A 69,564-nucleotide genomic window follows, 5' to 3' on the forward strand; every position below is an offset into this window, starting at 1 on the left:
AGCCAGTAAGCAGTGTTCCTCCATGGCCTGTGCTCCAGCTCCTGCCTCCAGGTTCCTGCCCTGAGTTCCTACCTTGGGCTCCCAGATGAACTGTAACCCAGGATATGTAAGCTAAATAAACCCTTTCCTCCCCAAGTCGGTATTGGTCAGAGTGTTTTGTCACAGCAATGGAGAAACAAACCAGGACAGAGGTACACATAAGAGGTACAAAGAGGATTACACACTTAGAAGTACATGCAAAGAAGCATGCACTGATACATACAAGATACACACCGAGGTACACATAGAGAGGCCCCTGTGGACATCAAGTGGACCCACATATGCATTATAATAAGTCCACAAGGAGAAGAAAGAAACACATGGATATTTGAAGAAATAATGGTGCAAACTCCCCCCAAACTGATCAAAGACATGAATATAAATATTAAAGAAACTCAAGCAAGTTCTAATAGGACAAACTTAAACAAATCTAGACCAAAGTACATAATAATACAACTGTCAAAAGCTAAAGTCAAAGAGCATTGGAAACAACAGGAAAGAAGTGATTGACACAAAGAGATACACAATATAATTGTTTCCATACTTCTGTCAACCAAGAATCATATTCTAAGCAAAACTGTCTTTCAGAAAGGAGGAGAGCTAGAATGTAGCTTAATGGTAAGAGTGCACACTTAGCTTGCAGGGAGGTCCTGGTTCAATCCCCAGCACCAAAAATAAAATTAAACCTCAAAGTTCAGGGACTGTGGATATAACTCAATGATGGATCACTTTCCTAGGATACCTGATGTCAATGTGTATGTGTGTGTGTGTGTGTGTGTGTGTGTGTGTGTGTGTATGTGTGAGAGAGAGAGAGAGAGAGAGAATCTAATGGAGTTCATAACTACTAGTCCTGTAGGTTAAAATAAAAGGCCCCTAAACAGTAACTCAAAGATACATGAAAAACAGCAATCCTTGGCAAAGGTAAGGAAGTGAACAATTAAGCTACTGCTACTGTAACTGTGTGGTAGAAGAAGATACCTGATGTCAACCTTGACCTCCATGTATACACACATACATGAACATGTACAAGTCTATACCACACACACACACACACACACATACACAGAATTAATCTGTTTTCAGATACACAAAGCATAAAGATGTCATTTTGTGATATTAATAACTGAAAGAGGTGAGATAGGCTGTATAGAAGCAGAGTTTTTTAAATGCTACTGAAATTAAGTTGTCATAACTTTAGACTGATAAAGCTTCAGAACGTTTAATGTTATGTTTATGATAACTATAAAGAAAATTAGCCATAGAATATACAAAAAGGCCAGGCATGGTGGTGCATGCTTTTAACCCCAGCACTTGGGAGGCAGAGGTAGGCAGATCTTTGTGAGTTCTAGGCCAGCCTGGTCTACATAATGAGTTCCAGGCTAGCTGGAGCTACAGGGAAACCCTGTCTCAAAAAGACCAAATAATAAATAAATAAATACACATTAAAAAGAAGGAAATACTTCTTAACTCATTCTATGAAGCCAGCATTTCCAAAACCAGACAAAGATACCATAAGAAAACCACAGATTACTATCCCTTATGAATGCTGATCCAAAAGTCCTCAATAAAATACCAGAAAATTGAGTTTAACAGCATAGTAAAAGGATTGTAAATCATAACCAATGAAATTTACTTTTGGAATTCAAAGATGGCTCAACATACGCAAATCAATTTATATACATGCATTGTATTTGTAGGATGAAGAAAAAAGTTACTATCTTGATTGCTGTAGAAAAAGCACATATGAAATCCAGCATCCTTTTATTTAAAACAAAATCACTGAGGAAAGTAAGAATATGATAAAGATCATATTAAAACTCAGTAGGAGACAGATGTGGTGGCACATACCTTTAATCCCAGCACTCAAGAGGCAGAGGTAGGCAGACCTCTATGAGATGGAGGCCAGCTGGTCTACACAGTGAGTTCCAGGTCAGCTGGGGCTACACAGGTCTCCTTCTCAAGAAACAAACAAACAAAATGTATAGCAAATTCAATGAGATAGCTCAGTGGGTAAAAGCCCTTGCCAGCAAACCCAGCAATATGAGGTCTATATCCCATGATGGAAAGAAAGAACAGCTCCCACCAATTGTCCTCCAACCTCCACATGGTATGATCTTTATCATATGGTACACCACACAGATACATACACACAAAATAATTATTTAATTAATTTTAAAAACTCATGGCAGGAGCTGGAGAGATGGCTCAGCAGTTAAGAGCACTGGCTGCTCTTGCAGAGGACCCAGATTTGGTTCCCAGCACCGACATGGCAGATAAAAACCTTTCATAACTTCAGTTCCAGGGACCCAACACCCTCTTCTGACCTCTGTGGGCATTGCACGTGGGTAAGTGCACATGGGTACACTTACATATGCATACAGGCAATATGCTCATACACATAAAATAAAAATAATAAAATATTTTTTAAAACTCATGGCAAATATACTTGATGGTAAAAGACTTAAAGAACTGAGATTCTAACAAGATGGGGATTTGCCTGTACTATTCAACATAATATTAGAAGTTGTTGTTAGAGCAATTAGACAACAAGAAGAAATTAAAGAAGGACCAGCAAGAGGGCTCAGTAAGTAAGTCCAATCCCCAAAATCCATGTAAAGGTGGATGGAGAAAACCGACTTCATAAAGTCATCCTCTGACCTCCACATATGTGCATATGCCCCCAAATCATACACACACACACACTCACACACACGCACACGCACACACACACACACACACACACACACACTGATAATTTTTAAAAATTTTAAAGACAAAGAAATTAAAGCAAAAAGAAAGGAGAACAGTGGTTAACAGAGTCCATAAGGAATGTGAAGGAAGAAGGGATGGAGGGAGGGTGGTACAGGTAGGTGTGGTCCAGTCAGAGGAATAACTTCTACAGTACTGCAGTCTAGCTGTGGTCAACAATAACTCATCTTCTATTTCAACATTGATAGTAAAGAAGATTACAAATGTTTGCAGCACAAATAAACATGTATCTGAGTTAATAGATATACCAATTACCCTTATATGATCATTACATATTATATACATGTATTGAAATGTGACAATGGATCCCATAAAATATGCATACTTACTATATGTCAGTTCAAATTAAAACATATTTCTATAAATAAATTAAAAGCATCCATACTAGAAAGTAAAAGGTAAAACTATCTGCATTCACTGATGCAGATTTCTGCATTCACTGATTTCATATGCAGAAATTGCTAAATATTCTACTAAAAACTGTTAAAACTAAAACTAAGGAAAAATTCCAAAATATAAAATAACACATAAAAATCAGTTGCATTACTGTATATCAACAATGAACAATCTTCTTTTAAAGATTTATTTTATTTTTTATTTATGTTTATGTGTGTGTGTCTATATGTGCATGTTTGTGTGGGTGTCCTCTGAGGCCACATCCCCTGGTATGGGAGTTACAGGTGGTTGTGAGCTGTCTGACATGGGTTCTGGGAACTGAACTCAGGTCCTCTGCAAGAGCAGTATGAGCTCTTAACCACTGAGCCATCACTCCAGCCCCCAATCTTTCCTTTTTTATATGCGTACATGAATGTTTTGCCTGCATGTGTATATGTATATCGTGTATGTGCTGACAGAGGTCAGAAGAGGGCATTGGATCCCCTATGACTGGAGTTACAGATGGTTGTGAACTGCTATATGAGTGCTAGGACCTGAACCTGGGTTTTCTACAAGAGCAGCAAGTGCTCTTAACCACGAGTCATCTCTCCAAGCCCAACAATGAATAATCTTAAAAAAGAAATTAGGGGCTGGAGAGACGGCTCAGTGGTTAAGACCACTGGCTGCTCTTGCAGAGGACTCGGGTTCAATTCCCAGCACCCACATGGCAGCTACAAACCATCCTTAACTCCAGTTCCAGGGGAATCTGAAGCCCTCTTCTGACCTCTGCGGCATTGCATGACATGGGTGCACTCACATACATGCAGGCAATACACTCATACACATAAAATAAAAATAAATAATAAAATATTTTTAAAAAGAAATTAAAAAGACAATTCTGCCAAGCACAGTGGTGCATGCCTTTAGTTCCAGCACTTGGAAGGCAGGGCAAGCGGATCTCTGTGAATTCAAGGTCAGCCTTGTTTACATAGCAAGTTCCAGCAGGCTACCCAAGGACTGTATAGTGAGACCCTCTCAAAAAAAAAAATACAACTTCATCAAGGAAGTGAAAGATTTATACTGAAAAATTAAAATATTAAAATAATTTCAATTTTTTTTCAAGAATTCTTTTCTTTTCCTTTGAGACAAGGTCTCATGAATCCCAGGGTAACCTCAAACTCAGTTTGTAGCTGAGGACGACCTTGAACTCTTGATCCTCCTTCTTCTATCTCCCTGTGCTGAGATTACAGAATTTCTTGAGAGAGTCACTGCAATTAATTTTCAGGAGAGGCTTAGATGCCTCCTGTGGGAGTTATGGGACCCAGAGACTGAAGTACTGGATGTAGGAACAGGTGTTGCGGCTCTAGCCCTGGTTCTGACTGCCCCACTGGCATTTCTTCAACCAAGGACTGGTTCTATCAAATATATTGTACATTTATGTCTATTCACCAGGATGACTGAATCAGTAGCTGCCAGAGGAAAAGACTATGAAGTAATTATCACACTTAAGAAATTATTAGATTCCAGCATAAGGATTCAATTATTTAAGATAACCCAAAGCAAAGGCTGTTTGACAGAAATAGCAGCTGTCAACAGATCCCAGAAACAGGGGGGCATGTATGAATTAGCTCACTGGAAATACAAGTACAGGTTCTAAGATTCTTTATGGAAATGCTGTGTGAAAGAACTGTCCACCAGGTATGGTGGCACATACGAACACTCAGGAGTTGTGGGCAGAAGGATAGCAAGTTCAAGGCTAGCCTGGAATACACAGAAAGATCTTGTCTCAAAAACCAATAGGAGCACTCGGGAGGCAGAGGTAGGTGGATCTCTGTGAGACTGAGGATAGCCTGGTCTACAAAGCAAGTTCCAGACCAGGTGGGACTACCAGAAGACCCTGTCTCAGAAAGAAAAACAAATAACATAACATCCATAGTAAACAACAAGGAAGGGATTGCTGATAATTCCCAAATCTAAATGCTAAAAGGAGACCACTTGGGTTTTATGTGATTTGAACTCACATAGATGAAGAACGAGGCCCTCAGATATACAAGTGTGACCCTGCCAGTTACTACCATGAGTTTAGTGTCACTTCAGTAAGAGTGAAAGCTCCCTCAGGAAAAAAAAAGTGAAGAACAGATTTGACTGAACATTTTAGGAGACTGTGAAAACTGTGATCACTCACCTGTCCATTGTTCTATCAGTTGGTTTTAAGACTTTTTTCAGTTTTTTTTCTTTTGTCCTTTATGTGGTTGGGGGGGGGTGTACATATGAGTGTTGTGTTTTTTAAGTTTTTTTGAGATAGGAAACTAACCTGGTATTCACTATGTAGCCCAAGCTAGCTTCAAACTCAGAATTTCTCCTGCCTCAATTTACTGAGTGCTGAGATACCACAACCAACTCTAAATTCAGTATTCTAAAAGAAGGAAAGGCTGATGCTCACCTTGTTGCTCTAGCAGAAAAAGCTAAACATTGTCGTTACTTTACAAATCCATATTGCCACTTGCCTGTTGTGTGCTTGGTAACAATAAGCCAATATTATGGAGACCCCAGGAAGGAATCTCCTCCACTCCTCCTACTGCTAAAATGGTTAAAACCCTGTATGAATACAAATGACTGGCTGGACATGGTGGCACAAGTCTTTAGGCACAACATTCAGGAGGCAAAAGCAGGTGGAATTCTGAGTTCCAGGCCAGCCTGGTCTGCATAGCAAATTCTAGGTAGTGAGGGCTAGCTACCTAGCGAGATTCTGCCCCCCCCCCAAAAAAAGTGGGGACTTGAGAGATAGCACAGCAGTTAAGAACACTTGTTCTTCCAAAAGACCTGGGTTCAATTCCCAGCACCCACATGGTGTCTATGAACCATCCTTGACTCCAGTTCCAGGGGAATCTGATGCCCTCTTCTGACTTCCGCAGCATTGCACAACACAGGTGCACTCACATACATGCAGGCAATACACTCATACACATAAAACAAAAATACTAAATAAAATATAAAAATAATAAAAAAATATATTTTTAAATGGGGTGTGTGTGATTCTTGAAAGAAATGAAAGAAAACATAAATAAACAGAAAGACACCCATGTTCATGGACTGGAAGATGAATATTGCTAAACTATCAATACTACCAAAGCAAAACCATCTATAGAGTCAATGCAATCCCTAACCAAATTCCCACATCATTTTTTGAAGAAATATAAAAAATTCAACCTAAAATTCAAATGGAATCTCTAGGGAACTCAAATTGCCCAAACAATGCTGACAAAGAACAAAGTTGAAAGACTTATATTTTCTGATTTAAAATTGCACCACAAAACTATAGCAATCAAAACATGAGATCAATGGAACAAAATGAAGAGCCCAGGAACGAATCCTCACATATATTGTTGAGTGATTTTTGACAAGGGTGTTGAAACCATTTGATGAGGGAAAAAACATACTTTTCAATAAATGGTGCTGGGGAAACTTGTAAATGTTCGCATACGATAGAATTAAATTTGGACACTTTCTTAATGCCATATACGAAAATCACTCAAATGAATCAAAGACTTCATTATAAGATATAAAGCTATCAAACCTTAGAAGAAACATGGGGAAACTTCATGACTTTGGATTCAGCATTTTTTTTCTTTTTGGATATGACACCAAAGATATGTAACAAAAGAAAAAACAAACAGGATTTCATGAATATTTAAAGAATTTTCATATACAAAGACACTACCAATAGAATAAAATGGAAACCCACAAAAAGGGAGAAAGCATTTGAGAATCACATATCTGACAAACTATTGATCTCCAGAACACACAGAGAATTCTTAAGACTCAACAATACACAGACCTGCCTGCTACCCTAACAAGTATACCGTACACTGTCATTAAAGAAGCTTCTTTTTGCAACAGTTGGAGGCTATTACAGAGTTCTACAACCAAACTAAGTTCTAAGAGATGCCTCACCCTAAGTGACACATCTGCAGTAGAACGTCTGCATCTAAGATTCATGGAACAAAGCAGAACGCGGTGGAGAGAATATTAATACATCTTTGAACTTTCAGCAACGAAGCTTCCTCACAATAAAGTGCGATGTACACAAAAGGTCACAACTCTTAAGTTTTAGAGAACAAGAGACTTCAGATCGCATGTCCTCTATTAAACCTCACCCACCCACGACTAAGTGACCATTGTGGAAGAGGGGACAGAAAGCTTGTAAGAGTTAGGGTTGGTGCATGAACATAAGGAAACAGAGGCTTTCAGGCCACTGGCAACTTGCTCATATGAACTTGCAACAATGGTGATAGCATGTACAAGACCCATGCCAACTCAGACAAAAACTCAGTACAGAATTGCAGAAATGGTCAAAAGGCCCCAACCTTAGCCAAGGAACTAGTGGCAGCTGATTACTGATGGGTGAGGAAGACTAGATCTTCTTTAAGTGAGAGACTCTAGATAGGCTGACTAGACTCCAGTGGATGAACTTGCACCGAGGGACATCTGGATACAAATATTTGATCAGATAGGACTTAACATACATGACAGAATGCATGAAATCCAATGGGTGTGGTATGAGAGGGTGTGGATGTGGGGGGTCTAAATTTAATTAAGTTCTATTATATGAAATACACAAAAATTCAACAAAAATATTTTAAGACTCAACAACAACAAAACATACAAACACCCTGATTTAAAAATGAGAAAAGGACTTATATACATATGTTCTCAAAAAAGATATATAGATGATTGCTAAGTATCTGAAAAGATGCTCAATATTACTAGTTATCAGCAAAATGCACATCAAAACCACAATAAAGCCAAGCAGTCATGCATCCCTGTAGCCAGTACTCAAGAGGCTGAGGAAAGACAGAAAGTTCCAGACCAGTCTGAGCTACATAGTAAGACCCTACTTCAACAACAAAAGCAAACAAACAAAACTAAAGAACCCACCAATAAAAACAGACAGATACTTACTTCACAACCAGGAGGATGACTATTACTTAAAAAACAAAATCAGAAAACAGACTGGGGAAATAGCAAGTTTCCTACCACATGTGAGGCCCTAGATTTGATCCCCAGCACCAAAAAATATAAACAAGAAGTGTGGGTAAGGAATTCACATAGAAGGAATTGACAGCCAGTCTGTGTGGAGAGCCACCACAAGGACAACTTTCAGATGCAGAACACCTACTGTGCCCGGAGCTGGTACTTGGCACTTGCACTTTTCAGACACGAATGTGGCTTCTCTCCAAGGTCCACTGAGAGTTAACTGCACAGTTTTCCCATGTGGCCCCCACCTGCTGAACGCTGTTGCCCCTCTCAGGTCTCAGGGAACCACAGGCTGAGAAGAACCAGGCTCACCTTAGGCAGAGCTAGCTCCTGGTCCAGTCCCACACTGATGTTGCACATGAAGTAGAGATTCGCTCCAAACAGGGCTACAAACAGCAGCAGCTGAAGAAGAAACTGGCAGAGTGAGAACCTCACCCCCAACGGGCCCCATCTTCTCCCGAACTTGAATGGCTTTAGGGCCTCATGGACAACATCCTGGAGTTGAATAAGACTAGAGCTCCAACCTGGGCAACCACTCCTCTCTCCCCATTCTCTCTCCCTCGGTGGTACAGGCCTGCAGCCCTTCAGCCCACTTACCACAACAGGGCGAATCCACCGGTGCAGCAGGAAGGGAGCATATATTTTACGGAAGAAACGGAGGAGGAGCCCCTCTTTTTGGTCAAATGGGGGCTGTTTCCCGGATGTAAGACAGCATAAGATATCGGGACGGGAAGCCTAGAGGATGACAGGCAGTCTCTCACCATGGGTCCAAAACAGACCCCAGGGACCACTTCATCCAGGCGAGTCCTGCAGATGGCCATTGTGAAGTCTGCTTTTGTTGTCTACCTTGATCAAATATTGAATTTTATAGCACCACAGGACCACCAGGTTGACTTCTGTCAAATTTGTTGGTTTGAGACAGGACTTCCCTGTAGCCCACCTGGCCTGGTATTTACTGTGTAGACCAGGATGGCCTTAATCTCACAGAGATCTGCCTGTCTCTGCCTCCAGAGTACTGGGATGGATTAAAGGCATGGTCCACCAGGCCCAGCACTGTCAATGTCTTATTTATAATTTTTTTGTAAATGTACATGCCTTTAGAAGGTTTGATCATATTTCCAAAAATAACCAAAATCAAATTATCTTTCTATGGGAAGTGGGGAAACATACAACCCAAATGCCCTCTTCCAGAATAATGCCCTTGCTCCCTATCAACTCTCCTGACCACTTCTGTAGTAAGTAATCACATCACAAGGCAGGGTAAGTCTCTTGGTCCTGGTACAGTTTCCCCTACCTCCTGTCTCTTGCTATCCAGGGAGAACAGGGCCACAAAAGCAGTCATCTGTAGAAGGAAGTCGAGGGTAATCGCTAGGCCAGAGGTCAAGGCGAAGGTCCGCACAGCTGGCATGCGGGTCAGGGCCCCTGGTGGGGAGGGTCAAGTCGTCTTGGCATCATGGGCCCAGTGGATGCCAGCACAGACTGTATTAAGCACGAAGAAGTTTTGCCAGCATTCACTGCCCTTTGAGAACCTCCGCCCCCTCCCAGACTAACTTAGCAGGGTAGGTCCTGGGTAGAGGAGATTACCCCTGCTCACCTAGAAAGAAGCAGATGGTCTCAGAGAGGCTGCACAGCAGCATGCTGGGGGCTACACTGCCCAGGACACGGCCAATGTGGGCCTCTCGCTGCTCCCCAGGGTTTCGAGGCATTCTCTATTGTGGAAACAGAGACAGAGGACACAAGGGCTTAGAGTCCCAGCCAAACCCGAGGAAATGCCTGACCTGGAAACAGAAACTGACCATACTAACAACTCAAAACCATACTTTCTGCTTCTCTGGTGTGGCCCAAAGAAATGCTTGGTGCATTCCAGATGCAAATAGGATGCTCCAAAGCATCCTATCACCCCAAATGTTTGACAGCAAGGATAGTTTAAATGGACTCTGGTTTGTGCTTAGCATAGAATGATACACAGCAGTGTAAAGGCAGGAAGGAGGTGGCTCTAATACAATAAAATAGAAAGCTCACAGATGTTGTACAGGCTTAACCAAAAGCAAGGTCAAGATGACATCCACAAGATGTCAATTTATGTACATAAATACAATTTATGTATTTATGCCAATGCATGCTATTTTCTACAGCTATAACCCTGCAGAGAAGAGTCTGCAAGAATGCCCAGCCACTCTAGGTGGGGCTCTGACAAGAACGTTGAGGTTGCTAGTGGCTATGAAGAACCCCTCCCTTCTTACCTGGTATTCGAGAACAAAGATGAAGATGTTGTCAGCCCCCACGGCCAGTACCAGGAAAGGTACTACTTGGATGATGACCAGGGAGGAGGGGATGCCCAGGTAGGAATAGAAGCCCATGGCAGCCACGACTGCTCCCAGCACCACAGCTATACCACCTAGGCCCAGGGTGATCTTGGATTCCACCTGCAATGCACCTGTCTCAGCCTCTTGGCTACCAAGACACCTTTCCAGACCCTCCTTACTCCCAGACTGGGTGAGGAGCACACAGCTGACAGGAACCCTGTGTGACCACAGGCACTTAATGGCCCCCACCTCAATGAAGCGCTCCTGTGTGCATTTAAGCCCCGGTACAAAACCATCCTCCCAAAGGGCAGGCCCATGGCACCAAAAGTGCAGATGTGCCTGATTATATCTTTCTAAAACTGCATTACAAGGCTTTTTTTTTTGTCTTTTTGAGACAGGGTCTCTCTGTAGCCCCAGCTGTCCTGGAACTCACTATGTAGACCAGGCTAGCCTTGAACTCACAGAGATCTGCCTGCCTCTGCCTCCCAAGTGCTGGGATTAAAAGCATGTGCCACTGCACCCAGCTCAAGGCATTTTTTTTAAATGTGTATGAGTGTATTGCCTGCATGTGTGTAAGTGCACATGTGTCTTACAATGCCTGAGGAGGTCAGAAGAAGGCATTCGATTTCCCTGGAACTGCAGTTACAGTTATTAGCCACCATATGGGTGCTGGGAATTGAACCCAGATCCTCTGCAAGAGCAGCCAGTGCTTTTAACCACCAAGTCATCTCTTCAACCCCACAAGGCATTTTTAAATATTAGGTTTGCATTTGGATAGTGGATATGTTAGAGAGTAGAAAGAAAACTCAACCCTTCAACATAGAACACATCTAAGAAATATTGTCTTTTGGAGGAGTCTCTTTTATATACGTCCAACTTGCTATTTTAAGGTGCCCTCTGTAAGAAAACTTTAGAAGGCCTTCTAGAAATGTACAAGGCCCTGAGTCCCCCATGCTGTGTCCCTCTCACTCTCACCAGTATTTGGTTCCATCTGGAGTAGCTGCCCAGAGCCAGGGAGATGTACAAGAAGACAATAATGTAGCTGATGGCAAAGATGGGTAGGTCCTTGATAGTGGTGCTGTTGATCTCATCCTCCACAGAGCGCTGTAAGCATACAACCAGCCCACTGACAACACAGGTTTCTGTGCTGAGTAGTCGCTGCATGCCCTGGGGAAGCCTCTAGCAAATACCATGTATGTGGGCACAGGTGCTCACCATTTAGGGCCACTCAGAAGAATAGGGAGGGCCAGGATGGGCACATTGGAATTGACTGACCCAAGATGGGATTGCTCTTGTAGAATCAGGAACCCTGCAGTTCCTACCTCAGCCATGAATGCAACCTGGAACTTGTCAGCTGTTCTCTTTTGGAAAGCTTGCATCTCCTTCAAGAAGGCCTCTTCCCAGAGCTTGGCTTGGGCCATCCGGGGATCATCAGCAGGGTAGTTATTGAGAGAGAAGGTCATGACCAGTGCCTCTGCCTCAGAGTAGTCCTCCCCTGGGAAGAGAAACTCGGGTCCCTCCTCCTGTGCCCTTGCCTCCCTCCTCCTCCAACTATACCCCTGACTTCTCCCATTCTGGTTCCTCTCTGCCTTCCCCATCCCAATAATGGCCTTATCTCATGCTCCATTTCCCTCACCCAGTCAAAGGCAAGGCCTTTGGGCCCCCACACAAAACTAGATCCCCTGGGCAGCATTATGAGAAGATGAGGGGAGAATCAGAGAGGAGGCAGGATGCATCATGTGTAGCCCCTATAAGCCAGGCCCCTGGACATTGGTAACACCCATCCCTGCCCCTCCCTCCTCGTTATTATTCCTACTTTACTATTGCTCCTTCACTGGCCTCCTAGGACCTACCCCACTTACCTTCATACCCTCCAACAGCAAGGAAAGGGAAGACAGGGGCCCCGTAGTCAGCTATGCAGCTCAGACCCAGGGATGTGCCATCTTTGAAGGTGAGGGGTGCACTAGAGACAAACCACAAAGGGAAAGGGCCTTTCCTGGCTCTGCCTGGTTCCTTCAGCCCCCGCCCTCTCTGCCCTTGGCCCTCAGCACCCTAAAGGAGAATCACTGGTTGCAGACTGCCTGGCCTAGAGGGTCCTAAACGGACAACTTCCCACAAGGTCTCATGTGGGCCCCAATCCACAGAACGGGGTGGGGACTACCCTGGGCACCTCCTTTGGTCCAGGTAGGACCTGTAGGCTGGTCTTTCTGAGCTTCCTATGTACCTTCACACAGTGAGACTTTCTAGATATGTCATTATCCTATTCCCAGGTGAGCAACACACTTAAGTGAAGAGCCTAGATTTGCGCCATGGCCTGTCCCCTGCACAGGTCTCAATGCCTTTCTGCCTCTTCCCTTGCAGAGCCTGAAAGAAATGCTCCAAGTTGAACTCTAGAGACCAGAGTCATGTGTCCATAGCTACCAGTCAATGCCTGTGGGCAGGCCTGTCCTCTTCAACTAAACTCTTTCTGCAAAGCACATCTCTGTGGAGACAGAGTAGAATACTAGACAAAGCTCTCTGAGCAAGTGAGTATGTTGGTCAATAGCACCACTTGAGAGCTAATTACTGTGTGACCTTGAGCAGCTTAGGATACTATTCTGAGCCTCAATTTTCCTGAGCATAATCAGATCACCAAGAGTTGTGAGCATCCAAAATCAAAATGAAGATAGCATAAGTCAAGCATCGTGGAGTAGGCCTACAACCCTAGTACTGAGGAGGCTGAGGTAGGAAGAACAAGAATTTAAGGCCAACCCAGACTGAAGAGTGTGACTCTAAGAAAACAGACATGAAAGAGTGATCCCTGGTGCCTCCTCAGAGCAGCCCAACAGCTCCTCTCTGTTCTACTGTTTCTGAGGATAAGACACTGGCTCAGGGCACAGACACTCTAGGAAGTTCCCACACTTAAGACTCAGCTGAGAGTGGGGATAAAGGCTTTCTACTCTAATCTAGTGAATCTCAAAGGGTGTGAAGCCTGGGGTCCTTAGAGTCCTAGGACCCTTTCCAAAGTCTGCAAGGTCAACACTGCTTTAACAATAGCCCTCAGAGGCTATTAGCTGCTTTAAGTCTCATCTCTTCTTGAGTAGAGGGATAGAAGAAGGCCATTTGGTGCACCTCGCTTCTCTCCTTCCTCCAAGAGCCTCCAGTGCTATAGGCCCCCTAATCTCCCTTCCCTCAGCCCCAAGGCCTAGTATTGTTTTACCACCCAACATGTTCAAAGCAATGAACAGAACCCCAAACAGCATAAGGATGTGGATGAAACTGCACTGGGACCCCTGGCCTGATGCCTGGGGCCAGAGACCTGGCCTGGCCCGAAGTCACCTTTTTCTAGTCATACCAGGTAATCTCCAGGCTTCTAAGGACCTGACAGAGCATGGCACAAGAGGCAAGAACCAAAAACAATGCAGCACAAACACTAGGTGAGCCATCTCGATACCTTTGAGATTTAAACTAAGGCCACACCAGGAGCTTTGAGGAAAGAGGGGCTGCGATGGCCACATACAGATTTGCTACAGAGAGCAGGCACACTAAGAATGAAATCCAAGAAGGGGCCTAAAGAGACTCAGATACATGATGGCCCTGATGGGCATGTGTGAGAGTTGTCGCTGACTCCACAGGATGGAGCTATGTTCCGGCCTGCTTCCCAGAAAGCCATAGCAGCCCCCACCTGCTCCCCTCAGATCCACTCACTTAGCACAGTAGAGAAAGTGGTCCCTCCAGTCCACCTGGGAAGTCTGGCCATTCAGCGTCTGGTTGGCCGTAAGCAGCAGGAGCGTGCGGTTGTTCTGGAAGTACTGAAGGAAGCTGTTGACACAGCAGTCAGAGAGGCTGGTGTTGTGTGGTTTGAGGGGAGCATAGCAGATATCCTGAAGGGAGATGTTGCGTTCTGCCTCAGGTGACCACACCTGCATATGTCGAAGACTCTCCTGTAGTTCCAGCAGCTCCAGCAGCAGGTCCAGGGATAGGATCCCGCTGAAGTTCTTGGGCCCCAGCAGCAGGGAGTTGTATATGTAGCCGGACTGGTTAAGAGCTGTCAGGAAAACCTGATTGGTTCTAAAGAAGGGGCCAAAATGCTCATCGTGGAAAGCCTTCTCCTTGCGGGCTTGACTATTAGGGGCCGACCACAGGTCCACAGGGTCTGTGGTGAGTTCTATAAAAATCATGCCTGTTGCCAACGCTATCACGAATAGGAAGGACACCACCAGGACAGTGATCGGCCATGAGGCCACCCTTGTGCCCCAGCTCTGGAAGAAATTGCCAAGGACAGTGTGAAGTGTGAGGCTGCGCTTTTGAGCACGGCTGGGGGCTGCCTGGGGTCCCACTGCCTTGCCATTTTTCTTGCTAGAAGCCACTCGAAGGCGAATAAGGATAAAGGTGAGCAACACAAAGACGGCACTGAAGATGATGATGAGAGCCAGCCAGCCTGGCATTCGACCCATGTAGAAGGAGGGGCGCAGGGCTGGGGGTTGGGGAATGACAGGGCAGGATGCTGCACAGTCCTGGCAGGAACAGGCTGCCAAGCCTTCACCCTGGGACTTATTGCAGGGTGTGATCACCCCATTCAGAAGCTGCATTCCATTTGCCGGTGCCTGATCCGGCTCCAAGAGGTGGAAAGTGATATCCAGAGGAGCCAGGCCATTCCCTGTGTCTCCCTGGAAGTTGAGCCAGCGCTGGGCATTGCAAAGGGCAGAACCATATACACCACACATGGTGCCCACGGCCAGTGAGGCAGCTGCAGGGATGCGCACGCGGCTACAGGACTCATAGGCCTGCTCCGCAAAGCTACGCTGGTAGAAGGCTTCATATGCCACCACAGCAGAGGGTTGATCAACTCCCAGCACAGCCACTCGGGTGACATTGATGAAAAGGCTCTGGTCAGGGCTGCAGGTATTGTGGCAGTGCAGGCTCACAAAGTTGTCAGAGCAGGCCGGGCAGCGGGTAAGGAGGGCTTTGGTGATGGACATGCTGCTCTCCAGTGACATCAGCTGTCTAATAGAGCAGCAGGCATAGGTGTTGTTGGGGCCATTGTAGAGACGGGGACAGATGCGCTGAAGGAGGGCCAGGTGGTCACCTGTGACATGGCGGGCTGGTGTGTTAGAAAGGCAGGATACGTTGGACAGTGATGTGAGGCCTCCGGACAGCTCTGGATTCTTCCCACATTCTTCATAAAAGGTGCAGACGCCAGCCTTGTGGATGGGTGTGTATAGCTTACCCTGGGCCTACAGAAAAAAATCAATGGCTCCTGTGGACCCTGCAGCTAGTTGGCACAGTCAGACACTGACTGAGCACTGAGAGGCCAGAGAGGGTATGTGAGAAGGAAGTCCACTGAGTAAGGGACTGGGAGAGCTATGGAGAAATCATAGGGCATGTACTGTACTGCAGTTACAGTGCCAATGGAGGCTCAGCGATGCCAATGGAGGTGGTGGAAGGGCCCACATTACTGTCTCTCTGAGTCCCTGGGCTGCATATGATGCCAGAGGCTGGGGACCCTTGTGGAGGGGCCCACATTACTGTCTCTCTGAGTCCCTGGGCTGCATATGATGCCAGAGGCTGGGGACCCTTGTGGAGGGGCCCACATTACTGTCTCTCTGAGTCCCTGGGCTGCATATGATGCCAGAGGCTGGGGACCCTTGTGGAGGTTCTGTGCAGGAGCCCTCTGTCCCACCCCCTGCATGAAACCAAATACCATCACCCACCATTGAGAGCAAGTGATGATCTTAAAAGGCAGAAGCCAAATCTTTCCTCTAAAACCCAAGATATTCCAAGTGATATTCACCCAGGGACCTACCTCCAGCACCTGATTCAATCCCACTTAACTACAAGGGAGGTCTCCATCCATCTGTCCCTCTGGACCCTTTGTCCCTTCAGCCTCATGACCTAAAGACCTTCCACCAGCACTTCTCCTGTGGAAGCATGAAAACCTCCCCTAGCCCTATGACCCTCCCACCCTGCCAAGCACCCAGCTTGTCTTACCCTAATGAGAGGCACTGAGGAGTGGCCATGAGCAATAGACTCACCGAATTCAGGAGCAGGGCACAAAGTAGCCAGCCCCACAGGCCAGCTGCCATCCCAGGGCCAGGGAGGGATCAAGGAGAAGCAGGATCAGGCCTCAGAGACAGCTGGAGATGGCTGAGGACAAGGCCCTAGTCAGCCTCCTCCTCCCAGTGACAGCCCTGGTCTGACAGCATTGGGATCAATAGGGCTAAGCAATGATTAGGGTTAATGATTCACACACTGTTCCCTCCCTTCAGAAGGCACCATTCCATGGGTCCCCCTCTTAGAGGAGCTTCTTGGTGAAGGTGTCAGGTCCCCATTCATTTCCTGATGCAAATGAATCCTAGTGAGAGTGGAACCAACTGAGCAAGAGACTCATGGTTCATCCCCTACTGCCCTAGCCACTGGTCTGACTCTGGCCTTGGGGCTTAGCATAGCTTCCAGAGTGTCAACATTATCCTGGACTTGGCCTCTAACTTGTACTCTGACCCACTGCCTCTTGGGACCAGCTTCAAGTGTAGGCTCAGACTCATCCTCTGAGCTATCACCTTTAGCAACTGTGATTAATTGATATTAACAGCCAGATAACAAAGGGACATTGAGGGTGGAGTGAAGCAGTGACGGAAGTTCCCTTCAGGATCCAACAGGAACAGAGAGACCCCGGATTCCTCTGCTTTCTTCACCCTTCCTCTTCACTCCTGCCCTCTGTCTCTCTCTTGTCTCTGACGCTGGCCTGGTCTACTGGCCAACTTTGTCTGGGAGCTCTGGGGCGGCCACTGTACCCTACCTGGGTCCAGTGCATAGTACACACTTTCTGCTCTTTCTGGATAGGAATCTTCCATCTTCCCTTGGGATCTGCTATCAAAAAAATGTGCCAGGACTTTGGCCCCTATTGCCAAGGCTGAGCTTCTGATAATTCTTCAAAGCTGCCCATGAAACAGTTGCAGGGAGGGGCCTATTCCCCATCACCCAGTGTTCCATGGACCCCAGTAAACTCAAAAGAGAGCTTTCCAGGCTTAGGCAAAGGACAGCAGAGGCGGAGAGGAAGGGTCCAGGACCTGCTTTTGTGCAGATAGATAACCCCATCCAGCACCTCCTGGCTCTGTCTTTGCTCCTGGATGGCATCCATGAGACTGACTTCTTTCCGTCTTGGGCTAGGTGTTGTCATCTGGTTCCCCCATATACAGACGCTGAGACAAGTGTTCTAAGGCAAATGGAAGATAACCTCAGGTTACAGCAGGAAAGTGAACAGGTAAAGAACCAGGAAACGTGGTGCTGGAGAGATGGCTCAGCAGTTAAGTGTACTGGCTGCTTTTAAAGAGAGTCTGGGTTCAGTTCCCAGCACCCCACATGGCACATAACTCCAGTTCCAGGGCATCTGACTCCTTTCTCTGGCCTCTGAGGACACTGCATGACATAGATGCATTACACACATGCAGGCAAAACAATCATACACATAAAAATAAAAATTAACTAATGAATTAATTAAAAGAACCAGGAGATGAGCAGAAATGGTTCAAGATGCATTCAAGACAGTCGCTGCCCCCTGGGACCTGCAGGGGATGGCAGGAACACTCTCTAGAGGATTCCCTCCAAAGAATAAGAACTTGACACTTTCTGCACATGCACAAGTCATTGATTGAGGCCATTCCTGGAAGCCTGAGCCTAGGGACATTTAGCCACTGTGCTCCCACATCAAGAACCCTGACAGCAAGAAGTTGCTACTGACATGTGAAGACCCCAAGTGCCCAAATGAAGGACTCTGCAGCCCTGTCTTCTTTATCTCAGTTCTCATGAGGGTTATGCAGCTATGTCCAGCCTGGCACCAGATGGATGGGGCCCAGATCCGTGGTCTGGGTTCTTTTCTGAGGCCCAAAGAGTATGAGAGCAACACAGTCGCACTGGGGACAGAGAGGAAGGTTTTCATCAGTCTTACCTCCACGGCCTGCATGGGGTCCCTCCAGGCCTCACCTGGGCATACATGTTCTGTCATGAACATGACACCAGCATGTGTACCTGCTGCTCTTCAACATCAATATGCATTGCCTTTGGTCTCTGACCAGCACTTCTATTTGGGATTATGATCCACTGCGCAGTCAATGTTCTACTTTCCCAGGCCTTCCAAGATTTCACTATTATAAATAATAAGCTTCCAGCTAACTTCTTTGTTTCTTCCTTTTAAAATTTATCTTCTTAAAACAAGTTCCCGGAGGTGATATTTTATGAATTTGAATACATGTTTATGATTCTTTTTGTAGTTGTTTTTCTGAGATAGAATCTCCCTGTAGCTCCAGCTAGCCTGAAACTCTATACTCAATCTGCCTATCTCTGCTCTCTCAAGCACTGGGATTAAAGATGGGCACCACCACACCCAGCCCATGTTTATGATTATTAAGTGTACTCAGTCTAACCTAGGATCATCAGGAGATTACCTGATATTGGTATCTAGCTAAGGGTCGGTCCCAACCCTCAACTGACAGATACATAGTGACAAGGGTCCTTTCCACTGATGCCAGCAACCATAAGCAGTGTCTCACCACATTTTCACCTAATCGTGCACTATATTTGTCAGACTTTACTAACTTAGTAACTGTTAATTGATGAAATGATACCTCAGGGTTGTTTTGGGAATGGTAAGGGTGGTACTGAGGACTGAATCCAGGGCTTTGCACATCATAAGCAGATGCTGCACCACTGAATGACATACCCAGCCCTGAGCTCTCATTTCAACTTCCTTTTTACTATTCATAAGATTAACTGTGACTAAAATGTGGTTATTCAGTGAGCCTGGAGAAGGGACCAGGATAGCATTCCATTACTAAGTCAGGGTTGCAGCATAGGGCAAAGCAGTCCTTGGTAGCCAGGCCTCAAGTGGATGCCTTGCAGTGTGCACAGGAAAGCTGTGTAGTCTGTCCCCAGAGTTGTCAGGAGTGCTCACTCACTGGCTTCTCTGCATTCAAAGTTTGAGGGTCCATGTGAAAAGATAAGGAAGGTGGCTCTGCTAAGCTAGTCACCTGGCCTGGACCATGTTCTCTTTGCCGGGCAGTCCTCTGGCCAGTGTGAATGAGAATAATCATAGTGTTGACTTCTGGCTCATTAGGGGTAACCAGCCTAGTATTTGTACCTTCTTTTCTTGTCATCAGAACCAGGACTCTATTTGGTGAAGGACTGTGCCTACAGTTCAGGAGGGGCTGCTCCCTGTCCCCACAGCCCCCCTTTGTAGCTAGTGGCCATATGATCTAGTTCTAGATTTCCTTATGAAACAAGACTTGGGTTGATGGCATGGTACTCTAGCCTTCCCTGCTTTTCATGCCCTGGATATTGACTGGATATCTGGAGTTGTGGCAACCATCTTGTAGTCCTGAGGTATCAATGAATAATGTTACAAAATACACCATTTAGGAGTGACATCAGAAAAACAGCAAACAAGGAAGTTCTAAGGTAGTCTCTATCTATAGAAACATTGATAAAAACAAGCAGAGATATCAGAACTTTGTAGGCACTCCAAAAAGACAGACAAAGGTCTATAGCAACCAAGCAAACAATCAAAGAGAAAAAAAACTCTCCCAGAAAACACTAGGAAACTTTATGGTGCTTTTGCTCACCTTGCCCTGCCTCTTCCCCAGTGTGGCTGCAGTCGCCTCTTAAAGCAGCAGCAGTACAGTTCCCAATCCCCTCTCTCCATCCAGAGAAGGATTGCTTGGGGTGGGGGATGATACCTGAAGGACTGATTCAAATTCTGTTACAGTTTTGCTTTAAAAAACAGGCCTCTCCCTGGAGCAGAGATTATAGGTAGTGACCTAAAAGGGATCATCTGCAGCCCAGAGGAGAAGCTGGGAAATTAGGACATTCAAAACAGCTATTTTAGTGTCCCAAGAGAAAAGGTGACAGACTCCCATAGTCTCCCTCCACACCTATGACATCTTACTCAGCAGTCACAAAATGTCCAGATTCCCCAGTCCCACTACTAACACGGAGTGTTTCCTTCCATTATGAGTATGTGTGTGTGTGTGTGTGTGTGTGTGTGTGTGTGTGTGTGTATGCACACATGCACATCAGGGTTTCACTCTGTTGCCCAGGCTGACCTGGAACTCATTATATAGCCCAGGGCTGGCTTTGACTTCACAGAAATCCTCCTGTCTTAGCCTCCTGAGTCCTGGGATTACAGGTGTGAGCCACCACACCTAGCCTTTCACATTTTGTTATTTAAAATTTTTTATTTATTATTTTTATTTTGTGTGTTTGGGTGTATTGCCTGCATGTATGTAAGTGCAACCATGTTATGCAAAGCCCATGGAGGTCAGAAAAGGGCATCATATCTCCTGGAACTGGAGTTATGGACGGTTGTTGTTAACGGCCATATAGTGCTGGGAACCAAACCCAGTACTATAACAGCCAGTACTCTTAACTGCTGAGCCATCTCTCCAGCCCCCATTTTGTTATTTTAATATACCTTCAGATATACTCTCAATTTCATAAAGTAACTTTATGTTGTTTTCCCCAACCATAGGATATTTGAATTGTCTGGAAGCAAGAATTCAAAGGTCTTTAGATCAGCAAAGTGAAGCCCAGATCCTAGGCCCTGGACCCTATGGTGGCAGCTATATCAAAGGTGCTTGTGCTAGGAGATCTTCCTGCTTCTGCCTCTTGAATGCTGGGACTAAAAGCCTGTGCCACCATTCTTCTGGCCTGCTAACCATTATTCTGGTCCTTATATTTTGTCTCTGCTTTTTTTTTTTTTTTTTTGGTCTTTTTTGAGACAGGGTCTCCCTGTAGCCCCAGCTGTCCTGGAAATCACTATGTAGACCAGGCTGGCCTTGAACTCACAGAGATCCACCTGCCTCTGCCTCCCCAGTGCTGGTACTGTAGGCATATGCACCACGCTGGGCTGCTGTCTACATTTTTAACCTTCTAGAAGTCAACAATCTCTGCCAAAATGATGTTCCTGAAAGGTTTCCACTCCTTCCCCACCACAGAGCCACCAGAAAGATCTCTGACTTTCTTTGAAATAGCCAGTGAGGTCCTCTCCCTGCAAAGGCAGGACCAGCAGCCCAAAGCCACCCAGAAATAGTTATAGAAAATGATCTCTGCTTGTCTTCAGCCCCTTAAGATTAAGGATAAAAATCTCTGAGGGAGAAATGAGACCTGATGCATACTCAGGGGGAGAAAAAGGCAAGCTTCCAGGCAGAGGAAGGCTGATGCAATCAGAGCTGCACTAAAGCCAGTTAGAACCAACAAGGCTGAAAGAAATGATGGCCATCTGCCCCTTGCTTCATTATAATGGCATCTCCATCCTGCTTCCAACATGCACATGACTCCATGACACACCCGGAAACGCTATATAAAGATAATAAAGGGGGGTAAATTCCCATCCATTCCTGAAATCCTCCACACTTTCCACACTTTAACCCATAAACAATCTGCCTTTCCATTAAAGTTTGTTCATAACATAAATAAACTGTCCAAAATCCAAGTTGCAACTGTCCCCTGAGAAGCCCATGCCTACTCTTGGGTATATATTATAGTCCTTTCCTTAATATTCTCTCTCGATAGATGATAGATAGATAGATAGATAGATAGATAGATAGATAGATAGATAGATGATAGATGATAGATAGTTAGATGAATAGATAGATGATAGATGATAGATAGTTAGATGATAAATATAGATAGAGATAGATAAATAGATGATAGATGTCCTTCCCTCTCTCCCTCTCTTTCTCTCCCTTTCTTTTCCCTCCACTTTAAGCATATACTTCTTTCTTAATAAGCCACACACTTAATAAATCCCTTCTTTATTTAATAAACTCCAACTTTGCTTCATATTGTCCAAAAAAAAAGAAGCTGTGTGTATATACAGGGAATTTAGAAAGCCACATTCATGTCCAAGGAAGGCACATGTTCAAGAAAGACCTGGAAAGCTATTCACCTTAAGGCTATTTGCTAGCCTCAGTGCAAACCTAACTAAATACTAAAGGGAGAGCCCCAGACACTCTACCTGGATGGGAGGAGGCCATGTTTTTGCTCATTTATTTAACTGTTGTTGTTTCTCTCTCTCTCTCTCTCTCTCTCTCTCTCTCTCTCTCTCTCTCTCTCTCTCTCTCTCTCCTAGTTTCATCTGTGTACACGTGCATGCATACATGCACAAGCGTGTGTGGCTTGTTTGCTTGCTTAGCTCCTGATATTCAAGCAAATTTCTGTAAAGCTTGCATGGTAGCATACATCTATAAACTGCATTTTCCCCAAGTACATATAGAATATTCTCCAGGGGAGACGATATGTTAGGCTAAAAATCAAGTCTTGATAAATTTTAAATGATTGAAATAATAGTGTCTTTTGTGGTAGCAATGGAATGAAACTAGAAATCAAGCACAAAAAAATCACAAATGCAAAAAAACTAAAACACACTCTTAACAACCAGTGGGTTAAATAATGAAACACAAAGGAAAAATTTAAATACCTTCCAGCTGGGTGTGGTGGTGCACATCTGTAATGACAGCTGTTTGGGAGGCTGAGGCAGGAAAAGAAGGAGTTTGAAGTCAGTCTGGACAACTTGGCAAAACCTCCATTAAAAAAAAGTAATGAAGCTGGGCATGGTGGCTCACGCCTTTAATCCCAGTGCTGGGGAGGCAGAGGCAGGCAGATCTCTGTGAGTTTAAGGCCTTCCTGGTTTACATAGTGAGTTCCAGGCCAGCTGGAACTACAGGGAGACCCTGTCTCAAAAAGAAAAAAAAAAAAGAAGGAAGGAAGGAGGGAAGGAAGGAAGGAAGGAAGGAAGGAAGGAAGGAAGGAAGGAAAAAGAAAAGGTAATGAGGGCTGGAAGGATAGCTCAAAGGTTAAGAGTGCTTGCTAGTCTTCCAAAGAACTCAGGTGGTTCCCAGTACCCACATCAGGTGGTTCACAGTCACCTGCAAGTCTAGTTCCAGGGGATTTGGCACCCTCTTCTGGCCTCAGTGAACTGCTGCACACATGGTGCACATAAACCCATGTAAGCAAACATACATATGAATAAATAAATAAATAAATAACATAACATAACATAACAACACAACATAAAAAGAAGAAATTCCAGGTGTGATGGTGCAGGCAGTGATCCCACCAGTCAGAAAGCTGAGCCAAGAAAATTGATAGTTTGAGGCCAGCCTAGACTACAAAGTAAGAGCCTGTCTTTTTGTGTGTGTGTGTGTGTGAGTGTGTGTGTGTGTGTGTGTGTTTGTGTGTGTGTGTTTACGAGACGGGGTCTCCCTGTAGTCCCAGCTGGCCTGAACTCACTATGTAGACCAGGCTGGCCTTGAACTCACAGAGATCCGCCTGCCTCTGCCTCCTGAGTGCTGGGACTAAAGGCGTACACCACCACGCCCAGCTGAAAGCCTGTCTCTTACATAAAAACAACAACAAAAGAACAATGGTCGTTAGGCTATATTTTTAGGAGCTAACAGTATAACTCAATGGTAGAGTATGTGCTTGGCATGTCTGAGGCCCTGGGTTCACTCCTCTACCCCAACACAAACACACACACACACACACACACGCATGCACGTATGCACACACGCACAAAGAAATAAAGGTGAGAACTTTACTAACTATAGAAATAAGTAATACAACTTTGAATACCAGAAAATTGAATAACATAGAAGAAATGCATAAATTGCCTAGTACTCAGTGTCTGACTTTTTTTTTCTCTTTGAGTCAAGGTCTCACTATGTAACCACAGTTGACTGGAACTCACTGCGTAGATCAGGCTGACTTTGAACTCCTAGAGATCTGCCCTCCTCTGCCTCCCAAGTACTGGAACTAAAGATGTGTGCCACCAGGCCTGGTCCAAAACTGCCTTTTTTTTTTTTTGAGACAGGGTCTCCCTGTAGCTCCAACTGTCCTGCAACTCACTATGTAGCTCACACTTGCCTCAAACTCACAGAGATCTGTCTGCCTCTGCCTCCCCAGTGCTGTGATCAAAGGTATGTGCCACCACATCCAGCTCCAAAACCCTTAAATTGAAAATCTGTCTAGATAGATCCATTAACTAGTAAGGAACCTGAATCAGTAATTTTTTTAACTCTCTCCAAAGAAAAGTCTAGGACCAGATGGTTTCACTGGTGAATTCTACCAAACTTTTACAGAAGAATCAATACCAAACTTTCTCAAACTATTCCAAAACATTGAAGAGGAAAGAGCATTTCTTTACTCATTTACTGTGTTTTGGGGTTGATTTGTGTGTGTTGGAAGCTTGGTTCAAAGAGTGGTAATCAAAAGTTGGAACTAGGATGCTGCATTCTCAGAGTGGTAATATGAGAGGTGATGGACACCTTAAGAGGATTTAGGTCTCAGAGTGGTAATATATAAAACCTTTAAAAGGTGGGCCCTAGCTGGAAGTCCTGCGGCTATTAAGGGAACTGCCTGTGGGAAGGATTAAGACAGCCCTCTTGGCACCTCTGAGTTTTCACAGCAAGTTGTTATAAAGGTCTGAGCCTCCTCAATCTCTCTATGGATTTGGTGCCTTACCATGTCAGGCTGCCCTCACCATTGCGATTTACCATGGCACCCCCATAGGGTTGTCACTATGCTATTTGGACTTCTAACCTCCCAAACCATGAAATAAACATCTTTTAAAAAAGATTTTTAATTATGTGTACATGTGTGGGTATATGCACATGAGTGCAGGTGCCTGTAGAGGTCAAGGTACAGGATCCCCATGGAGTTGGAGTTATAGGCAGTTGTGATCCATCCAACATAAGTGTTGGAAACCAAACTTAGGACCTCTGCAAGAGCAGTACATACTCTTAACTGCTGAGTCATCTTTCTAGCCTCTAAACATCTTTTCTTTATTAGGTTACTCAGTCTCAAGTATTTCATTATAGTAATGAAAAACCAATACATAATTCTAGGGGATCATCCTGCTCCTATGATATCCTGACATTACAAGAAAGCTACAAATCAGGTGTAATTAGACACATTTATAATTCCAGTACTTAGGAGACAGAGAGGAGAGAGAGAGAGAGAGAGAGAGAGAGAGAGAGAGAGAGAGAGAGAGAGAGAAACTATAGATCAGAGAGAACTATAGATCACTATTCTGGGACTGGAGAGATGGCTCAATGGTTAAGAGTGCTGTCTACTCTTGCAGAGGACCCAGGTTTGGTTCCCAGCACCCACATGGCAGCTAACAACTGTCCATAACTCCAGTTCCAGGGGATACAATGCCTTGTCTGACCTCCATGGGCATTGCACAACAAAGGTGAACTTACATACATGCAGGCAAGGGGTTGGGGATTTAGCTCAGTGGTAGAGCGCTTGCCTAGTACAAGATCCTGGGTTCAGTCTTCAGCTCCAGAAAAAAAAAACAAAAAAAACAAAAACAAGGCAACATACATGCAGGCAATACACTCAGACACATAAAAAATAATAAAATATTTTTATCTTGTTTTGTTTTGACAGTCTCCCTAGTCCCAGCCCTCTTGGAAGTCATTGTGTAGACCAGGCTGTCCTTGCTCTCACAGATATTCACCTGCCTCTGCCTCCCAAGGGCTGGGATTAAACTTAATGTCTTATTGTTAATATTTTTATTTTTGAGAATTTCATATATGAGTATTGTCTTTGCATTCCCATCTCTCCCAGTCCCCCACCAACTCCTCTATGTCCCCCAACTCCCTCTTAATTTCTTTGATTATTGTTACACATGCATACAGTTATAAATATACATACACAAATATATAATGCACCGAGTCCATTTAGTGGTGCTTGTGTATCCATGTTTAGGGCTCCATTTGGAATTAGACAACCTCCCATGGAGCTAGTCCTTGGAGAAAACCGATTCTCCCTCCCTCAGCATCCATTGATCACCTGTAGCTCTTCATCTTGAGGTGGGACCCCATGATGTTCTCCCCGTCCACCTTGGCAAGTTAATTTATTTATTTTTATTTTACGTGTACGGGTATTTTGCCTGCATGTAAGTGTGCCATGTCATGCAATGCCTGTGGAAGCCAAAAGAGGGTATTTGATCCCTTGGACTGGAGTCACAGACAGTTATGAGCCACCATGTGGATACTGGGAATGGAACCCAGGTCCTCTGCAAGAGCACCCCAGTGCTCTTAACCACTGCACCATCTCTCCTGCCCCTCTAAAAGAAAACTTAAAAGACATAAATAGACAATCCATGCTCATGTTTTGGAGGATGAAGTGGACTGTCATAATTTCTATCACCATAGTTACGTGTATGTATGGAGGTCAAAATACAACATTCAAGAGTTGGTTCTTTCCTTCCATTGTAAGTTCTAGGGATCAAATTCAGGTTGTTGAACTTATATGGCAAGCATTTTTACCCTCTGAGCATTCTCATCAGACTGATAGTTGGTTTTCATCAAAATTAAAATATTAGGTCGGGCATGGTGGTGCACGCCTTTGATCCCAGCACTCAGGAAGCAGAGGCAGGCAGATCTCTGTGAGTTCAAGGCCAGCCTGGTCTACATAGTGAGTTCCAGGACAGCTGGGGCTACAGGGAGACCCTGTCTCAAAAAGACCAACAACAAAAAAATTTAATATTAGGAGCTGGCCATGGTGGCGCACACCTGTAGTCCCTGCACTTGGGAGGCAGAGGCAGGCAGATCTCTGTGAGTTCAAGGCCAGCCTGGTCTACATAGCGAGTTCCAAGCCAGCCCAGGCTATATAATGAGACCTTGTTTCAAAAAGTTAAAACAAAAAAACAAAACAACAAATAAAATAAAATCTTAAATCAGACATGATGATGCGTGCCTATAATCCCACTACCTGGCAGGCTGAGATAGGATTGCCACAAATTCAAGGCCATCCTGGATTATAGAGTGAGACCTTGACTCAAAACAAACAAAAGGAAAGTTCTCAGTGCTGAGAGATGGCTCAGCAGTTAAAAGCACTGGCCGCTCTTGCAGGCGACCCAGGATTGGCTTCCAAAACCCACATGGCAGCTAATAACCCTCTTTAACTCCAGTTCCGGGGGATCTGATGCACCCTCTTCTGACCTCCATGGGAACTGCATGCATGTGGTACACTTAAATACATGAAGGCAAAACACTCATACACATAAAATAAAAATTAAAAAGTGCTGGGATGGTCACAAGATCTTGTGGATTTGGGGTGTGTTAGATTTTTGGAAAATAAAAGGAAAGCTAGAACAATAGGAGACAAGAAAACAGAGCCAGACCTGCAACAGGCAAGGAATAGATCTTCCTTTATTCAAAGATACAGTGAGAGGTAGAGGCTGTCTGTGGGAACCAAGCTTCTACAACTAGACAAAGAAAATGGGGGGGGGTTATACCAGGATTGTGCCACATGGCTGCACTTAGTGGGGAGTTGAGTTAGTGCCTGGGCTTGGTGTCCTTGGAGTAATTGACGGTCTCCTTCTCAAGATTATTTCCTCAGAAACTGTCAGGAGTGTTATCTATGGCCTTAGAGGAGACAGGTGGGCTCCACAAACACTTTCTCTCAGGCTTGAGCGTGATCTACAGATAAGGGGTGAGCAGAGCCAGGCTTGAGCAAGGCCAGGCTGCCAATTTAGGGCCAGTTAGACACTTTAAGGGATTTATGGCTTTCCCTGATAAGGCTTGTGGTTCTCCTGAAGTTCACACATTATATCAGGGTAGGGGCCACAGGGTCTCATTCTGTAGCTCAGGCTGGCCTCAAACTCATGATCCTGTAGTCTCAGCCTCCCAAGGAGCTGGAATTACAAGTATGTATCACCACATCCAGCTGTGAATGCCCTTAATACCATTGACTCATACACTTAGAATAGGTAAAAAGTAATTTTTATTATGTATATTTTGCCCCAATTTTCTAAGAAAATAGTGGAGCAGGAAGACCTGACAGAGCTTACTGCTCCAACTTGTGGTGTGGGGTGACCTATTCAACCACTGCACCATTAATGTCACTTGACCCCAGAGATAGGCAATCTCTTCCTCCCATTCCTGCCATGGGTTTTCTCTTCTCTGAAGCTGCGAACACTCCTTACAGGTGTCCTGGGGTTCCCTGCTTTCCCATGCCTGGCACCTGACACCCCCTCTCTCCTGCCATCAGCTGGTGGCAGCAGAATTTCAATTGACATTCAATGCAGATCTCAGCTGTGGCTCCCCTGTGCACTGTCGACTTCAGCAGCAAACCCTGGCCTCTCCCCAAGAGCCTCCACTACCCAGATATGACAAAATAAAATATCTCCACACCTTGTGAAATGCCCCATTGGGGAAAACAGCCCCTAGTTGAGAATGCCCATCCTGCAGGAAGCCTTTGCTAAGCCACTGATCTACTTCCTGCCTCCTCCGTGATTATGCTGAGGCCATCTCTGAGCTCCCTCCTAAATCCTACCTGTTGACTGTCTGCTTTGGCAACAGACACTTCTTCCTGCTCTGGCAGTCACAGCAGGTCTATGCAGCCCCTCTCCCACCTGCTCCCCAAGCATTCAGTCTGTCAATCACCATGTGTAGCTTCTGCTGCTCAAGACTGAGGTCCTGGCTCCTGAGACTATGCCTCCTACACCAAGGATCATTGCCCCTACAAGGGGCCAATCTTTACATTTCCATGAACGTACTGGGCTCTTTGCTCCAGGAGCATAGCTGTAGTCAGGGCACTGCTGTCTGGCTCTTTGTCCCCATGCCCAGGGTGTCAGACCAGCAGCTCTGAGTCTGCTATGCCAGCCTATGCTGTGGAAGGGAAGGATGAGGCAAACAGGACTTCATTCTAGGTTACAGGTTCTCCCAGGGGAAGGTCTCAACCTGAGGAGGGCCAAGAACATTAAACTTAGGCCTCTAAGCATGGGAAGTTGGGTCCAGGCAGCTGAGCATAGGAAGATGGACCCAAACCTCTGAGCATGGGAAAATGGACACCATGTGTCCATGCTGAGCTGGGATGAGGCTGGGGAGATTGCCCTTTTATGCTTATCTATGGAGTTTCTAATACAATAGCCCCGAGAGCTAGCTGGTGGCCTTCATCCAAGGACTTGTCTTCTGCAGTGATCCCCTTAACTACACTGCATTTTCTAACCTTAAGCCAACAGGTCACACCATGGACTGTCAAGACCAAAGGAAGGATGAAAGGGGCCTGCAACAAGCCTCCCAGCTGGACAGTCCCTGCCCATGGAGCTGGTGCATAGAGGTATGGGGTACTCACACCCATTACCTAACCTTGGCAAACACAGGGTCCATGGTGCATCCCTGGACTTGGGGGAGTGCAGCTGGGGCCTCCCATCTCAGCTCTGAGTCATGGAGGTGACGTGAGAGCCTGCTAAATCACGCCTGCTGTGCTAGGGTGCAGAGTCCAGCCTTGCCAAGTGAATCCCTTCTACCATCTTTCCTCCCCCCACCTCTTTTTTTTTGTCTTTTTCAGACAGGGTCTCCCTGTAGCCCCAGCTGTCCTGGAACTCACTATGTAGACCAGGCTGGCCTCGAACTCACAAAGATCCGCCTGCCTCTGCCTCCCAAATGCTGGGATTAAAGGCGTGCGCCACCACGCCTAGCCAAAAACTCATTTTTTAAAAACATTAAGGTTCTCCTATACATGTCCCTTTAAGTATGAAAAAAGTTAAAAAATCAGAATATAACACAAAAAGACTAGAGGCAACTTCATTCAACAGCCTCTAATTCATTGTGCCTCCTCATTAAGTAAGGCAGCTCCTTGGGCATAAGTCCCATTTGCTTAAAAGACGGAACCACTTTAGTGCTCAGTGATGGATCAAAACCCATCCTTGAACAGGGATTCATCTCATCAGAGCTTTTAACACAAGCTCCGCTTCCATCAAGCCAATGGGTTCATGGTCATTGGCAGATTAAATTCCCTTTCTGTCAGGAGCTGAAAAATTCCCTCAACTAAGTACATGTGGAAAAAAAAAATGACAGCAGTCTAATGAGTCCGCTTCTGAGGAAACCAGATGCCAACCTCACATTTCATTAATGAATGTCCTGATCAGTAAAACTCAGGAGACTCCAGGTACCTTTTTAATGGTATTGTGCTTGCTGCTGGTACCACCTCTATCTGAGTTCTCATTGTGCAGGATGTCCAGGGCCGTTTCCCTCTCTTTAAGTTTCAAGGCCTCAATTTCCGTCTTGAGTTCATTGAGCTGCTCTTGCAGATGCTTGCTCTTCTCCATGTACTCCACTCTGTGGCAAGAGGACACTGCATCAGGCTAGGCAGACACTAAGGCATGGCTGAGATGCTCTGTAACCTACAAGCTGCTCAATGTCACATCCAGGAGCTGAAGCTTGGGGTTTACATCTGAACTTGAACATTCAGAAGCCATGGGAACCTGAGCTGTTTGCTTAACTGCTATGAATCTCTTACCCATCAGTGTAACTGGGATAATGATTGCAAGGCCTCTGGTCAGGATAAAATAAAGTGTAGGAAAGAAAGCCCTGTGTAAACTCTCAAGAGTGCTCTACAAATAACCCTGTCACAGACATCTTTCAGTTTTGTATGAAAAATCACATCAAATAAGCTTCCTGAACCCCACTCTCCCTGTCTCCACCCTTCCTGAAGCAGTATATCAAGTGATTTCTTCCAGTAGGCCACACTTACTCTCCCACTTATTCTGAAACTTCATCTCCTAAAGATGACAGATGCTCACTCAGTCAATACCAGGAAGAAAAAGGCCCCCTGTTTACCTACAAGTGAATACAAGGAACCACAGCATGTAGGATGCAGAAGACCTGGAATCTTCCCACGAAGTGTTTAACTACAAGAGCATGACCCATAAGACTATGCAACAGAATATGAAAAACATTCTGAAGAGGTCACTGCAGCTAACTGTTTCCTCTGCCAGCCTGTACAGGGAAACATTTAGCTATGGGCTGAATATTTGTGCTGACCCCCTTCACACACACCAATTCATGTTTCAGTCAATTCACCAATGTGTTAGGAAGTGCCATCAGTAAACCAGGCTGAAGACTCTCACCAGACTCTGCGCTGACAATGCTTTGACCTTGGATTTCTAAGGCTCCAGAACTATGAGAAATAAATTTCTGTTGTTTATAAGCTTTCCAGACTCTGGAATTTTGTTATAGCAGCCAAACACATAGTAAGAAAATACAAACTATAAAAAAGCAAGACACAGAACAGGATGTAGCCTTACCCTGATCATAACCACATAAATATGTACATCTGGACAAGGAAGGAGAAACAAATTCAGAAAGCACATGCTAACAAGAGCAGTTCTGGGGCATAAGCTTCTCAGCTATCCCCTCAGTATGAGGGCCCAAAGGAAAATAGCCTGGCTCACAGAAGCCCATGCTGGATTCCCAAGGAGGCACTCTCCAGAGAGCTACCCTCAGAGTACCACACAGGAGTAAGGGTTTCAACTCTTGCTCTGCTACTCATTAGCTATGTGATGCTGGGTCCACCCTCATTTATACAATGAGAACGCTAAAACCTACTGTTTTTTGGAGACAAGATGTCATGTAGCCCAAGCTGGCCTCAAACTTGTTATGTAGCCAAAGATAATCCTGAAATTCTGATCCTTCTGCCTCCACTTCCTGAGTGATAGAATTACTTGCATGTGTCACCATTCCTGATTTACGCTGTGTTGGAGACTAAACCCAAGGTAAGCACTTTACCAAAGAAAAGCCCCCTTTTTCTTTTTGAGATAGAATCTCCCTGTAGCCCCAGCTGTCCTGGAACTCACTATGTAGACCAGGCTGGCCTGGAACTCACAAAGATCCACCTGCCTCTGCCTCCCAATGCTGGAATTAAAAGCCACCATGCCCAGCTCCTGCCCCTTTTACCTGGAGATTTTTCTCAAGCCTCTTGGGCCAGAGAACGGTGTGAAAAGAGAAATCCTGAGGCCCTGACACTCTCAGGACAAAGCTTTTAGTGGTGAGTGGCTGGACCCAGGAACACACAAATAATTTGGGGAGATCCTGCCACTAAAGCATGCCCACACAGCTGGGTGAGGCAGGACACCAGCAACTGGAGCTTCTTGAGTTGAGAAGCATACTGGGCTCAGGAAGACTTCCTGGAGGAGGTCATGCTGGGTGAGAAACGGCTAATACCCCAGGCTTGCCAACTTTAGTGCATGCATAGGACACAATTTTCAGACAAACAAGTACCCTCAGTACCCTCTTCCCCTTTTGTGGTGCTGGAACACATGGTAGGAAGTGCTCCTCCACTAAGCTGTAACCCCAGCCCCCAATTTTTTTTGATAGGGAATCTTCTTTTATTTTGTTGAATTTTTTTATTTAGACAAATAATTTATTGAGAATTTCATACATGCATATAAGGTGTTTTGATCAAATCCATGCCCATTCCCTCCCCTCCAACTCCTCCCATATCTCCCCATCACTTTTTTTCTGATAACTTCATGTACTCTTTCTTCTTCTTTGATTGATTTATTTATTTTTATGGGGCTTTTGGCTACTCTAACATTCCACCCCCCCTCTGAAGAGGTATCCCTAAAATCTTTTAAGGATTAGATACAAGCTCCCAAATATTTTTGACATCTTTGGCCTTTGAAAAAGAGTATGTTGCTAACAGTCCCAAGGACATTTTGATTTTTAGCCAAGAAACTGGCTACTTTTCTTTGGGGTCTTTTTATCCTAACTGCCTAGCCAATTCCTATCTCCTATTCTTATCACAGCATACTCTGAAGAGGTTACCCAAATTGCCAGTAGGGAATTGGGACGCAGACCGCTCTGGCCTCTTCCATGCTGAGCAGGGACGCAGAGTGAGGCAATTGGAGTACCCCTTCAGTGGGTCTATCTAAAAGACTCCCAAATTGCATTACTCTTATCTCTAGGGGGGAAAGAAAGTCCTTGAATCGTGACTAGGAGATGTGAAGGAGAAATAAAGGCAAGAGTAATTAGCATAAGTTCTAGAGCGGGAACTAGAAAAAAGTGAGAACATGGCAATTTTCAAATGTTCATATGAGAGTCCATTGGAATTTCTTGACAAGGGCTTCCAAAAGCATCCCTCTGTCAGGTTCCTCCTCATATTTCTTTTGTCTTCCAAGGCTGGACTCTAGAGTGATGGATTCAAGATTTGTTTTCAGGTATTTTGATAGCTGTTGGAGTGGTTAGAATCAGAGTCAGTTCCCTCTTAAAGATGTCTAGATAGGGGGAGAAAAATTTATCCATCATTTTAGAACAATAGCTGGTTGTCTCCCTTAGCTACAGGTGGGGTCTACAGTATTGGAGACCAAGATTTGAAGTCTTACATCTGAGCAGCACTTTTTGGTTAGGAACAAAATCATCAATGAGAAATAAGTCTAACTGTCTAAAAAATATTTTATTATTATTTTAATTTTGTGTATGAGTGTATTGCCTGCATGTATGTGAGTGAACCCGTGTCGTGCAATGCCGTGGAGGTCAGAAGAGGGCTTCAGATTCCTTTGGAACTGGAGTTAAGGACGGTTTGTAGCCACCATATGGGTGCTGGGAATCGAACCCGGGTCCTCTGCAAGAGCAGTCAGTGCTCTTAACCGCTGAGCCATCTCCTGGCATTGTTTCTTGTTATGTAGCCTTCAGCTATACACATGGACTCAAAGAATTATATTGACCCCTTTACTCTTTGGTTATACTTTCCTTTTGGGTGTTTAAGACCACATAGTTGGCCTAAATAAATCAATTTATTTTTACACTTAAGGTTATTTGAGGATCTGTTCCTCAGGTGTCACATGGACTTGAGGCGCTCCTGGCTCCTTTCACCAGTTCCATCTATGTGAAGATAAGTCAAAGGTCCTGCTCAGCCATGTCTGGTTTCACTTGGAAGCATGAATGTTTTCTTTGAGTCGACCCTCCTCTTTGTAGACTGGACACTGGTTCATCTCGTGGGGTCTCCATGTCCTCCCTGAATAAGAGGACAGGTGACTCACCACAGTTACAGGACATTTTGAGAGATGTTCCCCTGGAACTTAGTCAACCTTGGAGGGCAAAGGGAGAAAACTGTCCTTTAAGTCCCTCTGACCACATTAGTATAGGCCTCAAACTATGGCTGTTAAACATCCAATGAGGTTAGTTCCACCAGTCTGGTACTTCATATATTTTATGTGTATGAGTGTATTGCCTGCATGTAGGTAAGTGCACCCATGTCGTGCAATGCCTGCAGAAGACAGAAGAGGCCATTGGATCCCCTGGACTGGAGTTATGGACAGTTGTTAGCTGCCATGTGGGTCCTGGGATTCAAACCCAGGTCTTCTGCAAGAACAACCAGTGTTCTTAACTGCTGAGCCATTTCTCCAGCCCCCAATCTGGTACTTTTAATTATCATGTGCTATGTAGATAAGGTTTATGTAAAAAAACAAATATTTTCAGATAAACCTTGACTAGATATATATTTTGTGGAATTTGGAGGTAGGTAACTGAATGTCCACACTCCCCGTTGCTGTCCTGCAAAGGGACAGGACAGCCTCACAACAGTTCTGAACTCAAGTCTTCCACTTCTTTTCAGACTGGAGACTGACATACAAGACCTTCCCTCACTGTCACTTAGCCAACTAGTGGTACTAGGCTGGATATATGATCTGAACCTGTTTGCTCACCTGTAAGATGGATGGATGGTAAACTTCAAATGGTGGTCTGGCCATCAAAGGATGAGTCAGATGGCCTCAAATGGGAGGGGAATTGGGGAAATGTAGAATTCCAGGCCTTCCCTAGATCAATAGAGCAAGCACTTGTGTTTCGTTTTGTGTCCCTGAAAATGGCACCTGGAGTCTTTCACATGCTAGGTAAGCACCACTGAACCATACCACAGCTGTATTTTGAAGATCTTTACATCATTCAGTGTACATGGGAGTCTGGGGGGCAAACTTGGGTGGACACTCACCTTGGGTGGGGCTGCAATGAGGGTATTAGGTGACTAGGCTGCACCATATTTCACTCATCTGCCCTCAGAGGGGCCCTCCACATAGTATGCTACTGCTATTTACAGGGTAGTCAAGAAAGGCAGTGTCCCCTCATCATGAGGTCACATGACCAGTAAGTGGCTGTGGTGTTAGGGCCCAATCACCGAGACCATGATATGCTGGGTGTGCTGCTGCACCATGGGACCAGCTCTTGGGGTGATTATTTGGACTCTTGTGTGCCTTGCTCTGTAGCTGTTGTGGCCAAACACCCTTGGTACAATGAATGCCAATCCCCGCCTTTTGTTGGTATATTTGTGGGCAGTCAGGTGGGTGAATACAAAGGCTGGACCCATCCATTTCCAAAGACCTCCCAAGAGGAGTATGTGATATATATGTATGTGTGCCTAGCAGCAAGTCTCTTGGCCCTCTGCAATGAACCACATTCTTTCCCTTCCTTGCTTTAAAAATACAAAGGCTGTCATAAATAGAAAAGCAGCAACTTGCAACCCCTTCCGCAAAGTGGACATCTAATGATAATCATCTTCTGAGAAAGGACGATGACATGAGTTGAGGCGTCTATCCACTCAACTCCAACCTTACTGTCTCCCGGGAACACGAACCGTGAAGGCCAAAGTCCCACAAACGAGTTCCTCAAAAGCTCACTCATTAATCCTTGGCAGATGTAGGCAGAGAATTAGCTGGTTTAGAAAACAACTGAACCTTTCACACTAGGTCCAGAGGTTTCCAGACACACCCTGATCTCCATTATCATCATGGTCAGGGTCCTCTCCTTTAAAAAGCTCCACACTTTTTTTCAGGTCCTTTTCAATTTTTAACATTTGATGCATATTTCCCAAAGCGAAGGTCATTTTTCGCCTGTCACATACTTTGTTGACAACCATACTTTTTTCGTCTTCAAATGTGCCTTCATCCCTAGGGGTTACACATGCAGTTCCCCTGGCAGCTAAGAAAGGAAGGTAACAGGCCAACTGAACACTCATGATATCACCTGTGGGGATAAGGATGAGGGATGGTAGCAAAAGCCCCAGAGACACCAGCTACTGCACTAGGAGAGCTGGCCCTATACTGCTGGGTGGCCAGACTCCAAACCCCACTCACACCCACCTGCTGGGACCTCACCTTCACTGGGTCACTTAAATTTTTTAAATTTATTTTGTATGTGGTGGCAAGGGAAGGGCGTATGTGCCACAGCACCCATGTAGAGGTCAGAGAACGTGTGGGAGTCAGGTCTCTCCTTCTACCATGGGGGAACAGGGATTGAACTCAAGTCATCACGCTTGTTGGTAAGCAGCACCTTTATCAGCTGGGCCTTCTCACCAGCCCCAACGAGTCACTTTTAAGCCCCACCAACCCCAGCCAGAACACAAGAACAGTTTCCCCAAGGGTGGTTGGAAGGGAAGTAGGCATCTAACAGCTGCCATGCCCTCCTCCATAGTTGACCCTCTTCCCTGTACACTCCACATGGGCACATAGCAGAGGATTAGTGTCATCTCCGCCAATCTCTTCATTGGGGTTCTGGGACACAAGCCCTCAGCATAGTGATTAAAGTGACATTTGTGCTGGGTGTGGTGGCACACACCTTTAATCCCAGCACTTGGGAGGCAGAGGCAGGCGGATCTCTGTGAGTTCAAGGCCAGCCTGGTCTACATAGTGAGTTCCAGGACAGCTGGGGCTACAAGGAGACCGTGTCTCACAAAGACAAAAAAAAAAAAATAGACATATGTATCATGTTAGAACAAGCATGACTACAACATCCAATTTAGCCAGAGGACTCACTGTCCAAGGCAGTCAAGGAGGATGGGAAAGGACAGCTGAGGCACTAATATTGTACTCTTGAGCCATCTCTACTTCCTGTCATGGGCACACCCACCGGGTGGTCTAACAAGCATCTACCTCACAGGAGATGCTCAGAGTTGCTTTGTAAAGGCCAGGTGTTGACGTTAGGTTCTTCCTGAATTGCTCTCCATCTTATTTTTGGGGACAAGATCTCTCACTGAACCTAGAGCTTGCTGTTTCAGCTACACTGGCTAGTCAGCAAGTTCCAAGGATCCATCAGCCCTCCCCAACCCCTGTACCCCAGTTGGGAAGATATACACAACTACATGGATGCTGGGGATCCAAACTTCTACATGGATGGGGATCCAAGCTTCTACATGGACGCTGGGGATCTAAACTCAGGTCCTCACTGCTTAGAAAGCAAACACTTTACCCACTGAGCCATCTCCCCGGCCCACACAGTTGGTCGTCTTTATCTCCAGCTCAAACAAACCCAGCACATGATTGCAAGAACAATATGGACACATCTACCCATATCGTTCCTGGCTGCCTCCAGGCCACACTCTTGACTTCCTAACTTACCCCCCTGAATCTAAACATGAATGTGCTAGTGGGAGCCAAGGGCATCTGGATAGTAATGTCCTGACCTGGGAGTACAAGGCCATCTATCAGCCTAATTCAGATCAGTAGGGATATAGGAACTGGACACAGGGCTCTGGGGCAGATGCAGCCCCACACTGGCCCAGTAAAACCAGGACAGGCTCCTCAAGGCTTGCAAAGCTGACTTCTGCTGGCCAAGAAAGGAACTGCATGCAGCAACAAAGCCAAACACTGCCACCTTCTGGGAGTTTGTCAACTCTAGAGGTTTTGGAAAGTAGTCCCTTCTCACAGGCCAGACATAGGTCCACAACCTGGGGTAGCTGGAACCTTTATTCTAGTAAGAGGCAAGATGGCAGTTTGGTGGTACCAAGGAGATGGGGCACCCAGAGCTGCCTCTTCAGAGTTCAATCTCCAGACAGTGAGCACCAGAGTGTGCCCACAAACAGTATGCCTATTCCATCCAGGTCAGGAAACCCAATTCCGACTGTCCTCAGGTTCAGGCCATCCTAGGAGGATGAAGCTGCAGGTTTAGGTTTCTTTCCCTTGTGCTTGAAGTTGCGCAATGGGTTCTGGGTCTTCACCTTCTGCAAGGGCAGAGTCACAAGTTAGTTGGGGGAATCAGACAGAGGACTCCTATAGACAGAGTGGGCAGTGCTGGCACCTGGAAGGGTCCCTGTTCCAGAAGCCAGAAACTACTAGCTGCTGTGGACACTGTGGGGCTGGCCAGCAGAGAGCAGAAACAGGGCCAGCTGTGGCAATATCCGCAGCCCACAGCCCTACTCCTAGGAGCCCTATTCCCGTCCCACAGGCAAGGCACCTGGTGACAACAAAGGGCCAAAGTGGGAAGAGCCCTGCTGCTGTCCCAAGACTCCTAGGAGACATACCTTAACCTTCCTACAGGAGGGCAGCTTTTTCCGCTTCTTGCGAGTTTGAACCAGGCCACGAAGAGCAGCAGGGACTGAAAGAAATGCTGGGCCTCAGGAGCAGCCTCACCCGTTTCTAAGCTCCAGTCCCACCACCAACTCTACCCTGTCAGACCTGGTCCATGACTAGAAGGGATCCCAGGACTCCTGCAAGCCTTCCTTAGTGCTGCCCCACTCCTTTCTCCCTCCACAACTTCAGCATTCTCCAATCTGACCCAAGTGATGGCTGACAACATTCAATTATTATCACACATGTACAAGGACAGAAGACGGAAGTTAGCTCCCTGGACTTCCACTGTGTAACTCATCTCTATAGTGTTTAGATGTACTGCAGTTAACATGTAAAAGAAAGTGAACAAGGGGCTGGAGATGGCTCAGCAGTTAAGCAAACGAACTGCTCTTGCGGAGGATCCTGGTTCAAACCCCAGCACCCACATGGCGGCTCTGAAACTCCAGTTCAAGGGGATCTGACACCCTCTTCTGGCCCCCATAGGCATTGTCCTACACAGGTGCACTTACTTACATGCAGGCAATATACTCATACACTAAAAAATAATAAATAATATTTTTAAAATTCTAAATAAGAAAGTGAACAAGAAAAAAAGAGAGGCTAGGATGTAGCCCGGTAGCTCAGTGTACACAGCATAAAGAAGAGGGAAAGAAATATCTTTAAGGAAATGCAGTGAAAGTAATCTATAGGTGATTTATGTGCAGCTCTTCCACCACATCTGGCTTATGTGCAGCTCTTTAACTACAAATTCAGCAGCCTCCAGTGCTGCCCCCCAACCCTTCTTCCCGACTCTAAACTTCATGTGATCTTGGACCTAACCCTCACCACCACAGCCATCCCAACATGGCCATGCTAGGCGGTATCTGACCCTTTCCCCCTCTTCGGAGCTCTTCCAAACATCCCAGCTACACCCTCAGTAAATGACTTTGCTTCAGGCCAAGGTGAGTTCAGGCCCTGGCATTTCACACATGGATAAAGCCTGGGGCTTTCTCTGGCTCACTATTCATTGGGAACCTTCCTCTAGTATTATCATGCTTCATGCTCCCAGCTCTCCTGGGTCCTTTTTCACCACTTAGGCCCTGGTATGCCCATCCCTTACTTTCCTGTCACCTCTAAGGCTGCAATTTCACATGAGTGAGTTGGCTCCAATCCAAGCAGGTCAAATCATGAATGGCGCAGAGCCTGGACTCATTGCCCATAGTTACCTCCTCACCATGTTTCTCCTTTATGTTCATTGTAAACATAAAGCCATGAACACTCATTACCAAAAACACCCCATACTCTTTCAAATAAGAAAAGCTGCTACCCAGAGCTTGCATGAGATGAGAAGGGTCAGTCAGGCTGAACAGCCACCCCCTTCCTTCCACAGCTTTGTCTATTTCTGCCCTGAGCTATGTCTTCCTCATTTGTTCCTACCTACAAATCAGAGGCCTCGACCCTGACTCTGATACCTGCCAATCCAGAGTATTCTCCAGCACCTATGTGCCTCCTGCTGCCCAGGACCCTCCCTCAAACCTGTTCACCCTCTTTAGCACACAGGAAGTCAATCAATGGCTCATTTTTCCATTCAGTCAAGCCTTGGTGACGGTCTGATTCAAAGCCTGGATGTGCCACCAAATCTGCACAACCTCAGTTTTCTCAGCTCCACAATAGAGACAGCACAGCTACCCCGTAGGATGAGGCCAACAAGTCTACATGATCAAGCACACAATGCAGTTGTTTGTGTGCACACGGTGTGCTGCCTGGGTCTCTGGGTTCTGTCCTCCACTCACAGCTTCCCCAGCTCCATGCACAGAGCTTGGGAGAGCTTGACCAAGGAATGACCAAGGCCATTTCTCCCACATTCCTGACCCTCAGCAATACTCACCCAGGTAGTCAGGGACATTGCCCAGGTGAGGCTTCACCACTGCAGGGTGCAAGGGCAGATCATGGCGTAGCAGCTGGAGGTCCCTGGGGTTGTCTTCAAAATATGTCTGACAGGTAGAGAGAGCTCAAAGTTTAAAAGGCATGAGAAGTGCCACCATGAAGTTTGCCTACCACTTTGTTCCTTATCCTCTTTGCCAGCTGCAGACCCTCGACCAGCAAGACCAGGACAGGCTTCTCTCATATTTGCAAAGCTGATTTCTGCTAGCCAAATGAGACATTGCATGCAGCAGCAAAGGCATTCACTTTCTGGAAGTTTGTCAATTCTGGGGGTTTCAGAAAGTAGTCCCTACCCACAGGTCGAAGGTTCACAACCTGGGGCAGCTGGAACCTTTATTCACTGAGGCTAGGTCTTCTAAGTCTCATGGGAACAAGGATATCTATATCTGTTCTCTGTGCTTCAAAAAGCAGCACCCTGTACTGGCTCTCCATCAGCACTGACAGCATCCTCACTCTTCTCTATGTGTGTGTAACCTTCAGGTATGGCCTGTACATTCTAAGGCCCCTGGTATGGACCCACAGGGCTTTCATCTTTTGGCTCCCTAATAGTTTTGTAATAAATGGAAGACTGTGTACACTCCTTGTATGCTTATGGGCTGAGACCTTGAAATTGTGACCAATATCAAGTGCTGACCATGAGGCTGTGTTAACTGTCCTCCTAGCTGAACAGCTAGCTTTCTTCAATGGCTCTTAGCTGGCTTCCTCTCTCTCCCTGCCAAATGCCAGCAAACTGTCCAGCTCTCTGTTTTTCACTGCTCAAGCTCAGCCAGTCTCCAAAATGGATAGTCTCCCAAGTTTGCCCTCCCATCCCCTCACCTTGAGCTTCTCTGAATGTAGAAGCTCTTCCTTGATCTCCTTCAATCTCGCCTCCCGAATGGCCTGTTTAGTCACTGAACGCATGGCATCCTGTGGGTAGACTAGAGGTTAGACAGCCTTACAGCTGAGTGCTCAGCAATAGGGTACAATCCTTGGGGCATAGCCCATTCCAACCATCCTTCCCCCCTCCACCCCACAGCAGAGAGCTCACCCTGCAGCGATATCGGAAGCCCTCGATCTCCTCCATCTGGAACTGGTAGGGAAGCAGGATAGGGGCCTCACCCTCTGGGGAGGAGGCAGCAGTAAGGACTGAGGACAGGGTCCATGCAAGACCTTCACTGGTAGCCTCCTGCTCCTCTTCTGAGATAAGGCCATAATCCAAGATGCCACTCAGCATCACTGTACTTGGGTCTCATGAGCAGTCCCAAGATGCTATCAACAAGGCTGTGTGTGTCTAGAGTTCTGTGTGCCATCATATCCCTCAGTCTCAGAATCCACTGCCCACTCTCCCCTCTTCTCTTCAAAGTGCTCTGGCCACAAGATTCTCCCCCTCACCCCATCATGATAATGGTTTTGGACTTCAGACCCAGGACATCAGAGTCAAGACAGAGCAGCGTGTCTAGTTAGTTCCTAACCATGAGGCAGCCAGTAGTGGCTTTGAACAAAAATATCCCAGTTGACTTATCTGCCACACAGCAAGACAATGAACAGTGGAGGAAGGGCCTTAATAGATAACTCAGGCTAGCTTCCAACTAGCAATATAGCCTAAGCTGACCTGGAACTCGCAATCTTCCTACCACAGCCTCCCAAGTACTGAGATTATATTGCTGACACAATACTTGGCACTACTGTGAAGGATATTTTTTTTCTTCTTCTAATAATATAAATAAAAAAATTCTCATCATGTATCCCAGGATCTCCTCAAACCCTCAACCATCCTACCCTACTATCCTGAGTTGTGTGATTACAGGTGTGCACCACCATACCTTGCACTATGGTGGGTTTGAAGACGTAATGGGAGAAGCCCTGCACCCAGACCCATGGAGCCAGGGCTCTTACCTCCACTGAGAAGCTCCTCCATCTTTCCCAAATGAGACTGTTCTGTGGGCAGAACAAAGGTCAAAACGATGCCTGGGTTGTTGGCTCGAGCTGTTCTGCAGTGGGAGAGGGTCAAGCATGCATCTCTGGCCTGTAGGCTCTGTCCAGATGAACTAGTCCTTCAGCATTCCCACCATCCAGGTACTTAGCCTACCACATTCCCATCCTCCTACCTGCCAGCTCGATGGATATAGGCCTCAGGAGTGGGAGGAAGATCAAAGTTGAGTACAGCAGATACATGGTGGAAGTCTATGCCCCGGGCCACACCAGCCTCTGAATCAGAGGCCCTGAGGAAACAACCCAGAGTCAGCCGGACACTTTTCCCCTGAAAAGGCATTCTCAAGTACAAGCTCCAAAACTTCTGAGCAAAGCTAAAAGACCCTGGTACACCAGACTGTTGGGCATTAGAATTATCCTAGGAATTGGGGTGTTACAGGATGGTCTGGAGCTCTGACATGAGGACAGACCCTTATCCTGACCTCAGCAGGGGGCAAGAGCAGAATACACTGCCCCACAAACCATCCCTGGGACAGTGAACTCTTCAAGCAGGCAGACAGACTAAAGGGCTTCCCTTTTCCCATCAGAAACACATTCTCTGCAGGTCACAGCCCCATGCCCAGGGCAGGCTGAAGTCCTCTCCTCTGTAAGAGAGCTCACACCAGTCACCCACACCTAGCCTAACACTTTGTGCTGTACATGCAAGTGCTTTTACCACCACCCTCCACTTCTCTATGTCTAGGTAGCTAAGTAAGGGCTCATGGGGCCATTTGATACAACCACTGGAACAAATGGCTAACCTGCTCTACACACTCTGGCTGCAGTCAGGCAAATGCTGAATAGAACTCTTCGGGATCCCCGAAAAAAAGATGTTGACTTACTTGTTTCCTTTGGACCCTTGGCCCCGCCGCTTGCCTTTGACTGGGGCCCCCAGCACTTCAGCATCTGTTGCTATGACACAGTCATAGAAGCCTTGGTTGAACTGTGAGATGATGTGGCACCTGCAGTTCAAGAGGAAAAGTCAATCTGGCAAAGCACCAGAGGCCCCTCCCTCCCAATCGCAGCATCAGCCTAACCATCATCCTTTCCTACTTTCTCCTCTTTATCTCTTTTGTCATCTTCACATTTGGGCCTCAGCTTTCTTAGTTGAAAATGGAGTAACAGTAGGTATTTCAGAGTTGTGAGAAGTAATCATCAGTCATGTTGAAAGCCTGCCCTCTAGCAAATGCTTAAGAAACAGAACAAGGGGCTGGGGGTCCAGTTCAGTGGCTGAGTGCTTGTCTAACATGCACAAGGCTCTGGGTTCAATCCCTAGCACTGCAAAGCAGGAAGGGAGGGGAGAAGGAATAAGGACAAGAAATGTGAAGGGCTCAAAGCTTTAACTCCAGCACTTGGGAAGCTGAGGCAGGAGGGTTGCTACAGGTTCAAGGCCAGTCTGGGCTACAGATAAAGACCCTACCTCTAAAAAGAAAGACTCAGAAACATCAACTGGGCTCCCTTTCCATGTTTGTTCTCAGCTTATCTTCACCAAGACATAGACCATGGCAAACCTGGAATGCAGAGGGAGTTCTCCATTGAGCACACAGGTGGGGATGCTAAACTGCTCCAGGAACAGACGGAGCCGGTAACTCCGCTCCAGAGTGTTGACAAAGAGCAACGACTTGCCCCGAATCAATGACAGCTTCAGCAGGGCATACAGCAGCAGGAATTTATCTTCTTCAGTCTCACAGACCACCTGAAACTGCTGTAACTGGTCTGGCCCTGGCAGCTGGGACTCCTGTAACTTGAGGGTAACCTGGGGAAAGGACAGGCCTGTGATCAGGAAAGAAAGAGAAGACAGAGATGCCGTGGCCACTGCCTCACTAGTCAAAGCACTCATATTTAGCACAGAACAAGCATATTTTCAAGGATCTCTGGTGTGCGAGCCAACCCCCACACATATACCCTACCCACACTGTTGCAACCTAAAAACTCAAAATGCCCTAACTGCTGTGGTATATGGAAACATAACCTACACATATGTTGTCTGTGTAGAACGGAGAGAAATAGGGAAAGGCAACAATACTCAGTAAGGAAACCCTACAAATCAGGTCGACTGAAGGTTAAAACTGATATAAGAAGAAAGACCAGGCATGGTGGCACAGGTCTTTAATCCCAGCACTCAGGAGGCAAAGGAAGGACTATCTCTGTGAGTTCGAGGCCAACCTGGTCTACAAAGTGAGTTCTAGGGCAATCAGAGCTACATATTAAGACCCTGTCTCAAAATAAAATAAAATGTATATAAGAGAATTTTGGTCTTAGAATTTTAGCTCCCATGGGGGACACAGTAACTCCTAGTAAGGCTTCTAGGCAAAGCACACTTTAGACTGGGGTACCTAGAAATATATAATGACTAAGTGACTTCCTTTTGGTCCTTAAGAGCCAGGGATGTCACATCCAGTGACAATGGTCCAACCCCAAACACCAAAGGTTTCCTCTGAGAAGGAAGACCAAGCCTCTGAGTGTTCCAGTCCCCAGCTCTCTAAGTACTCCCTCAGCACCCCTTACCGGATTATGTAGTACCAGCTCCTTTAGTGCTTGTACATCCTCATTAAAAGTAGCGGACATGAGAAATGCCTGGTAAATCCGAGGCAAGTGACTGAAAGAAAACAGAGCCTGATCAGACTCCACCTCCAGCCATCCCACTCCAATCCAAAGTCTGGACTCACAGAGGTTTCCACTACCAACCACTCCCATTTTTTCCTTACCAGAGAAGACTCTTGAGCTCTTCCTCAAAGCCAAAGGAAAAAATAAGATCAGCTTCATCTACCACCAGCAACTCTAGGGAGTCACGAAGTTTCAAATTGTCCTGCTGCAGGTGATTTAATATGCGGGATGGGGTCCCCACCACAACATCTGGCTTCTCCATCAACACAGCTCTGCAAGTGGCAACTTATCAGTAGCATGAACAATTTAGCAGCCAGAGTCTGCCCACTCTCTTGCTATTCACAAAACCAACCCTTTGTCTTTACCTAGCTTCATTTCCTTAGAACCAAGCAGCCTTCACCCACCTCTGAGAAGCTGGGTCTTCAGCAGCTGAGACATTAGCCACTCGAACATCCCGAGAACAGTAAGCAGTAAGCTGCTGAATCATGGACTGAGCCTGCCGGGCCAGCTCCTTAGTAGGGACAAGAACAAGGCCTCTCACAGCCTGTTCTACTACAGGACCTGTCTGTAAGAGCGTGAATTAAAGACGGCAGCCAAAAGTCCATAAAGCCAGGAACATTCACTGCAATACAACCACCTAGCTGTGTTATGATAAACCCTTAATTCTGTCCACCTCAGAACATGGAATGAAGGGCTTTCCCCAGTCACTGCTACAGTTTTGAAGATTTACTAGATATGAAGTCAGACATGATAATTTTCTAAATAGAAAAGGAAGATGTGCACCCTCATAAAAAGAAGAGTAATGGGGCTGGAGACATGGCTCATCAGTTAAGAGCATTGGCTGCACTTGCAGAGGACCCAGGTTCAATTCCCAGCACCCACATGGCAGCTAACAACCATCCATGAACTCCAGGTCCAGGGAATTCAATGCCCTCTTCTGACCTCTGAGGGCACTGTACAACATAACACAGGTGCACTTACATACATGCAGGCATAACACTCATACACAGTAAATAAAATATTCTTCTTTTAAAAAAGAAAAGTAAGGCTACAGAGATAGCTCAACAGTTCAGAGTACTGACTGCTCTTGCAGAGGACCCCGGTTCAAACCCCAGCACCCACATGGCGGCTAACAACCGTCCCTAATTACAGTTCCAGGGAATCCACCCTCTTCTGGGCTCCGAGGGCATTGCACGACACGGGTGCACTTACATACATGCAGGCACAACACTCATACACATAAAATAAATAAGTAAAAATTTTTAAAAAAGAAAAAGAGATTTGCTCAAGACTACATCAAGGTTGGTGGCAGTGGTAGCAAGACCTGGGTTAGACCAGGAAACCTGAACTCCAGACCAGAGTTTATGCCACAACAGGACCGGGTTCTCTCGGGCAAGCCTACATGGGTAAGAAGTCAGGGGAAACTGTGCACAGACTGAACTTCCCGCCCGGGCCTTTGGGGCTTCCCTCCTCATTCCCAGGGGTCGTCTCGGCACCCACCGCCTTCTTGTGGAGCAGCAGCTGCAGCATCGGAAGAGCATAAGCTGCCGTCTTCCCGGAGCCTGTGCGGGCTCGGGCCAGGAGGTCCTTCCCCTCCAGGGCCAGCGGTATGGCCTTTTCCTGGATCAGCGTAGGTTGCGACCAGCCCAAGTCAGCGACGGCCTAAGAGAGAGGAGGATGCGGCTCAGGCGGCGGGGAGGGCGGCGGCTCCCCGGCTCCCGGGCTCCCCAGCCTTTCCCCATACCTGTAGGAGCCGGGGATCCAGGCCCATGTGTTCAAAGCCCAACGCTTCTGGCTCCTCCATGGCGCGCCTCTGAACTGACAGCGAGCATGCGTGGGGGGTGGGGCAAGTCGACAGCCAATCAGCTCCGGAAGGGATGTCACTTCCCGGAAGTTCTGGCTTAGGATTCCGGTGTTCCGGCTAGGCTGTGCGGCTGCGCAGTGTGTGGGCATCCTGGTGGAGGCGGTCCCTGAGCGCAGTCAAGCTCCATGGTAACGGCACCGCCTCCCACGCCCTCCTCGGGGTAGCGCTGGCAGTACTTTGCATGCTTGATTAGTGTTAGGATGGGACCAAGGTGTGGCTAAGAGGAGAGCGAGGCCCGTTTGAGAGCCCCAGGAAAGGGGCTGCAAGGTTGCAGTCTTCGGAGTCGGAGTGCTCAGGCACCTGCACAGAGGCTGGGTGCTGTGGGTGACAAGTCTGACGCCAGTCTCACTAGGCAGAATCCAGCCATCAGACTTCAGACCTTTAAGATAAGTGTTAGACCACAGCCCATCTAGCTGTTGTGAGAAGCCTCACAATCTGGCCACAGGGCCGGGCAAACTTGATCCTTTCACAGCTCACAAGAGCCGGGTACCCCTTACTCCTTCTTGGGACCCGACTTTTCCAAATTAACAAACCCCAAATGGAGAAGGGCTGTGGAGAGACCCTTGGGCATTCCAAGTCGGTCTATTGTTCTTCCAGACTCTCCCTTACCCAGAAATGTCCTTGGGATCTTTTAAACACTTGCTTCAGCCAGAAATACAAGAAAGCGTATCTTCAAATTTAGGTGATGTTAGCCGACCTTGGGCCAATTTCCTCTGGGCACCATAGCTCCCCCAACCCACTCCCCACCTTTACTCCATCACAAGGAACCTTAAAATAACTCTGCTCTCTCTAAGCAGGTTAGTCTCACCCTGTCTGGCTTTGCCTGAAGGTTGTTCAGTCTCTTTCTCCAGAACTCTGTTCCTCCCCCAAACCTAGCAAGTTTGTTGTTTTAATCCACTTTGGTAATTTGTTAAGGCAATAATAGGAAACATACAGGTGGTGATCAAAAGGGGCTTACTTACTTAGAGACAGCTTATTAAGAAAGGGAAAACAAGCTGGGTGTGGTAGTCCCCACCTTTAATCCCAGCACTTGGGAGGCAGAGGCAGGCAGGCAGGCAGGTGGACAACTCTGAGTTTGAGGCCAGCCTGGTCCACATAGTGAGTTCCGGGTCAGCTGGAACTACAGAAAGACCCCGTCTCAAAAAAACCAAAAAAAAAAAAAAAAAAAAGGCATAGTAGCGATGCCTTTAATCTCAGCACTCAGGAGACAAAGACATGTGGATCTCTGTGAGAACTGAGGCCAACATGGTCTACATAGTGAGTTCCAGGCCAGCTGGGGCTATAGGAAGACTGTCTCAAAACAAAAATAAAGGGAAAGCACTCCTGAAAATGGAAATGGGCTTCTGAGTTGAAGGATAAGGCAAAAAAAAAAAAAAAAAAAAAAAAAAAAAAAAGGGTCTTTTAAAGTGGAATGGCTTGGGATAGAGCACTTGCCTAGCATGTGTGATGTTTTAGGTTCTATCCCCATCCACTAGCAAGCCAGAAGAAAACTGAAGACATAAGCTGAAGGGAAGACTCAACCTACTGTTCCTGGCTTTGAAAACCAGGATACAAGACTTAACTGCAAAAGGCAAGGAAATGATTTATTCCCTTAAGTCACAAGACTGTGATTACATTAGGTTCATCCAGATGACCAGAATATCTCATTTTACAGTCATCTGATTAGCAACCTTAATTCTTTGCTATGTCAGGTGACATCTCACAAGTCTCAGCCATTAGGATATGGATACTTGGAGGCGCGGTCAGTTTTCTAACATATTGCCCAAATAGAAACTGCCTGAATCAGACTGTACTTGAGTGCTGCCCAGAATCTGTTAAGTTTCCATGAGGGGAAGGGGGTGATTAGCATGAGAAACCCTACTTGCTGACATGCTCTACTGTGTCAAGTGTTGGACACACCTGTCAATGCCTGGCCCAGCCTTTTCTAACCTGTTCCAGCCTCTGCTTTGCTGGCTAGATTTCTTGAAATAGTGACAGAACACAAACATGTTCCTTCTCAAGAGCCTCATGCTAGGGGCCTACATATCTGTCATTCAAAGGACATATTATTTGTGGCCATGTAGCACAAGCCTATAATCCCAGCATTTGGAGGCAGAGTCAAGTGGATCTTTGAGTTCAAGGCTAACCTGGGCCACATATGGGGAGTGTCTCAAAAATGAACACATACATACACATACAAATTCACTTCCTCTGTTAATTCTAACCTGAAGAAAATGAAAGCACTCTTTTAAGTACCTGAAGCATTTTTCTGATGGTTAAGTAACCATCCAGAATTAGACAAAGTAGATATGTAGAACTTTGAAAAATAATTTCTTTGCCCTCCCCTTTACAAACTTTATTCAAATATCCCAATGTTAAATAAGCTAGGTGTGCTAGCACACACCTTTAATCCCAGCATTTGGGAGGCAGAGGCAAGTAGATCTCTGTGAGATCAAGGTTAGCCTGGTCTACATAGTGAGTTCCAGGCCAGCTGGGGCTTCAGGAAGATCCTGTCTCAAAAAGACCAAAAATAAAAAATGAAAACTACAGAACCAAACTGCATATACTTAAGTGTAAAACAGGTTCACATATGGAATAGGAAGGACACAAAGAGAAGTAGCAAGGGAAGAATTTAGTTCTGTTGGTCAGAAATTTAATAAATATTCCATATAAATAAAACTTTGAAATAAAATAATCAAGAATGGATAACTAATGGTTTGAGGTTTTATACAGAGGGGATGAGGAAAAGTATACTTAGAGCTGTTTGAGTTCATGAGTCAAGGCTAAGAAAGTAAGTTCTAATTTCCTCAGTTCCTTACTGACATGCTGTCTAATTGGGTGACCTTCCAGAATGGTTAAGCAACCACTCCATCCACTTCCAGGCCAGGCCTTAGCATATGTGCCCACTGAAGTCTATTCCAGTTCCTACCACGATAATCCAGGCCAGTAACCCACCCACCCTTCCTTCCTTCCTTCCTTTCCTTCCTTCCTCTTTCCTTCCTTTCTTCCTTTCCTTCCTTCCTTTCTTCCTTCTTTTTCCTTTTTTTTTTTTGCCTCCCCTCTGCCCAGAATCTTTTCTTTCATGTGAAACACAGCTACTACAATATCTTTTATTTCATTGGAAAAAAAATTGTATAAAGAACCAAAATCTGGTTCCCTTGAAGAAAACATTTACCACAGCTTAAGTACAAATTGAGGGGAGAGTGCACCACCCTGTATTAATTCTGTGGCTATCCTGCCTGATTCTGTGACCCTGTGGGATTAGAATCACAGGGATCCAGGAGAACCTTACTTGGCCTTCTAACATGGCTTGAGAGCAACTATAACACATGCTTTCTGGCCCACAGACTGCTGAAATCATGAGCACTGCATGTCAGTCATTAAAATGTAAATAAACAGAGTGCACAAGGTCTGGATTAGTGTTTTCAGCTAGTTACAGGCAGTGACAATCAGGAAGGAAAATATATGATTTATCAAAAAATAGTTCTAATATATAGAAAAACATCTCATCCTCCAGGGCCAAGACCTGCCCCTTATTTATATTCACATTCACAAAGACATTGATGGACTCCAGGAGTGACCTGGAGGCAGTATGGCAGGGCCTCCTCCATGGGGCATGCCAGTTGCCTACTGCATAAGCAAACAGAAAACAGAAGGGTATTTGCTTATTTCTTAGCAAACAGAGGAGAATCACTGGAGGCAAAAAAAAAAAAAAAAAAATGACTTGATCTTGGGTTAATTCCAACTTTTCCCAAGCCCTAGACAGATTCTGAAAGGTCAGACCAATGTCTTGTTTCTTGGAGAACTTGGGTTACACATAGCTGATCTGAATGGCTTGTTGCCATGATACCAAGGTGACACATTCTTTTTCATTTTCCCCCCTCAAAATCCAGGTGGACAAGGGGTTGGGTGGGGAAAATACCAAATAATTGAGGTAAAAAGGAAAGGCTATATGGCAATGGTCCTACACCAGCTTCTTGGCCTCAAAGAAGCTCTTAAGGTGACGCATCTGCCAGATGCCAGTGAGGATGAGGATGACAGTCTGGGCAATGGACCACCACAGGACTCTCTGGTTGGTACTCTCGCTGGTCAGACGGAAGCGTTCTTCACGATACTGTATGGGATGGCAGACAAAGGGTTAAATGGGTAGAAGAACAAAACTTAATTCCCAGACCAAATACTTCTGAAATAACCACCTGTAATTCCATTAGGTGGTTACAGTCTTCCCCACTGAGACTGCCCCCATGGAAGGAAAATGGTCTTCCTCCACAACCATCTCCATTCAGATTAAAATCATGCTTGACCATTTCAAATAAAGAGCCCATGGAAAAGGAACAGGCAATGGCTATTACTAGATTGTAAGCTATTTTCTGTTAGACTGTTTCATACAACTTAGAAATAACAACCTAAGCCGAGCATGGTGGCGCATGCCTATAGTCCCAGCACTTGGGAGGCAGAGGCAGGTGATATCAAGGTTAGTCTGGCCTATATAGTGATTACAGGCCAGCGGGGGCTACAGGGAGACCCTTTCTCAAAAAAAAAAAAAAAAAAAAAAAAAGAAATAACAACCTAAAGCAAAATGGTGTCTATACATATAACAGAGTATTATTCAACCTTAAAAAGGGAGTTCTGGGGTTGAAAAATACAATTTAGCAGTAGAGTGCTTCCCTAGCATGTATGATGCCCTATGTTCAACTTTTAGCACTGTAAAATTAAAAGGAGAGTTCCAACACACTAAAGAGAGATGAACCTTGGACACATTATGCTAAAGAAAATAAGACAGTTACAAAAGGAAGAAGTTCATGTAAGTGAGTTAGTTAGAATAGTCATGATCACAGGCAAAAAAGGGAACACAGGCAACAAGGGAAGTGGGGAGTTAAGTGTTTAAGATTAATCAGGATCTCGCCGGGTGTGGTGGTGTGCACCTTTAATCCCAGCCCTTGGGAGGCAGAGGCAGGTGGATCTCTGCGAGATCGAGGCCACCCTAGTTCACATTGTGACTTCCAGGTAGGCTGTGACTAAAGAGACCCTGTCAAAAAACAGCCAACAAAAAGACAAAAAAAAAAAAAAAATTAATCAGGATCATAGACAAAACACAGAACTCAACTAGGGATGTGGAATGTTCAATGGGTTCAGATTCTCTGGGAAAGTGAAAAGGTTCTGCAGATAGATGGTTCCAAAACAGTATGAGTCCAAATGCTGCAGAGCCACACACTTAGAAACAGTTAAAATGCTAAACTTTTATGTTGAATGTATTTCATCACAACGTGATGCACTGAAGGTGTGGCTCAATAGAGCCTAACATGCAGATGAGAATCTGGGTTCATCTCTCAGCACCACAGACACACATTTTTAAAAGGTGAGAAAAACTCACCCATCTAGACCTCTCATTCCGTTTTCTGAAAAGCAGGGAAGGTCCCAAGCAGAAACTCAAGTAGGCACAGTGGGTATAAAGGTCAACTGCTGTGCCCAAGTACAAGAAGATATACGCCCTTACCCTCTGGTAATCCTGCTCCTTCTGGATCTGTTCCACCTGATCAAGCAGCTGGCGGGCCCTGAGCTGCAGCTCTGTTAGCTTGTCCTTAGCAGCAATCTCAGGGTAGTTATTGGCATGCTCCCCAACCTGGATGTCCAGGTGCACACGCTACAAGGAAACAGGATATGTGAATGGGGTGCCTCCCACGGGTTACAGACCCCACTGTTGTCTCCGGCTCTGAGGCAGCAGAGCCAACACTGGTCTCGCCAATTCTGACTGCCCATATATCAAACTTTGGAATCAAGTTAGAAACTCAAGGCCTGAGGCAGAGAAATCTTCTTACCAGTTTGCCTCCAGCGAAGAGTGCCATCCTAGTGGAGTTGGAGTGCAGGCAGATCTGGTGGTCACCCGGTGTGTGGGAGGTGAACGTGAAGCGGCCCTCGGAACCGTACTGCCGGGACATTACCACCTGCAATACACATCAGGCCCCAACTCTTCAATGACCTCTCAAAATGCAAACTCCCGGAGCCTGCCTGTTCTCAGGACCAAGGCGGAGCTGCACATGCCATAGAAACACTGGTGAACAGGTGACATCCGCTGGAGCCCCCCCCAACCCCCGGCGGATAGCCTTACCTTGCCATCCGGGTCCTTCACCTCCACGTGCATGCCCAGGCCAGGGGTCGAAGGCAGGAAGACCTCCTTCTGCTTGTCCCACATTTGGGTTCTATAGTTGCCTGCAGAGCAGACAGACAGTCATAATCTGGCCCTGGACCAGTGGACCCGGAACACAGGGCAGGGGCCCCGGCGCCCTCAGGACACCCTCCGACCAGGTTTGGGAGACGATCTGGAGGGCTCGGAGAGGAGGGGCGCTCCCGAGAGCCAGGCGAAAACAATGGGCCTTTCCACCCTCAGCCCCCTGACCGATGACCATGGTCTCGTCGGGGAGTTCCTCGTTGAAGCAGCGCTTCTCCGTCTCGCCGATGTGGAAGTAGAGTCCTCGGGTACCCGCACCGCACAGGGCAAGCACCAGTAGCGCGAGTCGCACCATCGAGGGCCGACGCGGAGCTGGGACACCTGCCATCGTGCCTCAACCCAGACCATGCGCATGCGTGCGCACTGCTCAGCGTCTGCGCAGCCGCACTTGTGGGGAAAGGACGCCTGTGCAGTGTTGCCAGGTCCCGGCTCCCTTACCTAGCTCTGGGCACCTCCCTCAGGCTTCTGGCGTGACCTATTCTGCGCCTGCGCGTCTCCCGTGCAGCAGCGAGAGGAGCCCCCGCCCCCGCGTTGCCCTAGTGACCCGGTGCCGCCAGAGAAGGCACCTGTGCAGTGAAGCTGCCTGGAGCCGCTAGCGCACAATGCAATGCTTTAAAAGCCCTTGCCACGCCCCGCAAGAGCTGCATCTCTAGGGGTTGCTAAGGCGACCTTGTGAATTTGGGCTCTGCTAATACCTGAGATGCTTGGCACTTAGCCGAGCTGAGCAGTTCTGAACGCCTGAACCATGAGTTCGTGGGGGCTCCTACCGTGAGTTCTCCGTGTCTTCAGTGCTCTAAGCAAAGTAACCCCTTTTCGTGAGCACTCTAGAAAGTAACATGTTAGGTCGGTTTCATCGGTTACAGTTTGCCAAGTAGTGCTGACAAAGACAGGCGGTTTTATGTTTTGGTTGTTTTTGGACAAGGTCTCGATATCCCAGTTTGGCCTGAAACTTGCTTTGTAGCTGAGAAAGACCTTGAACTTCTCCTGCCTCCACCTCCTGAGCATGTTTGTGCTTGGGGTGGGAATGCAGGACTACCTACATACTAGGCAAGCACTCTCCCCCAGCCCAAACCAGCTTCCTTTAGATTACTAATATTCTCAGGAGAGAGAGAGAGAGAGAGAGAGAGAGAGAGAGAGAGAGAGAGAGAACCCAAATCCCACAGTAACAGCAACAGCAACCACAATAACAAAAGCCATAATCAGAAACTGAGGTTAGTAACAGCAACAGCAACCACAATAACAAAAGCCAAATCAGAAACTGAGGTTATAGAAGATAGGTGTTGTCCTGTGGTCAAAGAACACCTGTGTTTTCCAGTAAGCACTCAGAGTAACACACTGGGAAAGGCATGGGAAATAAATGGGTGATTAAAGATAAAGTTCTGCATGCACATTCCCCCATCAGGATCATGACCTTGCCTTGTCGCTATGAAATGACACAAGGTGTATATAGCATATATAATCTATGTGTTATGTGTTATATATAATCATATTTGAATGGAGGCATGTGCCTACATGCTTTGGTGTCTCAAGAATGTGGTGTTGAGGCAGTATAGGGAGAAATGATCACCTTTGATTTTATTCACCTTTTAAAGTATTTTTACAATATAAAGTGCATTTCCATCTGAAAATAAAGGAAAAGGAAAAAAAAATTAAAGAACCAAAAATATTTAAATTTTCACTCATCCTCCACTCTTGGGCTGGGAATTCATTAGGCAGTGGAACTAAGTTCTGGGCTGTCACTGGAGCCCCTGATAACTGGCAAGGGAGTCCGGGCCCCACCGGGCACTGAGCTCACAGCCATCTTCCATGTAGATCACTGACCGGGATAGCTGTCTGGCCTTACCACGCAGCTTATCAACATGTAGGATGTTTCTGTGGGCAGGGGCCAAACAGTCCTTTTAAAGCGGGTGTGTGGGTGCCTAGCAGGGAGGAAGCACTGGTTAATGCAGGGAAAGAACTTGAGTTTGGAGGAGTGGAACAATGAGAGCGTTCTTCTGATCCAGTTCAAAGGTGGCCACAGTAGTGGATGAAGCAAAGTATCTGACAGGGAGTTTGTATTATTTTATATCAGACAAGCTGCATTTTAAGGCAAAGCTCTTGCTTTTTGTTTTTGTTTTGTTTTGTTTTGCTTTAATGAGTGACAGGGCCTTGCTCTTTCACCTAGGCTGATCTGGGATTGGCAATCCTTCTGTCTCAGCATCTGGAGTAGCTGAGAGCACAGCATCCATCACCCAGGTAAGGCAGAGCTCACTTCCTGAGTCATTCAGAAGCTGCTGGGACCTACCAACCAATTGGGAACAAGGTTGAGATGACCACTGTCCTCAGGGAGGTGACAGTTGCATTGAGGGGATGGATGGCTCTTGGGAAACCAAACCAACAGAGTGTCCATGGCAGCCATGGCCCTGAAGGAAGTCCTCTGGGCTGTGCAGAGAGAGAGACTGTGGATGGTGCCACTCCTAGGCAAGTGGTCCTGTATTGTATAAGAAAGCAGGTTGAGCATGGGCCAGGGGGAGCAAGTCAGTAAGCAGTTCCTTCATGGCCTGTGCTTCAGCTCCTGCCTCCAGGTTCCTTCCCTGAGTTCCTACCTTGGACTCCATCAGTGTTGAACTGTGACCCAGGAGATGTAAGCCAAATAAACCCTTTCCTCCCCAAGTTGGTATTGGTCAGAGTGCTTTGTCACAGCAATTGAAAGCAAACTAGAACACATACAAAGCCAGGTGTGGTAGTGCACACCTCTAATCCCAGCACATGGAAGTTAGAGGCAGGCAGAGCTCTGTGAGATAAGGCCCAGCCTGGTCTATATAACAAGTTCCAAGCCAGCCAGGGTTACATAGTGAGACCCTGTCTCCAAAAAAAAAAATTGTTGGACAGATAAGATGACACCAGGAGATGCAGCAAGCAGGTTTATGTAGGCTGCAGCCTGGGCCAGAGGACTTAAGTTTCAAATCTGGACCTCAAAAGAAGGACACATTCATCCTTTATACCTTAGGCAGTGAGTTACAGTGAGAAGGAAACTCACATATAGTCTCAAAATTAGGCAAATTATTATAAATGTAGAAAACAAATGTTTAAAAAAATCCTCTCTCTGAAAATCATTGCAAAAGTCTTCATCTGAGACAAACAGAATTGAGGAAGTTTGATCAGGACACAAGGCCAGGGGTTCTAGCTAGCTGAGTTAGTGTTCTAGCTATAAACTTGTCAGCTGAAGATTTGCTGACAGAGACAGAGAAAAGAAGGCTTAAAATTCATGTTTTCCTTAAATACTCCATTTAGCTACATCAGAATTGCTACAAAAAGAAGGATGCAGCAGAGTTAAGGGAGTTCATAGAGGTAACAAGAGGCAGATGCGCAGAGCTAATACAGACGCAAAGAAAGTCACTTCAGTGGTCCTGTAAGATTAACTGAAACCATTTGCAGAGCTGTCGAAGACGTTAGAACTTGGCTACAGGGTCATGGAGTTCAGTACAACAGCAGCAGAAGAGGTGAGGGAAGCAGGAGAGATGGCTCAGTAATTAAGAGCACTTGCTGTTTGCAGAGGACCTCTGACACCCTCTTCTGGTCTCTGTGGGCATGCATTTGGTACACATATATACATACAGGCAAAACACTGATACACACACAAATCTTAAAAAGGATGGGGAAGAAAAAAAGGAAGGAATGGAGGGAGGGAGAGAAGAAATAATGAGATGCAGGATTGTGGCGGTAGCAGCCACAAGGCACAGGATCACCAGACTGTGGAGATAAGGTTCAGAACCAGGTCCTGATGGAATAAAAATCAATTTAGCAGTAGAGACCTAGCTGAGCTGAACTCTGAGGACTTTCTGGAGTTCTTTGTCTGCCTTGGTCAGGTGACAAGTTGACAGTCTCCATTGCTGTGTCAGGAGTCCTCGTCATGGGGTTCAGGTCGGGGCATTGTATCCTGGCTCGGTCTGGTATGCTTGTTAAGTTCTCAGGCTAGTTTTTCTGATATATTTCTTTAATGTGTATTTGTGTGTTACTGCATGTAAGTCCACCCAGGTTATGCAATGCCTGTGGAGGTCAAAAGAGGGTGTGGGATCCCTTGGAACTGGAGTTACAGATGGTTGTTAGCCACCATATGGGTGCTGGGAACTGAACCTGGTCCTCTGCAAGAGCAGCCAGTGCTCTCAACCACTGAGTCATCTCTCTCCAGCCCCCAATTATGATATAGTTTTAACACATCCATACATTCATATTGTCCCTATTTACTTTGGTAAGTTTATAGGAAGTACCTTTTTACATTTTAGGAATAAGTGTATATCAGTAGGTGCTTTATGGGTGGTGCTGGACAGGTAGTGGGGTCTGCATGCACAGTGAAATGCACTCATCCTACCTCTGTATTTGCCCTCAAGATGGAGCTAAACGCTGCTTGGAAAATGGAGTCACCCAGGGCAAGTCACAGCCCAAATCTATAGTTTTACACATATGGAGTAACTTACAGTCAGCTCCTTAAGAGCCTCCAAAACCTCTCTGAAGTCCAAGACTGCTTGACTTTAGGATGTTTGTAAGAAACTGGCAGTTTAGATTTTGACATAAACTCTTCTGACTTTTAGATCTAAGTATTTAGCTCAACTTTTATGTGATGGAATGAACAACAAAACACAATGGAGGCAAAGTTAAAAGCAATCGGGTAGGCCTGGCAATATGGCCAGCAGGTAATCCTGGGTGACCCGAGTTCGAGCCCCAGTATCCACAGTGAAAGGAGGAGCTGACTCCCAAAAGTTGTCTTCTGACCTCCAATCATACCTTATAGCACACATGCTATGGCATGCCTCCGCCCATACCTGCACACAATAATTATTTTTTGGTCTCTTTTTATTAATACTAATATTTAAGTGAAATAAAATAACCAGATGGACCATTCGTGATCTTTGTTTAAGTCCAACGAGGGATATGGTTGGGGTTTAAATTAGTTGACCTCTGTGGACTGCTGCCTTACAGTTTCTCTGTCTCTCCATTCTTTGCACAAAACAAAACCTACTAACAGAGCTGGTATAAAATGACACTGAAAATCTGGGAAAAGTATTTGTGATGTGTAAGATCATGGGCATACTTCCATTCCCTAGCAAGAGCAAACCACTTTTGTGTACAGAGGATGAAAGACTAAGAAGTGATTTATAGGGCATCATGGGTTAGCAAAGGCATGTCGGAATTTTTTTACAGGTTTTTTTTTTTTTTTTTTTGTCTTTTTGAGACAGGGTCTTCCTGTAGCCCCAGTTGTCCTGGAACTCACTATGTAGACCAGGCTGGCCTTGAACTCACAGGGATCCGCCTGCCTCACCCTGTCAAGTGCTGGGATTAAAGGCGTGCGCCACCACCAGTTTTGTTTTGTTTTTAATTAAAATTTTTTTCTTTTTTCTTTTTTTTTTTTTTGAGACAGGATCTCCCTGATGTACTGGAACTTCCTATGTAGACCTTGAATTCACAGAAATCCACCCACCTCTGCCTCCAGAGTGCTGGGATTAAAGATGTACACCACCAGGCCTAGCTATAATTTTTATTAAAGAGAATTTCTGTGCATAAAATTAGTGGGGGAAGGAGGTTGGCCTGCTCTGGGCCACTCTGCCAACAGTTTTGACCTGGGTTTCCACATTTTGAGTATAAATGCCAAGAAAGAATGCTTCTCCATCTTGTTTACACAATCAACCAACCACTATCTGCCAGCACACCAGAAGGTACAAAATGAACATTTATTTGTGCCAATAAAAAGTTTTACCTGTGATGGGACTGAAGAAATGGCTCATTGATTAAGAACACCGGCTGCTCTTGGAGAGGACCTGGGTTCGATTCCCAGCATCCACATAGTGGCTAACAATCATCTGTAGCTCCAGTTCCAGGGGATCCAATGCCCTCCTCTGACCTCTGTGGGCATTGCATGGCACAAGTGTACTTACATACATGCAGGCAGTACACTCATACACGTAAAAAGAAATTTTTTTTAAAAAATTATACCTGTGGGCTGGGTGTGGTAGCGCACACCTTTAATCCCAGCACTTGGGAGGCAAAGGCAGGCGGATCTCTGCGAGTTCACCGCCAGCCTGGTCTACATAATGAGTTCCAGGACAGCTGGGGCTACAGGGAGACCCTGTGTCAAAAAGACCGAAAAAAAATTATACCTGTGAGTAGATCAAATCATGTTAGAGACATCAACTACTTGATTATCTATCACACCAAATATAATGCCCTCACCTGGGACTATACAAGCAGTGGCTCCCTTACTGGGCATGGTGGTACATGCCTTTAATCCCAGCACCCAGGAGGCAGAGGCAGGTGGATCTCTGGGAGTTCAAGGTCTACATAGTGAGTTCTAGACCAGCCCCACTACAGGGAGACCCTGTCTCAAAAAGACCAAAAAAGTAAAAAGGGGGGGGCTGGACTGCTCTTGCAGAGGACCCGGGTTTGATACCCAGCACGCACATGGCAGCTACGAATGTCCTTAACTCCAGTTCCAGGGGAATCCAAAGCCTTCTTCTGACTTCCACGACATTGCACAATATGGGTGCACTCACGTACATGCATGCAATACACTTATACACATAAATTTTTTTTAAAGCAGTAGTTCCCACAAGACTGAGGATGGCTGGCATGCTGACCCATGACCCTGTCACTTGTCACAAGCCTCATCCAGGAATATTGTCATAGTGAAAGATGTGTGCATCTGTCCCTGGGCTCCAGCTCCAGTAAAGTTTCTCTTGGCTTGAAACTGCCTGTCACCCCAACCTGCATTTCCCAGCTCTGCACTTGGAAAAGCTCTGCTACTCTGAGCCTGCAGGTTTGTGAAACTTTTCTGGTCCCCCTACCTTTCTTTGTATCTGCAGGACAGTCTCTCTGAATTCTGCAGCCTCTTCAGCACCTTAGCTATGTACATAGTTTTGCTAAGTGTAATGTGTGATCTGGGATTTAGTATTAGTAATTAAGACTGGAACAGATGGCTCAACAGGTAAAAGCACCTGCCATGAATGAAGCCTGAGGACCCGAGTTCAATCCTTAGGATCCACATGGTGAAAGGTGGAAACCAACCCCTACTAGTTGTTCTCTGACCTCTACACATGTGTCATGGCATGCCACACACACATACACACACACACACACACACACACACACACAATGGGTCAGCAAAAAAGATGGTGTGGGTAAAGGCACTTGCAGTCTGGGATCCACATGGTTGAAGTCGAGAACTGACTCCTACTAGCTGTCCTTTGATCTCCTCAGGCAAGCAAGGCATGTGTGCCCACACACATTAAAATAAATAAGAAGGCTAAGCAGAACCTAGTCTGTCCTGGCAAGAAGTTGATTGCGAGGGACTGGAGTTGGAACCGCTCCCAACCCACACAGATATCCCTCCATGGGTGATAGTTCTGAAGACCTGAAAGAGCCAGAGGTGTTTCAAGTCCAGACGTGGCTGCTGGAAACCCTGTTTGGCCTGAAGGGATCTTGAATCCCTAACATCGAACAAGTAAAGAAGACCATACTTCTACCATACTAGAAGCTTCTGACCTCACTGAAGTCATGGTTCATGGCAACTACCTGTACAAGTATCAAACCAGGTAGATGCTGAGAGCATTCACCAGCGCTTGGAGTGAGGAATGCTCAAGTTTGAAGAAGACATGCAGGCCCTAGAACTAGGCCCACTGTTGAATTAAGAAACCAGTTGCAGTCCATGTGACAGGCACTTCGACGAAGACTTGAGGCAGTGGCCAGTGTTTAAGTGGTTCTGGCTAGCTTTAACCCTGTAATAGCCTTTATAATCAATCACATTAAGCAAAACCCAGATATTTTTGAATTCCTACCTTGCTCTGGATTCTGATATGAGTATCTCTTTCCAAGATTTCTAACTGAAGAATAAAATTTAAAGAATTGAAATAAATAAATGAGCTGGTATGCTGACCCACACCTTTAATCCCAGCACTCAGGAGGCAGAAGCAGGAAGATCTCTATGAGATCAAGGCCAGCCTGGTCTAAATAACAAGTTCCAGGCCAGCTGGGGCTTTAGGGAGACACTATCTTTTTTTAAAAAAAAATGATAAGAATAAGAATTATTCCATAATATTAATAATTATTATTTAATACTATTCTTTAATGATGTGCTTATATTAGGAATGTGTTTCCATGTTTTTTATTATTTATTTCCACTGCCTTGTTTTTCTTTTTTTCTTTATTATTTTTATTTTATGTGTATGAGTGTATTACATCTGTATCATGCATTGCCCGCAGAGGTTAGAAGAAGGCTTTAGATCTCCTGGAACTGGAGTTACAGACGGTTGTTAGCCCCCATGTGGGTGCTGGGAATCAAACCTGGATCCTCTGCAAGAGCAGTCAGTGCTCTTAACCACTGAGCCATCTCTCGAGCCTGTTGTTTCCACTGTCTTAATTTTTTTCCCATTAGATTTAAAAATAAAGTGCAGGACTACAGAGGTGGCTCAGCAGTTTAGAGCACTGGTTGTTCTTGCAGAAGGCCTGGATTCAAATCCCAGCACCCACATGGCAGCTAACAACCATCCATAACTCCAGTTCTAGGGGATCCAATACCTTCTTCTGTCATCCGCAGGCATTGCAGAATGCACTCACATATATGCAGGCAATTCATGTATACACATAAAAAATAAAAATAATAAAATATTTTTTAAAAATCAGGTGCAAAAAAGATCTACTGATTGTCATTATATAACTCTTAAGTCTCTCATTTATTTCCTTATTGCATATGTATGTGTGCATGCTGTACATGGATGTATGCATGTGTACATGTGTGTGGATGCATGTGTGTGCAGGTGTGTGTATACATGTGTGCCCATGTATGTGGAGGACTAAAGTTGATATTATCTTCCTCAATCACTCTCTACCTTACTTATTGAGGCAAGGCCTCTTGCTGAACCTGGAGCTTACCAATTCTGGCTAGCAGAGCTAGCCATTTTCCCTGGGAATAGTCATATGAATGTGATCATTCTGGTCAACTCAATGCACTGGGTGAGAAGCTGTGAGCCCAGCTTCTGGGGCCCAGACCATAAGAGTCTTTGCAGTTTCCATTCTCATCTTCTTGGAACACAGCTGGCATGATGTCCAGCCCACCCAAGTGGACTCCTTATTGGAATGAAGCCACTTTGGATTTTCCAGTCCCAGAAGAGCTGCCTCAGCTAAGAACACATGGAACACAGATGGGCTACCTCCACCCAAACACACAATACAGTTAAGGCAGCTAGAAAACATCAAGGAGGCTCTCTGCCAATGGATATAAAGATTTCCCAGAACATTGTTAAACTTTAAAAGAAAGACAAAGAAGAGAGTACATAGTAGACTGCAGTACTTGTACTTACAAGCACAAAAAATACTGGAAAGACTAGTGTAAGTTGTTATTTACAGTAGCACAAATATTCAGTCAATAATGTTGTGCTGGTTAAAATATAGAAGTTGCCAGGCATAATGGCACATGCCTTTAATGCCAGCATTTGGGAGGCAGAGGCAAGAGGAGCTCTGTGGATTTGAAGCCAACCTGGTCTATAGAGCAAGTTCCAGGTCAACTTGGGCTATAATGAGACCCTGTCTCAAAACACAAAAATAAAGCTGGTCATGGGGGCACACACCTTTGATCCCAGTACTCAGGAGGAAGAGGCAGGCTGATCTCTGTGAGTTCAAGGTCAGCCTGGTCTACATACGTGAGTTCAAGGCCAATTGGTGCTGCAGGGAGACCCTGTCTCAAAAAGATTAAATTTTTTTTAACTAAATTAAACATAGAAGTTGCCAGGCATGGTGATACATGCCTTTAATTCCAGCACTTGGGAGGCAGAGGCAGGTAGATCTCTGTGAGTTCAAGGCCAGCCTGGTCTACATAGTGAGTTCCAGGTCAGCTGGGACTACAGGGGAGTCCCTGTCTCAAAAAGACCAAAACAAAAAAACAAAAACAAACAGTAATTAGTAAATAGTCTTTTCTACCCAATCCTTCAATTCCCTCTACCCCTGTTGCCCTGTGGTCTAACAAGTAATGAATTAACTGCATCAGGGAAGGAATCTGGCAGCCCAGAGTATAATGAGATGAGCTGCAATGTTGGCAGACTTCTCAAATAAGACCTTTAAACATACTTGATTCCTGAACTATATGAATATGCTGCTTATTTAATAAAACAAAACTTAATAAAAGCAGTGCTTTTGACATTCTTTAAGTAAGTACATAACTTCACAGATTTCAAACCACCAATTGCCACTACTCTTGTCTGTCAGCTCCATAATGGTATAAACAAATCCTACTTTCCAAGTTCTGGGTTTAGAGGTATGTGCCACCACACCTGGCTAGTAATTCATGTTTTATTGCTATAATGTAATAGCTGAGGGTGGGTAACTTTATAAAGAGAAAATTTGTTTAGCTCACAGTTCTAGAGAGTCATGAATCCATGGCTCTTCTTCCTGTTCAGCTCCACTGAGGACCTCAGGATGGATGGTCTCAAGACGGGAGTGCATGTAAGAGAAAGACAACATCTTAAGGCAGGAGGCCAAAATGAGAGCATGGGATCCCCAAATCCCTTTGCAAAAACAGTGTTTTAACTGATTTATGGACCTCCCACTAAGCCCTACCTGTTTTGAGACAAGGTCTCATGTAGTCTTGGCTGGCCTCAAATTCATTATATATAAGATGACCTTCCTGCTTCCACTTTCCAAGTGCTGGGATTACAGACACGTGCCACCACACCCAGCAAGCTGTACCTCTTAAAGTGTCACTTGCCAACATATCTGCACTGAGGACCAAGCTCTCAGCACACGAAACAGGGAAGGACAGACCACATCCACACCACAGCAAATGAATTTTACCAAACATTTACAGAAGAAACGGTGCCAATCTTTCTTAAATTCTTCCATTTGGGGTGAGGAAACACTTCTAAATTTATCTGAGGCCAACGTGACTTGGAAACTAAAGCCAGGAAAGAAACACTAACATTTCTTTTGGGTACAAGTGGGAACTCTCTAGGGAACCTGAGCAAACAAGTCCAGCAGCATAGTAAAAGGATTGTACTTCATGATCCCATGGGATTTATCATCCCATGAATGCAAAGGTGGTTGTACAGGCAGGTCCACCTGTGCTAGTCACCATCTCAGCCCTGTGTATCTCGGGCTGTAGAGTTACTACTTGCCTGAGTCCAGTGAGGCCAAACACCGGCCCTAAGAAATCACACAAAGCAGGTTTATTATTTATAGGGTAGCAGAGAACAACAGAAGTTAAGGGTGGAGGTCAAGCAAGTCCCCAAGGGTGGCTCACAACTGCTGAGGTGGGTGGAGTCTTATTTGCACTTGCCCCACTTTTACTGCTGCTGAGAGAGCCCAGAAAGAATTCTGCCTTAGGGTTTCATATCCCAGTGACTGCATGACACACTTGGCTAAACACTGAAGGACGTCTGTTTCTAGGGAGGACTGGAACCCAGCTGGGCCATTTCTGCTCAGGTCTCTCTTATCAGGATGTTGCATTCTCAGCACATGCTACAGTTATTTTTGAGAACTACAAGTGAGAAAGGGGAGAGAACTGGGCTAGTTCAAGGTCACTTGCAGACCTGTTCTTAGCATAACAGCTTAATAGAAAAGAGGGGAGTACGTAAGGATCTCAAGTAATGAAGCGGCGTTTGACACAATCCAATGCCTTTGTGTGATTGCTATGGCTTAAATATGAAAAGTCCCCAGGGGCTCATGTGTTGAATGTTGGTCCCCAGCTGGTGGCTGTTTTCAGAAATTGTAAGAACATTTGGAGGTGTACCTAGCAGGAAGAAGTAGTCACCAAGGGTGTGTCTTTGAAGGTTTTATTTGTCCCCATCCCTGCTTCCTGTCTATCATAAGGTGAACAGCTTTGGGCTAGGGAGATACACCTCAGTTAAAGTAGTTGCTTGATAGCATGAGGGCCTGAGGTCAGATCCCCAGCACTCACATCCAGCACTCGCATAAAATACCAGGCATAGTATTGCACACCTGCAACCCCAATACTAGAGAGGCAGAGACAGGAGGATCCCTGGCACTGGCCAACCAGCCTAGCTGAATCAGTTAGCTCCAGGTTCAATTCAAGACCTTATCTCAAAAAATAAAATCAGTTGGGGCATGGTAGCACACACCTTTAATCCTAACACTTAGGAGGCAGAGGTAGGTGAATCTCTGTGAGTTCAAGGCTAGCCTGGTCTGTCTGCATAGTGAGTTTCAGGCCAGCCAGTGTTATATAGTAACCCTGTCTCAAAAAAACCAACCAACCAAAGAAACAAATAAATAAATACACACACACACACACACACACACACACACACACACATACACAGAGGAGCGTATACACAAACACAACACACACAAAGATGAACTGCCCCCTCCACGTTTCCACCACCAAGCTCTGCCTGACCAGGGCCCCAGAATCAACAGAGCCAGACTACATACTGAAATCACTGAAACTGTGAACTGAAATAAATAATTACTCCCTTTAAGTAGTTTCTTTCAGATATTTGGTCACAATGATGTAAAGGAGGATTCGACTCCCTCTTTCAGCCTCCATAGACAATGCATGAATGTGATATATATATGAGAGACAGACAGACAGACAGACATGCAGGAAAACACACTCATAATTTTTTTTAATTAAAAAATATTTTATTATTTTTATTTTATGTGTATGTGTGTACTGCCTGCTTGTAGGTAAGTGCACCTGTGCCGTGCAATGCGTTCGGAGGACAGGAGAGGCTGAAGGATCCCCTGGAAGAGAACAAACTATGTTTACTTAAAATGCTTGTGGTCATGAGTTTAACTGTATTGGCTCTCCTCCCTCATCCCTAGGTCTAAACAGCGCACCTCATAAAACCACATGACAATTTCATTTACAAAAGGAAATTCCTTAGGAAAAATAAGTAAACCACCTCATATGCTCATATATTTTTGTGGTGTGTATGTGTCGTTTTGAGACAGGGTCTCCCTATAGCCCCAGCTTGCCAGGAATTCACTATGTAGACCAGAGATCCATTTGCCTCTGCTTCCCAAGTACTGGAACATTTATTTAATTAAAAAATATATTTTATTTATTATTTTTATTTTATGTGTATGCGTGTATTGCCTGTATGTAGGTAAGTGCACCCATGTCATGCAATGCCCTCAGAGGACAGAAGAAGCTGTCGGATCCCCTGGAACTGGGGTTATGGACAATTGTTAGCTGTCATGTAGGTGCTGGGATTTGAACCCGAGTCTTCTGCAAGAACAAGTGTTCTTAACCGCTGAGCCAACTCTCCAGCCCAACTTTTACTTAATTTTTAAACTTAATCTTTGAACCTTGTGGAAATTACATATCTTGAGCAATGTAATTTAGAAAGCCACAGGATTATACCCACTGTTATAAGCACACATAAGTACTATTCTCAAGAAACCTGTACCCAAGTCTTGGTGTGTATTGTCCCTTTCCTATGTGTCTCTCTCTAAATGCCATACTTAAATTTAAAGTGTGTACTATCCCTTATCACTACTTAATAAACTGGCTGACTTGACTTTACTCTGACTGCTAGGGTTTTTGTGGTTTTTTAAAATCATTTAGGCAGTTTTTTGGGGGTGGGGAGTCTTTTTGAGACAGGGTCTCTCTGTAGCCCCAGCTGTCCTGGAACTCACTATGTAGACCAGGCTGGCCTCGAACTCACAAAGATCTGCCTGCCTCTGCCTCCCAAGTGCTGGGATTAAAGGTGTGCGCCACCACGCCAGCTCCACTTAGGCAGTTTTTTTTTTTTTAACTTTTTAAATTTTTTATTATTTTTATTTTATGTGTGTGTATTGCCTGCATGTAGGTAAGTCAGATCCCCTGGAACTGGAGTTATGGACAGTTGTTAGCCGCCATGTGGGTGCTGGGATTCAAACCCAGGGCTTCTGCAAGAGCAGCCAGTGTTCTTAACCCTTGAGCCATCTCTCTAGCCCCGATTTGGGCAGTTTTTAATGACAGTCATATGTAAGACCCTACTCCTGCATCTTCTTGCTGGTTTCTTCCTTGTATTTGCCCTTTTCCTTTCCTACTTGATGAGATTTGGCTTTCCGTTCCAGGATCTTTTTGCAGTCTTTGTCCAGCTTTAGCCTGGTGATAACCACCTTGCTGGGGTGAATGTCCACATGGACAGTTGTGCCATTAGCCTTTCCCCGCTGCACCTGCTCAATGCAGATGACATAGTTCTTCCTGTAAACCTGGACCACTTTGCCAATCTTCTGACCTTTGTAGTGCCCTCGTATAACCTGAACTTCATCATCCTTTCGAATGGGCATAGACTGAACACTGTACTTCTGTCTCAGCTCTTTGGAAAGAGGGGAGGACATAATCTTCCTCCTAATGTGAGAAGGTACATTGAAATGTCTTTTCCGGTTCTTGCTTTGGTCTGAAGTCACAAAGTGATTGAACTTCATTTTGGCGGGTGCTGCTTCAGCGATGGTCACAAAAGGGAAGAGCGACTGTTAGGTTTTAGAGCACAGAATGCAGGAGCAATAGGAGAGAAAGAAAGAAGACCAAGCCTGACCTCAACAAAGGAAACTGTTTTTATTTAGCACAGGGAGGACAGCAATCTTCCCTCAGGATGGAGGCTACTGCAAGGAGGGAGTGGAATGGTTGAAGATAATATAGAGTTGGAAATGAGAAAGTGGCTACAACTATGGTGGGCTACCTGTGGGTCAGGACATTCTTGAGAAATTTATGGTCCCCTCTTTCCTGGATCTGTTTGCCCAAGCAAGACAGGCTATCTTGGGAAACAGTCTGTCTCAATAAACAGTCCTCCCTGAGTTCTGGGTGTGGTTGATCAATAAGGTCAGCAGCAGTCTCAGAGGACTTCTGGTGTTTTGTAGCCAGAGGCGCCTTCTATTGCTAACTTTCCTGACATTCTCTTCTGTAGATCTGGGATCTGGCTTCACCAGGATGGAAGAGGGGGATACTTCTCAAGCTACTGGTGGCAGTGCATCTCTCTGCTGCTGCTGACAGGTATGATGGTGTATGTCTACAGTCCTAGTACTTGATAGGCTGACTCAGGAAGATCATGAATTTGAGGTCAGCCTGGGCTACATATCAAGTTACAGGCCAAACTGGGCTACATAGCAAGAACCGATCATAGAAGAAGAGGAAAGAAAAGAAAAATTTTGGGCTGGCAGTGTAGTTCAGCAGTAGAGCACATGCTTAGTACATGCAAGACCCTAGTTCCATTCTTAGCATGAGTGAAAAAAAATCCCTTCTAATTTTAGTTTTCTAAAAAAATTTTTTTTATCTTTTTTTTTGAGACAGGATCTCCCTGTAGCCCCAGCTGTCCTGGAACTCACTTATGTAGACCAGGCTGGCCTTGAACTCACAGAGATCCATCCGCTTGCCTCTGCCTCCCAAGTGCTGGGACTACAGGCATGTGCCACTTTACTTGGCTTCTAAAAATTTTTAAATATTTATTTTCTTAACTTTTTATTTATTGATTTATTTTATATGTATGAATGTTTTGCCTGAATGTATGTAAGTGCACCCAGTCATACAGTCCTCCCAAGGCCAGAAGAGGACATTGGATCTCCTGCAACTGGAGTTAAGGACGGTTGTTAGCTGCCATGTGGGTGTTGGGAACTGAATCCCAGTCCTTTGCTAGAGCAGCCAGTGCTCTTAATTACTGAGTCATCTCTCCAGCCTGACATTTTATTATTTTAAATGATGTGTATGTAGGTCTGTACCAATGCCTGTGGAAGGCAGAAGTGTTGGATCCCCTGGAGTTAGAGTTACAGGAAGTTGTGAGCCACCTAAATGGGTGCTGGGAATTGAACACAGGTACTCTGCAAAAGCGGTACATACCCTTAATCAGTGAACAATCTCTTCAACTCCTTATTTTTTATTTTGTGTGTGTGTGTGTGTGTGTGTGTGCATGCACATGTGCAGACACATGGGTACAGTGCCCATGGAAACATGGAGGCCAGAGGCACTGGGTTCCCTGAAGGTGGAGTTACAAACCCCCCCACCAGGTGGGTGCCGGGAACTGAACTCAAGTCTTCTGAAGAGCAGAGAACACTCTTAACAAGGGAGCCATCTCTAGTGGTCCTCAATCTTAATTTTTTGAGTATTGTTTTAATATTTGTTTTAAATATATTTTTTATTTTATATGCATGGGTGTTTTTGTCTGTGTTCTAGTTTGTTTTCCATTGCTGTGACAAAATATTCTGACCAATACCAACTTGGGGAGGAAAGAGTTTATTTGGCTTACATCTCATGGGTCACAGTTCATCAGGGAGCCCAAGGTATGAACTCAGGGCGGGAACCTGGAGGCAGAAACTGGAGCACAGGCCATGGATGAATGCTGCTTACTGACTTGCTCCTCTGGCCTCTGCTCAACCTGCTTTCTTTTTTTTCCATATTTAAATTTTTTAAATTTATTATTAT

At 45.6% G+C, this 69,564-nt stretch overlaps 4 protein-coding genes across 4 annotated transcripts in view; all 4 read right to left on the reverse strand.

The window, feature by feature from the left end:
- The window catches only part of Npc1l1 (NPC1 like intracellular cholesterol transporter 1), a 23,214-nt gene extending 6,507 nt beyond the window's left edge, over positions 1-16,707 (reverse strand). Inside the window, exons 1-10 of the mRNA XM_008834082.2 lie at positions 16,541-16,707; positions 14,214-15,742; positions 12,389-12,489; positions 11,849-12,021; positions 11,502-11,630; positions 10,464-10,646; positions 9,815-9,929; positions 9,515-9,642; positions 8,818-8,955; positions 8,533-8,622 (exon numbers count right to left, since the gene is read on the reverse strand). Of these exons, the coding sequence (XP_008832304.1) occupies positions 8,533-8,622; positions 8,818-8,955; positions 9,515-9,642; positions 9,815-9,929; positions 10,464-10,646; positions 11,502-11,630; positions 11,849-12,021; positions 12,389-12,489; positions 14,214-15,742; positions 16,541-16,591 (2,637 nt within the window). The 5' untranslated portion in view covers positions 16,592-16,707. The remainder of the gene's footprint in view (positions 1-8,532; positions 8,623-8,817; positions 8,956-9,514; positions 9,643-9,814; positions 9,930-10,463; positions 10,647-11,501; positions 11,631-11,848; positions 12,022-12,388; positions 12,490-14,213; positions 15,743-16,540) is intronic.
- Positions 16,708-37,995: 21,288 nt separating this feature from the next.
- On the reverse strand, positions 37,996-46,972 carry Ddx56 (DEAD-box helicase 56). The gene is made up of 14 exons (XM_008834083.3): positions 46,856-46,972; positions 46,612-46,773; positions 45,516-45,676; positions 45,213-45,383; positions 45,013-45,103; positions 44,016-44,260; positions 43,347-43,466; positions 42,642-42,755; positions 42,430-42,524; positions 41,582-41,655; positions 41,371-41,460; positions 40,499-40,604; positions 38,583-38,656; positions 37,996-38,282 (listed from the first exon to the last, which is right to left on the reverse strand). The coding sequence occupies exons 1-14, from the start codon at positions 46,913-46,915 to the stop codon at positions 38,205-38,207; spliced, it is 1,641 nt and encodes a 546-aa protein (XP_008832305.1). The 5' UTR covers positions 46,916-46,972; the 3' UTR covers positions 37,996-38,204.
- A 3,200-nt stretch (positions 46,973-50,172) lies between these two features.
- On the reverse strand, positions 50,173-53,562 carry Tmed4 (transmembrane p24 trafficking protein 4). Its single transcript, XM_008834084.2, has 5 exons — positions 53,352-53,562; positions 53,064-53,164; positions 52,774-52,899; positions 52,452-52,598; positions 50,173-51,068 (listed from the first exon to the last, which is right to left on the reverse strand). The coding sequence occupies exons 1-5, from the start codon at positions 53,509-53,511 to the stop codon at positions 50,919-50,921; spliced, it is 684 nt and encodes a 227-aa protein (XP_008832306.1). The 5' UTR covers positions 53,512-53,562; the 3' UTR covers positions 50,173-50,918.
- A 13,550-nt stretch (positions 53,563-67,112) lies between these two features.
- On the reverse strand, positions 67,113-67,577 carry LOC103734990 (60S ribosomal protein L26-like). Its single transcript, XM_008834085.1, has one exon. It carries the CDS (start codon positions 67,575-67,577, stop codon positions 67,140-67,142), a length of 438 nt encoding a protein of 145 aa, XP_008832307.1. The 3' UTR covers positions 67,113-67,139.
- Positions 67,578-69,564: the final 1,987 nt, after the last annotated feature.

The sequence above is a fragment of the Nannospalax galili genome, unplaced genomic scaffold, assembly GCF_000622305.1.
Source record: "Nannospalax galili isolate Female #2095 unplaced genomic scaffold, S.galili_v1.0 scaffold996, whole genome shotgun sequence".
NCBI classification, from domain to species: Eukaryota; Metazoa; Chordata; class Mammalia; order Rodentia; family Spalacidae; genus Nannospalax; species Nannospalax galili.

Coding starts and splice junctions, on each gene's coding strand:
- Ddx56 (XM_008834083.3), bottom strand. CDS start 46,915: ATGGAGGAGCCAGAAGCGTTGGGCTTTGAACACATGGGCCTGGATCCC. Junction 42,756..43,346: donor CAAGGGTCCAAAGGAAACAA/GTAAGTCAACAT, acceptor TTGTTTCCTCAG/GGCCTCTGATTCAGAGGCTG. Junction 38,657..40,498: donor CAATGTCCCTGACTACCTGG/GTGAGTATTGCT, acceptor CATTTCTTTCAG/TCCCTGCTGCTCTTCGTGGC.
- LOC103734990 (XM_008834085.1), bottom strand. CDS start 67,577: ATGAAGTTCAATCACTTTGTGACTTCAGACCAAAGCAAGAACCGGAAA.
- Tmed4 (XM_008834084.2), bottom strand. CDS start 53,511: ATGGCAGGTGTCCCAGCTCCGCGTCGGCCCTCGATGGTGCGACTCGCG. Junction 52,599..52,773: donor TCTTCGCTGGAGGCAAACTG/GTAAGAAGATTT, acceptor GTTTCCTTGTAG/CGTGTGCACCTGGACATCCA. Junction 51,069..52,451: donor AGGAGCAGGATTACCAGAGG/GTAAGGGCGTAT, acceptor CATCCCATACAG/TATCGTGAAGAACGCTTCCG.